Raw genomic sequence first — 72089 nt, 5'->3', positions numbered from 1 at the left:
CTGAGACACGCATAAGAGATTTTCAAGTTTATGTTTTGGGCATGCAGGATTTGAATACATTGGAAGTTTCCGTTTCTGCTGTAAAGCATTCCACACGCTCCTGATGAAGGATTCCGATATCTGCCACAGATAGCCGGCCCCAGATTGAGCGTGGGTTGGAGTCTGCTTCACGGCTGGGCTTCACCATTCACTTGCCAAGGGGAGCCCTGGAAAGAATTGTTATAATTATTTCAAAAAGACTGTGGAAACTGTGGATGTCCACTGCAATGTGCCCTATATGATTATGTAAAAAGTATTGTATTGTTCATGTATGTGCCTGGAAATTGTATTAAGAGTATTTATTTGAACACAGTGATGAAATTTTGTAGCCTTTGCACTCTGAATACATTTTTGTAATTTTGTAGACTAGTATTGTATTCCCTGTGGATTGTTTTTTTCCCTCTTCTATTTGCTGTTTCATAAGGGAATAGCCATTTTGTTCTGCACTGCTTATAATCCCAGCTGGGTGAAGGCATTGCCACCTGCTCTGCTCCGATCACTGCTTGGTGTAGGTGGTGGGCAGGCATTGACACCTGCTCTACTCCTGATCCCAGCTGGGTGAAGGCATGGAGCGAGCATTGCCACCTGCTCTGCTCCTAATCCCTGCTGCATGAAGGCGGGGGCAGGTATTGCTACCTGCTCCGTGCCTGATCCCAGCCTGGGCTTCCTGTCACGGCACGCTCTCTGGAAGGAAGCACTGCCTTGGCTGGTCTTCCCTTTACGCCAGCACCCTCTGGTGGTGCACCAGGGTAGGAAGTGAGTTGTCTGGAATGTGCTTAGCCTTTTATATAGTAGGATTATCAGCCATTCAGCTGTACATGTATTTAATGTAGTATGAGAATTACTCAATGCATATATGTTACCACAGCCCCACAAACGCGTGAACTTGTATATGCAAGTTATATTGCATATAACTTGTATATTCCGACTGCTAGGGGAAATTAGCTTACTTGGTTGTTTAGGGAGTGTAATTCAGCAAAAAAAAGGACAACAGGAACAGATTTTAAAGGTTTGAAAAGGAATATGGAGTTTATTGAGGGACGGTACAATATTAGGAGAGGGGGAAGAACTTATGCTACGAGCAAATATTAAAACAAAGCCCAAACAACTAGTACATTTCCAAACAATACCAAGAAAACATCAACCAAAACTATTCCAATTCCAATTCCAATTTGAACCTCAGTTACCTCTAAACATGCCCTGACCTGGATACCCCAGATGAGCCCTATCTCAGAAGCTAAACAGGGTCAGCCTTGGTTAGTAATTGGATGCGAGACCTCCAACGAAGACCAGGGTTGCAGAAGCAGGCAATGGCAAACCACCTCTTTTGGTCTCTTGCCATGAAAACCCCACCGGGGGTCATCATATGTCAGCTATGACTTGAGGGCATTCTTCTCTCTCTACCTCTAAACATAAGGTGTAAATATGAGGGAGAAATGGGGAACAGGACAGAAGAGAAGTGAGGTGAGTGTCTATTCTTTCTAACTAGCAGAGAGAAGCAAAATGCTAGCTCTCTGTGTGGTTCAGTGTGAATTGGAAAATAAGGGGAGATAGGTGAAAGATGGGGAGCAAAGACATGCCGTTCCTAGTCTGCGTAGAAATCAGAAGGAAGAATCCAGTGCACTGGATGTCTGTTGCAGTCCTTGGGGAGCCCATAGGAGACTAGGAGTGCAATCCTAAACAGAGTTATTCCAGTCCAGTCCAGAGTTAATCCAGTCCAGATTTCAATGGTCGTAGACTGGAGTAATTCTGCTTAGGACGTAGACTGGAGTAATTCTCCTTAGGATTGCACTGTTAGTGATTTCAGCAAAGGCAAGCCAACCGTGGGGCTGAAATACCAGATAGGATACAGGAACCATCTACAAACATTTTGGGCTGAGAGGTGGTTTTTATGCACCTCTAGTTTAATTGAGAGGAGGGCAGTTTCTCTGCTGTGACAAAGGAGTCAGCTGTGTTAGTCTGTAGTTGCAAAATAGTAAAGAGTCCAGTAGCACCTTTAAGACTAACCAGCTTTCTGCATCTAACAAAAAGAGCTGTAGTTCTTGAAAGTTTATGCTACAACAAAGTTGGTTAGTCTCAAAGGTGCTACTGGACTCTTTACTATTCTGCTGTGACAGGATTCGGTCCAGGCTAGAAACTTTGAATCTGATTGGAAGATTTGAATTTTAGAGGAGTGGAAGGTAGAAAGAATTCCAGATATGAATATGACTAGTTTGCCTCACAGGTGGCCAGCTCAAGTCTGGTGGATAAAGACTAGGCAGCAGCTTGGTTGATATAACAAAGGCCAGGAGATGGCTGATGTCCTTATGATTAATTAGCTTAGGGAAGTCTGCCTTGTAAAACAGATTTCTTGGTAGTCCTGGAAAATTATTGCCAAGCAAGCTCTGATCTTTCAACATGGCCTGAATTGTGATGAGTCCCTCAGGAAGCCCAAGAATAGAACTATTGTCAAGGGAGTGTCCAGGTCCCCAGGGAAGCTTGGCTACCTTCCTGTCTTTGAGTCAGCTTTTCTATTCCTGCCACCTGATCTTAATGTCTCAGTTTGGCACTGCTACAGAGAGCTGCTGTAACACAGTGGTTAAGTGGTTCAGCTGCAAATCAGCACTCTACTGGTTCGAATCCCACTACTGCCATGAGCTCAGTAGGTGTCCTTGGGTAAATCACTCCTCTCAGCCCCAGCTCCCCAGCTGCATTGTGGGGCACTAATCTGTCTAGAAAAGTGGTGTATTATCATTATCATTATCATTATCATTATCATCCAGCATGGTCCATCCCAGACATCATATGGAAAACATGGCTCTTGCCCAGGTTTGCTTTCAGGGTTATAGCTGAGCACATATATACTTGTTGGGGGCAGGAGCTTGTCGTGGAGCAGCCAGGTTCCAGAGAGAGCTCTGACTCTGCTACTGAAAAACTGCTGCATTCTGTGCCTATCAGCCACCAGTCAGATGAAGAATCTCAGTTAGGAGGTTATGAGGTGCATGTTCCATCCCCCTGCCCAGAGCTGACAGTTCAGGACAGAGCCGCCAGCTGCCCCATCGCCTCCAGGATCCCCAGGTCTGCAAGAGCAACGTCAGTGCAGGTGTAGAGAAGAGTTCCAGTTCCAGCGCAGGGCAGCACGCCTCAGAGCTCAGCACCAGCAGAGGAAGGAGAAACATCACCAGAGGAGACGTTAGGCAGCTGTCTCTTCTGTCCTGTTCTCCATTTTTAAAGGCTAATACAGCACCATGTTTTTATTAATTCTCTGAAACTGTCTGATGTGTCATTTTCTTTTTCATCCCTAATTTAAGATAAAACTTTGAATTTGTACCACAGTGGAAGATATCATTTGACTATCTGGATGCAACTCTGAAAGGCTCAACTTGGAAAATGTTGTTCTCTTTGAAGAGATGTAACGCATGGCCCATCTTTTATCTGCAGCTTCTCTGAGTAATTACTTCAGTGGCTTTGCCGAGGCAGACAATATTTGACTAGCAATAACAGCAGCTTGCTGTAGTGTTATTACTGCTTCAGTAGTAATTGCTTGTATAGTAAATCTATCTTCTTTATGAGCCTGTCTCATAGAATTTGTCACATAATCTCATTTTCCATATTCCAGTAACCTCAGAGTAGCAGTTGACCAATGCAACAGTCACAGTTGACTGTTTCTGCACTCATTTCATCCAGGAAAGAATATTTCAGTCTAAAAGCTGTAGGAAAGTTTATCCAGCACCTCTACAGAGTGTTTTCCAAATATACCAGAAACTTGTAGCACTGCCAGTGGTAAATTTCAGGTTGTCCAACTGTTGATCCCATCTCCCTCTGAGGCCCAATTCACAACAATTAGTCGATGTATCCTCCATGTGGACTTTGTACAGACACCTTCTGTGAATTCCCAGTAGCAAAGTTAATTCCTAAGCATGTGTGGACCTGATTTGGATCATGATTATTTGTACACATCCACTCTGGCTCAAAACTTAGCCAGTTCTTACACCACCCTTGTTTATTCTCCCCTGCATATGCAGAGTGCCAAGAGGTGCCAAGCTTCATCTCCATTCCCAAATGCATTGCAAGCCACTACCACATAGCACTACTTGCTCTAGTTTAGTTTGCAACACACACTGCACAAGATGCAAAGCAAAGACCTTAACACCTTGGCATGAAAAGTCTTTTTTCTGTCCCTTCCCCTTTTCTTTGCCTTCACCTGGGTAGTCCAGGCAAGCCCAATATTGTCAGATCTCAGAAGCTAAGCAGGGTCAGCCTTGGTTAGTAATTGGATGGGAAATTCCAATGAAGACCAGGGTTGCAGAGGAAGGCAATGGCAAACCACCTTTGATGATCCCTTGTTCTTGTACTTTGAGAGAGAAATTATAATTTTCCTTAATTCACACCCTCCATCATTTTGTAAAGCTGTATCACATCTTTCCCGAAGTTGGGCTGAGCTTGAAGGGGAAGAAAAGAGGAACGACACAGAAACACTAGACTGGAGAAAATCAAGCCACAGCCTTCTTGATTACAGGTTCTCCAGGTCTTGGCTCAGCAACTGACAGCCTGACAGCTGACACCAAGCCACCCATCCCCACCTGCCTGTTGGGGGTAACCAAGGGAGAAGAGTTGGTCTTAGGGCCAGAAGCTGCTGCCTCTTGGGAGGTGTGATCAATGTGCCATCTCCCAAGGTAGATGGCATGCACTTACCCCCAGAAACCCTTAAGGGAACCGCCCTTTTAGGGTCACGCAGGTAGTCCACCCCTGCCACCCTGTACTATGTTCTCAACCAATGCCTAAGTGCCAGCAGTCGTCTGTGATAGTTATGCTCATTCTATAATCCAGTCAAATATACATAGGGTTGAACAAGCCTCCTGCTATGGTGGGAGCCTCCTGCTAATTGCTGCCGTTGCCTGCCGTGGCTCTGAGCAGAGGCGAGAGAAAAATAAAAATGTTGCTGGCCTCTGTGCTGGTAGGTCACTTCCAGGTACAACCCAGAAGTAACAATGGGTAGCTTTAGGAATCACTGGAAACTCCCATTGTCCCTTCCAGATTGTGCAGAAGTGATGTAGGCAACATCACCAATGTCACATGCCCCCATGTCCCTACCCCCTAACCCTTCTTTTGCTATCGGGGTAGTAAAAATAATCAAAACCAAGAGTAAAATTCTTTCCCAGTCCTGTGAATCAGACATACCAAGACATAATAAGGATGCAAGAGTACCAAGAATGAGTACTAACACAAGTATTACATGAAAACATGTGGCAGGGGTTACTTGCAGACAGCTCCAACTGCCCAGTCTGCTACCAGTCTCCTTCTTCTAAACATGCAGAGTGCATCAAATTGGAGCCTGAACATCAGGTCTTCTGGCCCCAAGTCCCATCCAAAACATGTAGCTGGCCACATGGGGACAACTGCAGAAAGCGGCATGAAAGTTGCCTGGTGGAGCCAATGCTGACTACAATTGCCAAGGGTCCCCCTGCCCCACACTCAGGCATAATCATTGTTCCAGCTTAAGGCTGTGAGTAGTCCTTAGTCTTATCTTATTTTCCAAGCAATCCTAAACACTTACAGCCTTCTAAGCCCATTGAATTCTACAGATCCAGAAGGGTATAACTCAGTTTAGGATTGTCCTTTCTATCTCTTAAACTTTCTTTAGGCCTATGGAGAGGATGACCAACGTGCCAATCATTTAATTTATGTATTTATTTATTTCATTTATACCCTTCTTTTCTCCCCAGTGGGGACCTCAATAGTTTATATTTCCCCTTTCTTCATTTTATCCTATTTTAGTGACCATTCTCTATACCTTTCCTGTGTGTGTGAAGTGCTGTCAAGTCACAGGCAGCTTACGGTGACCCTCCTCCAATGAGTTTTTGAAGCAGAGATGGTTTGCCATTGCCTGCCTCTGTGCAACGACCCTTGTCCTCCTTGGTGGTCTCCCATCCAATTACTAACTAAGACCGACCCTGCTTAGCTTCTGAGATCTGAATTTGATGAGACCAGGACAGCCTGGGCCACTCAGGTCAGAGCATACCTTGCCTATGTTGTCATATTCTTTATGAAATAGGGTAACTAGAATAGTACATAATATTCAAAATGTGAATGCACTAGTAATACAGACAATATAGGCATTATGATACTTGCTGTTTTATTTTAAACAACTACCTTGACTGAATACTATATTAAACTGACCTTTTCCCCTCACCAAGATGACATTTTAAGTGATTTATCCACCCCTCCCACTCACCCCTCAAATCTGTTTCCTAAGTAGTTTTAATCAATTTAATCAATTCAGAGAATATTTCAAGTCTGATTTTTTTTAACCAAGCTTACTGAGCACTTTGTGCCTGCTCACCATAAATCCCATCAGCAATCCCATTGCCCATCATTATGTTTGTAGAGATCGATGGTTGTTGGGGGTTTTCCGGGCTGTCTTGCCGTGGTCTTGGCATTGTAGTTCCTGACGTTTCGCCAGCAGCTGTGGCTGGCATCTTCAGAGGTGTAGCACCAAAAGACAGAGATCTCTCAGTGTCACAGTGTGGAAAAGATGTAGGTCATTTGTATCTACTCAGGAGTGGTGGGGTAGAGATCCTTTTGGATCTTGACAGCCTGCCTGAGATTTTACTATCATGAATAAATGTAATCTCTCTACAATAGAGTGCTATCTTGGGCAAAGGCGTTTGGATTCCCTTGGAAAAAATGAATAACTACTGCACGTGCATCATGCGGTATTAATATGAGGATCATAGACCTTAGGAAAGACTCCAGGTTGCAGGAGAAGAGGAAAGATACCTGACCCTCACTGCTCAGCCACTGTGCCAAGAAAGTCTGGCTGTCAGCTGATGGTCATGCGTAGTCTTCCTCTTTATGAGATTTTTCCTAGGTAAAATGACCACGTTTAAGCATTAATAATAATCTTTCCTACTTTTGAGGGCAACAGAGTGTAATGCAATATTTGGTGCCTTTTACATGTGGTGACTGAATATCAACCTAACAAAAAATCAATTGTAATCTTTTGACTGACCAGCAGGCTTCCATGTATCGAAGAAACTAAGCTTTGTAAACTGCACAAGGAGTTTCTTTCTCGTCAAGTCACTCTAATAATGTTTGCTTATTGATGATATGTCTCCAGCAATAAACAATGCATTTAAGTCTCCCTGGGTGAGCTCTGGGAAGGATAGTTGTTTTGCTAATGGAGGAAAAAGTCTAACTACTTCCTAAATCAATTAACTTGAAAGTCTCAGATATGGAAGCAGGCTGGGTAAAAGCATCAACACACTTGTACCCTGGGATACTTGCTGGAATGCCTGCAGACACAGTACACACACACAAATCCATTTCACCCCCTTTGGCACAACACACTGTTTTTTGATAGCAGTGGAGGATTTTATGCCATCTCCTATTCTCAGGTTTCATAGGGGGACTATGAGAGAGTCAGCAAGACAGAGAGGTCAAGGGTCTGTCCATCCCTCCTTTCTACAATCCTGGCTCCATCCCTTTGAAGTACAGGCTGATATTCTTAGGGATATCACCTTCCCTTCCACCCTCTCTTTTCCACTTCACAGCCATGAGAGCAGGATATATCTCCTGCATCTCCTGGCATCTTAGCTTAGAGAGTTAGTTTAGCTTCAGGTGGGTAGCTGTGTGGATCCATAGCAAAAGAGCCAGATTCGGGTCCAGTAGCACCTTAGAGAGCAACTATATTTCCAGGGCATGAACTTTTGAGAGTCAAAGCTGATGAAGGGAATGTTGACTCTCAAAAGCTCATACCCTGGAAATATAGCTGCTCTCTAAGGTGCTACTGGACCCAAATCTTACAGATAGTTTAGAATGCGATGTCTACTTTTTCCTGTCCTTGCAAAAGGGCTATTTTTTCCTTACTAAAGATCAAGCAGGCTCTGTGTAAGTTTATTCCTCAAAAGCACACACAGACATGCTTAGCTGCACTCACCAGCTTACTCTGCCTCTGTTACATTTGTAATGTTCCTCCCTCAGAAACAGAGTCACCGATTGGCTGTTGATGTGAGCTCTCTCCTGCATAGAAATATAAATGCCTACACCCATGGATCCTCCATGCCAACTTAGTGTAACCCACACCTCCCTAACAAAGGTTACGTCTAGATAATCAATAAACACCATTATGAGCATCAACCTCCATTGGTCTGTGTATCTCAGGGAGGGCCATTTCAATAGCTGGATGTTGGGAGCCATGGCTTGTATTGAATTATAGTCCCCAGAGCTAATGGATAGCAGTGTGTCTGCTTTTCACTTTGAAAGATCAGGAATAGGAAGACACATGACTGGCGGCATTAGCTACAGAGGCCAATCTGGGGAACGGTGGTTCGATGGCTTTCCCTTGGCAGGAAAAGTGAGAATAAAGTTCTGAACAGAGGGCATGAAGCCTGAAAAAACAGTATCTAAAAATAAAAGGAAAGAGAGGATGAAAAGAAAGGAGGTGAGGGAAGCAAAAGGTATAATCAGGGATTTCCCTAATGATACTATGGGCCAAACTACATGTGAAACTGATTAGATGTATGATTTGATCCCCAGACATGCATTTTAGCTGCAAAAGGCAGCTTTTTGATAGAGAAGTGCCGTTTTCACACTACTAACCTGCTTCCGTAATGTTGTGCAACATTGTGCAAAAAACGCGGAAGATAGCGTCTTCTTGCGAGAGTTTTGTGCAACATTGTGCAAAACTCTCACAAGAAGACGCTATCTTCTGCGTTTTTTGCACAATGTTGCGGAAGCAGGTTAGTAGTGTGAAAATGGCCAAGGTCTGGTTTGATGGTATAGCACTGAAGAAGGACTAATTCTCCCCATCACATCCCCTACTGGTGCAATTTTCCCAACTGGAAATACTTTCTTCAGCTGCTTTAAGCACAGGAGGGTAAAAAACCCCAGGAACAATATAGATATCTGCCTTTTTTCACCTTCTACAGTTTAAAGCAACCAGCAGAGTGTTTTTAATGACAGAAATGATGAGTTTTCCCCATTCTTTGGCACCAGAGCCCAAATCCAAATGGATTTACCTATTCCAGGTCACTTACATGTCTGAAGATACAAACCCAGATCTCTAGTGTCACATGTTGCTTAACCACACTCCAAGAACACATCATTTTGAAGCTCAGAGGAAACTCCAAATTCAGTTTATGTAGATATCCTGACGATTGCACAGAAAGTGCTTGGGGGAGGGGAGTGTTTATTTTTAAATTCCGTCTGAATATTGTTCTGTTTTCAACAAGCCTTGGCCCTTCAGACTAACTCAACACAAGATTAAGGCCTGAATTTGAAGAGAAATCATCTCTGACTTTTTGATGGGAAAAGCAGAAGAAGAATCCTAACTGAACTGTATCAGATTTGTTTTTAAATGGATAGATTCTGAATATAGCTTGGTTCTTGGAGAGAATCTGAGGTGATTCACAGAGAACAAAAAATATAGAAAAGAAATATGAACTTGCCACCTTTGCTGATTTCCAGAGAGTATACTGAGTATTTCAAAAGCGGGATAGAGATAAATGATTCAGTGAAGTATAATGTCTGGGAGTTGGCAGCACAACTCTCTAAACAATGCGTGGAGGCTGCCATACAGTGAATTGGGCTGTTGTGAAGATAAAATGGAAGAGGGGCTCTGAGCTCTTTGGAGGAAGCGTGGATGGAAATGTGATCGATAGAATTGGAGGCAGGAATTCAACAAATTGGACCAGGTTTGAAGAAGGAATAAAGTTTAGGCAGAAAAAATAAATCAAGGTTGCTTCTGCACAGGGGAAATTCCCTGTTTTGCTCTTATTGCTGCTGTAAATGCTTCTGCATTTGGAGCAGCAATGGAGCTTTCATGTGGGGCTTTCTCCCATAGTTCCTTGCATGGCCCCCTCCCCATTTCCTCCAGTGGTTGTTTGCCATTAAAAAAAATCAGTAGAAGCAATAATTCTGTAAGAACATTGTTGTGATATACCTACAACCAATAGTTTTTTAAAAAAAACAGCAAGAAGCGCACAGGTGGTGGTGGGGAGGTGAAATGGTGCTAGATGGGGAGGCGTAGAAACCTACATCTTCCAGACCTCGCTTTTCCCAAGCCCAGTTTGGGTGTGCTCTTCCCAGGTTGCTGTGAGGAATGTTATAAGCTGCTTTGAGTTCCCATTGGGAAGAAAGACAGGGTATAAATGAAGCACAAACAGACAGACAGACAGACAGACAGACAGACAGACAGACAGACAGACAGACAGACAGATTGTATGAAAGGAGGTTTAGGGAAACCCAGAGAAGAGCTAGGAAAAGCCTGTAAGGCAGGTGACTGCACAGTGATGTACTGTGGAAGGCAGCTCCTGATCTGGGTGCACCTGAACTCCATGTGGAACACAATAGATGAGCAATGTAAAGAAACAGAGAGGAGAGGGAACAATATTCACAGACTTAAGATATTTGAAAAATTTGGAGGTTTAAAAGGATAAATGTTGGATCTAAAATAGCTCGGAGATATCTCAGGTAAGGTGGTATATGTTCCATATGTCACTTATATGCGCTCCATAGCTTAACTTTTAAAAGACAGCATATTCTTAATTTTTTGGTTTGTAGAGTTGCCAAATTTGGCAGAAACCTAAAACTAAACTATTCAGATTATAAATTATCGACATTAAATGACATTTTTGCACTTTATTTGAGAATACAGGAAGGGGGTGGCCAGGCCTGTCATGAATAGGGATGCCAGCCCAGGAGATTGCAGAAGGCCACGACGTTGCTTCTAACAGGATCCGGATATGACATCAGTGCATCAGCACATCACCGAAAACTCTATCCCAGAGCACTGCACTGAGGTTATGACTAGAAGTGATATCAAGGCTTTGGCATAGCATCAAATCCCAGCCCCCTGCCACCACCGCCATTTTCTCCCACTGCCATTTTAAGCAATGGTGTGGAATGGGGCAGGGGGTGTCCGGCAGAAGGTCTGGCCACTCTAGTCATGCTCAACTAACAATTTCTACAAAGTTGTTTCACTTTCACAGTGTTGTGCTAGTCTTCTTGAATCTAAAGTTGGCTAAAACAGTGGAATCATTTGGAGGAATCTGTCAAAATGTTCAAATGAATGGTGGAGGAGGGAACAAAAGGCAGCATAATTGGATGTGCTTTTGCTAGGGAATCCAAGTTTGCCTCCCAAACATAAATGAAAGGAACTGAGATGAGAGAAGAGGATAGAACCGACAGTGAATTCATTTTGGATTGACAGGATTGTTAGCAGCTGAACCTCTACCAAGGAGGGAGGGAAAACGGGTGACAGTTAACAATAGGGTAGGCATCTGGATGAAATCTGCAGGCCTTGCAGGAATGGGGTTGGGTTAAATGGGAGGAAGAAAAGACAGGAACTGGCATTTGGGGGGGAAGGAAGCCAAATGTTATTAATAGATATTACATGCTAAGGTTGCCAGATTCTGCAGGATAGAAGGCCCCTATGGTCTTATCTGTGTTTTTGGAAAGGCACAACTTCTGTTGGTTCTGAAACAGGGTAAGGAAACTGGCTGTCTTCAGTTGCTTCCTCTGTAGAGCTACTAAGGGAGAAATGGCATTTTCACTGGGGATACCTCAAGGTAGGGTCTAGAATCTTGGACAGGGTTCCTAGTTGCCCACCAGTGTCAGGCAAACTCCTGGGGTTCAGCCCTGTTGCCTGCCAATGGCTGGCAATTAGCAAGAGTTGGCAAACTGCCAGAGATCATTTCTTCTGGAGAATATGGCTGCTTTGGACCCTATAGCTTTACATCTATACCAAGCTCCTTTTCCTATCCAGATTCTACACTCCCCAGGCACTACCTCCAAAATATCCATGAATTTTACAAACCAAAGTTGGCAACCCAAATGTACACTAGTGCATGTAGCAACACAGAGCAAGGACAGTGTGGCAACAGCCACAAAAACTAATTTCTTGCATTTTTCTTGCATCATCTCCTCCTCAGGCTCCTTGGGGCCTTATATGTTTTTGTACCTAATGTTTACACCTATACAATATGAAAAGCCTTTCTGCAATATGAGTGGAATGTTTCAGTGGCCTGACTCCTCCCCATAAATGTACCAGAAGAAGAAAAACGGGGGGGGGGGGGGGGAGAAGGTTCATGACACAAAATGCATACAGGACTGGAATTTGTAAGAATTTGACAATGCAATCCTAAGAATACTGTACTGAATGTAAGCCCCACTGAACGTACCTGCGTAGGATTCTAAGTATATCTGATTAAGATTGTCCTTTATACATCATGTCTGAGGCTGGCTGTTGTGGATCAGCCAGACATAGCCAGCCCCAATAAAGCAATCAGCTCAGGGGAAGAGGAAGGAGCAGCTGCAGCAGGGCCCTATCTGCCTTTGGCTACGAACAACCCATTGCCAAAAGTCAGAGCTGCTGTATTCAGAAGGGAACCACCACCTGACAGTGGCGGCCCATCTGTCTCAGCCCAGGACATGCCAACTAGCTCCCCACTACCCACCTCATCTCCTCTGTCTCCAAAGCTGCTGGAGCATAGATGGAAGAGGGACTGGCACAAACTACTGGAGAGGAGGTAAACTGCACAATAAGTGGCTCAGAGGCACCTAGAGCCAATCAGGAACAGGGAGAGCACACGCACTGGCCAGGTGCAGCTCAGCAGCAAAACAAGCATCTTGGTGTTAAAAGATAGAGAGGGGAAGAGACCGGTAGTGGAATCCATGAGTCGGTTCACTCTTGACCCCACCACCACCGATCCTGACTCTGCCTAGTTCCTGCGACTTCAGACTGCCATGGACTATGACCTAGACCTGCCCCAGTGACGACCACCCAGCTGCCTCTTATCCTGACACTGCCTTGCTCCAACCTTAGACTACAACTCAGACTCTCATGCACGACCCATGGACTGGAGTCAACTCTGTCCATGCTCTAGCTTGTCCCATGCTCCCCTGCCTGCACAGACGAACAACAGTCCTGTGCTGCCCGGCATCCAGGGGGACCCACGACACTGGCAATTTGTGGGAGAGACTTACTGGCAGGGATGCTTTCTTCAGTGATGCTGTTATGTTGTTAGGGGCATGGTGGTGTCAGTTCCAGTATGACCCAAAAATGACATCCTTCAATGCTGTAATCACTTTCTTAGCCTTCCCTTTAAAGCTAATACAGCAGATGTATTGTCGAAGGCTTTCACGGCCGGAGAACGATGGTTGTTGTGGGTTTTCCGGGCTGTATTGCCGTGGTCTTGGCAACCCCACCCCTCCTGAGTAGCTATAAATGACCTGCCAACATCTTTTCCACACTGTGACACTGAGAGATCTCCATCTTTTGGTGCTACACCTCTGAAGATGCCAGCCACAGCTGCCGGCGAAACGTCAGGAACTACAATGCCAAGACCACAGCTATACAGCCCGGAAAACCCACAACAACCAACTAATACAGCAGCTTCTCTCCTTTCTCTCTTTCATGTGAAGGAGCAGGAGGCACAAGCACATATGCACCTTTTCAGTGTGGGAAAGCACCAGCAGCAGCACACTTTTCTTTTCTTTTTTAAAGAATTTTTATTGGATGGGTTTACAAACATAAACATAATAATCATTATTATTATCCACCCCATTGCATTTTCCCCATCCTCCCCCCCCCTTTTCTGGTGACTCCCAGCAGTTTTCCATACCCAACTTAATCTAAAAAGTATATCATATAAATTCTTAAAATCTATAATAATAATATAATATATATCTATATTATACATACTAATCAAATCTCTTTAGTTATCTTAACTAGCTACACTAACTATATTACTTATCTTAGTTAAAAATATAAAAATTACATAAGTAATAATAAGTACATATGCTAACTAAAACAAAATTGCATATATATATGTAACATACTATTCCTTTATACCAATTAACTATAATATCTATATTTCACACATATTCCCTGTAACCTTATTACTCATACTTATACTCCCCTGTAAATATACTATACTAATCCAATAAAATATAGTAAGATATACCCCTTTTTAAACTTAAGTAAGTTTCTATCTCCCCTACTTCTCCAAAGACCACAATTAGCAGCAGCACACTTTTCCATTCACATTTCTTTTTTACTCAAATGGGAGGGCTGTATTGTAGGGATGGGGTCTCAGATGCTTCACTTATGAGTTAGGGACCGTAGACTTCATCACTATATTGCCTTACATATTATCTGCTGCTTTAAATATGTATTCCTGTGTACCATCAGTGCTCCATGTTGTCTAATGTTAGTCCTAGAATTGATTATGTTCTGCTTCAGTATTTTTTCTACTCTGTTTTGGATTCTTGCTAATACTATGGCCGTTTCCAGATGGCTTACCTGCACCCACAACGTTGCGCCACGTTGCGGGGAAAACACGAAATATCGCGTTTTCTCATGCAAGTTTTGCGTGACGTCATGCAAAACTTGTGCGAGAAAACACAATATTTCGTGTTTTCCCCTCAACGTGGCACGACGTTGCGGGTGCAGGTAAGCCATCTGGAAACGGCCCAGGTCTTTTAAACTTGTATCTATTTACCGTATGGTATTGTTTATGAAAATGTCCTTGATACTGACTTGAAATGTACTTGATACTGATTGTACTAATCTCATACTGTGTAATCTGCCTTGAATCTCAGTGAGAAAGGCGGACTATAAATGACATTAAATAAATAAATAAATAATAAAATCCACATGTGTGCACTCATGCACCCTTGCTCTGGATCAGAAGGAAGCGTGCTATTAACTCTTTCCCCCCGAATCAAAGCTGCTATTTGCCTCTTCCAGGGAAAACACAGATGAAATTGTATATTCCCCTCCCCCCTGCAGAGCAAGCTACTTGGGGTGGGGGTGCTTTGGGCAAACAGCAGAGGAAAGGTTTCTACAGCCAAGCACTGCAGACGTGCTGTCATTTGCTGACTTACTTAATTCAACAAGTCATCCTTTTTTGACTGACAGCTAAGCTCCTGAAAAAAATTTAAATATCTCCCGGAAATATAAAGCCTTCCCCCCTGCTCTACATGAATAATAATAAAAAGACAATAAAAATAATAAAAGTAAGCAATGAACATTTTGTACACAAAATCTATTGAGAAAAGAATAAACAAATCTCTAAACATTACATATACTTACACTCAATTAATTAAAATAAAATGTCCATTATCACTGTAAATGTGACTAAAAATGCAAAATGAAAAACTAAAGTCACTTCACCAATTTTTGCTGTGAATGTTCACAAAATCTTTTCTGTTCTACCCAGAACATTCCTGCAAACTCTTAATGGTAGCTCTGTGTGTACTAACAAAATGCTCAGCCAGGAGCTGATTTTATGCCAGTTTCAAATGTATCCTCATCAGCATAATATTTAGGCCATTAGATGCAATAATCCAGCTATGTCTCAAAGGTGGTTTTGTTCTTAATATATTTTCTAAAGTTAAAAGTAGTTGGTTTTGCATCAACATTATTTGGTGATAGTGAGACCATTTCATCTACATTTAACATATCTATCACAAAGTTCAGAAGCACTAAAATGCAGTCCCAAAATATTATACTTACAACCAACAACATGAAGGCCATTAAAACAGAAATCAACAGACAAGTCTTTTCCTAAAGTTTTATCTTCATTCATAGAAAAACTTGCGCTCATTAATAATTGGCCCATTAGAAGAACTGATCATGAGAGAGATGGAATGAAATTTCTCACAAATTCAAAATACTTCAGAATTCAAATTTTGAATACCAAACATTTTAAAATTTTGGTTGTAATGTTGCAATATACTTTTAAAACCCCAGATATCTTACCTCTCACTGAAGATCATTAAAGTAAGAATGTTCAATCATCTTCATTCAGTACTTTTATAATTTGCTCCAACTATAATACTTTCACTGTAAACATTTCTTTACCTGTATTGTCTTTTAGCAGTTATTTGGTTTCGTTGCAGATTTTGTTTGTGCTACATTGCTTTGGTTGCCTCTTAAGCATAAAAGTGCTTCATACATTTTTATAAACAAACAATATATATTCAATTCAACACATCTATAAAGACTATTATAATAAACCCGAGAATGTAAATTAAAAAAATTTGTAACCAGGAAAACGTTCATTTTCCAGTCTTTCCTCCCTCCCCAATTTATTTCAGTTCTGGTGTATGGCCTTTTTTGCATGGGCAGGAAAAGTGCAGGCAGAAAACTCCAAAGAGAACCCTTGAAACACTGCATTGAAAACTGAAGAGGGAGTTAATCATCCAGAATTTGGAAGAAAATCCAAAGATGTATGGGGTCCAAACCAGCAAAAATCTTTCATGCAAAAAAGGCCTATGATAAAGGTGGAAACCTTGTCTGAAAGTACAGTTTGGAAATGCGGAAACATTTCAGAGGCTTCACATGAAAGCTATCCTATGTACATCCTAGGAGTACATCCCATTGAATTTAGAAAACCTAACTTGGAATAACACTTATGGGTATGTCCTAAAAGTTACCTTATATCATCAGACTATTGTTCAGTCTGACTGGCACTCTCTCTCCAGTAAAGAAGGGTTTTAATCAGCACCTGTTACCTGAAGTCCTTACATAGAGATGCTGAAGATTAAATCTGGGACCTTCTGCATTCAAACATGTGCGTTGCAGTTCAGCTATGCTCTCTCACCTTCAGAGGATTTCCATGGTGGGGGCAATTTTCTCCAATTCCTCCTTTTTCTGTAGTACAAAAAAAAACCAATGTTGTTCCAGGGTGGGGGGAGGGACTCCCAACGATGGGAATCTCTCTGGTGAATCCAAGCCAAAGCTTTTATTAGACACAAATGTTTTGTTAATTTGAGTGGGTCATGTTGTGATTCTGTATCTAATTTCAGGTCTCGCTCAGTTCTGAATTTGAACAATTTTAATGATTTATTCTTGCATTTTTAAAATGTACATTTAAATGTTATGACTGTTGTTTATTTAATACATACACTGTGTGAGTTTAAAACTATAAATCTTCTAGGCGCAAGCAGAGTACTTGCAGGCCAGGAGCATTCCTAAAACAAATAGAGGCAGCATTTCCTGGAAATCTCACAATCCAGCTACTCATATTTTACTGGGAATGCAAAAGAGAAGTGTCAAGACTCCAGCCGTCAGGACCCCAGCTCCAGACCAATTAGCTGGGAATACCTCTACCTGGTGGGTAGCAAAATAAATTGGATCTGCAAAGAACAGCAGCAGTTTTTAATTCATAAGCATTGTACTATGGTAAATTGCATGGTGTGATTTCATTCAGGACGACTCCGGGCGTTCTGACATCAATGGGGAATGAACCACCCTGTTCTGTGGCTGAGAGGCCACCCAGAGGGAGCATGGCCTGTTCCTGGCCTCTTTTCCGGCTCAGGTGGAAGAGGCTCAGGTGGAAGCAGTCACTGTGCAACATTTTTTCAAGCCCTGTTAGAGAAACACAGGGATGGTCATGCTGATCCAAAAAGTGAAAAAGGATCAATGCCACTGCAGGTTTCTAAGGGGATGTTGCAAAGAAAACAAGAACCCAACAAATGAACTCTTTGGAACATTAATTTAATTTCAGTGAATTTCACTGAACCCAGTATTGACTGCCTTGATGAACTCAAGAATTCACAACATGAAGGTTTGTGGAGTGCTGTATTTAATAAAATTTATACCCTGCTTTTTCTCCCTCACACCTTGGGTCTGCCTCTCCCATTATGAAACCCCTCCCTGCAACCAACACACAACTTTTGTTCATCTTTACAGGTCTTGCTGGTGGTTCTCTATCCCAGGGTGGCATGACTTTCTTCCACCAGGAAAAGGGCCTTCACAATTGTAGCGCCCTCCCTCCAGAATGCACTGTCAGAAGGCACAGAGTGACCTGTTAATGTTTCAGAAACTCTTCAAGGCAGAACTATTCTATCATGCTTTGGGCATTTAATATTTTTATTGTGAGGCAGAGCTATTTGCTAAATTTTATATCATCTGCAGGGTCGTATAGTCTGGGGTTGCAACTAGAGTGGCATTGAGTATTTGTACTATGTTGTTGTTTATTATGATTTTATTGCATATATTATGTTTTGTATTTTTTTAACTGATGTAATTGTTGTAAACCACTTTGAGCTCTTAATTGAAGAGAAGTGGTATAAAAATCAAATCTAATCAAATAAATAAATAAGGGTTACCAAGACAGCTAAGAAATTAAAACATACATAATAAAAATGCATCTTAAAAACTATTAAGACTAAGAAAAAAACCCTTAAAAGCTAATTAATCTCCCTGGGAGAGAGTCCCAGAGTTTTGATCAAGAAAGCAGGGGCACCCAAAGCAGGGCATCCAGAAATGGCCATAGTATGTTCATAAGGGAGTAGGTGGTCCTTCAGATAGTTCCCAAATGGTGATCTATGACTGCAGCCTGAAGATTCTGATCACTATTTATTTATTTATGTCATTTATTTATTTATTTATTTATTATCCACCTTTCTCACTGAGACTCAAGGCAGATTACACAGTATGAGATAAGTAGAATCCGTATCAAGTACATTTCCATAAACAATGCCATAGGGTAAATAGATACAAGTTTTAAAAGACATAGCATTAGCAAGAATCCAATATAAAGTAGAAGAAAATACTGAAACAGAACATAATCATGTCTAGGATTGACATTAGACAACATAAAGCAAACATAAAGCACAGGTAGTACATAGGAGTACATATTTAAAGCAACAGATAAAATATAGGGCAACATAGTGATTTCTAAGATTGCCAGATGGGGTCTGGAGAAATACTGGACTCTGAGGTGGGGGGAGCACTCTGCTTATTAAAACAAGGAGGACCAATGGAATCAGAGAGAACCCAAAGCTGCAGAGGCACCTTCTGAGCACGCTTCAGCACCAGAAGCTACCCTGCCAGAGCCTGCAAGGGAGGCCTTGCCAACAGCCCCTGAAACAACCACAAGGCTCCTGCCAGGCATGACACAAACCTGGGCCCACAGCCCCCCAGAACCCTCACCCATTCTGCAGGAACAGTGATGGTGAACGGCCTGGGCTAGGGTATCACAAAGGAGGCGAAGTGCCAGACTGACTGCATACCTCTTCCCAGTAGACTCAGAGCAGAGTGCTGAGAGCAGTGGCGCCTCGCAGGATCCTGGCCAGAGTCCAAAGCAGCCTTTGGCAGGGAACTGGGCAAACCCCTGGGAGATTGCCTGCCGTCGACAAGCAACTGGGAAGCCTACAGATCACTACTCAGGCTATTTAGGCTGAGGTTTGAGAAGGCTTCATTACTGGATCAATCAGTCCGCTAGGCACAGTGAATGACTCCCTCCTGTGGAGTCCAGCTAACCAGGCATAGGTCACATGGAGCACCATAAAGGAGGGAAAGACCTGGCAGCTGCTGATACTGAGTTTCCTTGCTTGCTACAAAAGATACAGAAACTTTCTCAGACTCTGGATTCCAGAAGTTCTGATTATGAATATGGTTGAAAGATGTCATAGAGGGTGGTTCTCGTATCTTTAACAGTTGTTTGCTACCCTTTTAAAAGTAGAGTGGAAAATGTCTGCAAATGCAGCTTCTCTGATCACTGGAGACTTACAGTAGGACAGAAGTTTGGAAAGATGGGTAGCTTCTAGCTTGCTTTTTGGGCCTCAACCCTTACTCCAATTCCCTGTGATCTCAGAAAGAGGGAAGGCTAGGTTCTTCAGTGTCTTCCTCTCTCTGCATGCCACTTCCCAGAAGACTCAGAGCAGAGTGCTGAGAGCAGTGGTGCCTCACAGGATCCTGGTCAGAGTCCAAAGCAGCCTCAAGAGCCTGCTTAAGAGCGCAGGACTCTAGGGTTTGATTCCCCACTCCTCCACTTGAAGCCAGCTGGGTGACCTTGGGTAAGTCACAGCTTCTAGCTCTCTCAGCCCCACTCACCTCACAGGGTGTTTTGTTGTGGGGATAATAATGGCATAATTTTTAAATCACTCTGAGTGGGTATTGTTAAGTCATCCTGAAGGGCAGTATATAAATCAAATGTTGTTGTTGTTGTTGTTATTCTCTGTCTCTTATCGTTAACTCACCAACTGCCTTTCTTCCTGCATTCCTCTCATCAGTAGCTTCCTTACTAAAAGACAGCAGTAGTAATCTGCTGCCTTGCCCACTTCTTGGGGATGTTTATGACGCAAAAGTCTGTTTCCTCACAGTCTATTGGCTCCTGCCACTTTCCTCCTGCCAGGGCACTATCTCCCTGTTCTCCCAAACCTGGAACACACAGATGAAGCTACAACAATAGAACTCCACCAGTGGAACACAGTAATGAATGCAGATTAGATTGAGCTGAGGAAGGAAATTCCTAGGAACATGCCTGCCAGCTGAGTAAAAGATGGGCTCAGCTTTTGTGTCCCTTCCTGTTACAGGTATCTAAAGCCTGGACATGGCCAGAGGTATGAGCTAGGCCTGCCATTTGCCCACCCATGGTGGGCAACCCTCAGATCCACTCCTTTTGCCCTTGAGAAAGTGAGGTGGAGGAGAAAAAAATGTCCAGAAAATGGCCTCCGTAGCAATGCTCTATGAATTTCCCCATGTCTCTATGGAAAGTCATAGAGTATCACCTGGAAGTAACATCATTCCCCTACCCAAATGCTACTTCCCCAGGTGCCACCTTCAAAATCTCCCAGCATTTGCCAAGGCAGTGCTAGCAAGAGCCAAAGGGGGTTTGGCTTGCAGACTATGGCCCTGAGTTAGCTGACCCGATGGATCCTGGGCCATTCCAGGATGTGGTATATTATACTCTTGGGAGAGGAGTCCTGTTTGTTTATTTATATTGTATTTTTGGAGATTGTAAAACTCATTGGACCCTCATAAAGGAGAAAAGAAGGATAAAAAAATCTTCAATATAATTTTATGAATCAGTCAAAAGTTTGAATAAATTTGGGCATCAGTAGGACACATGGATAATTAGAAGAAAGCTTTGGTGCCTCGTGGCTCACTATCATAGGAAATGTAGGCCATCATGTAATCTGTGTTCTGAATATCTTCCTTAATCATCTGATGGGGATGGAATTGCAGACAGGATCAGATATCCACTATCCAAAACAAAGCTGTTCTGGGATGCTACTCATATTAAAATTATACTTCTCATGACGCTGAAAGGCCCAAATATCCCAGTGGTATCCCAGACCTCAAAGCATATAGTGACCTGAATGGAAGGCATCGAACCTTCTCTGCTGTCACCTCATGACTGGAAAGGTGGGTATAACCCAGTTCCTACCCTTTGGACTATAACCTAGTATCTAGGTCTCAGTGCATGCTGAGTGAGTCACTGATAATACAAGCATTGGAGACTCTACCACCACTGCCCCTTGACAGGTACTTTCAAATCTAGCTTGAAATAGATCCAAAAAGCCTACAGTTGCCTAAATCCAAATATATTTCTATAATCTCAGATTTCAGCTCTATTCTAAGTCACAATAATGTGTGTCTAGATTAATATTAGTCCTATACAGGAGAATTTGCAGTTATACAGTAATGCAACATTGGGATTTCTTTAACTGAACTCAGGATTTATAGATGGCATTTTTACACTGCAAAAATGAATACAAAATTATTAGGTTAGGCAGCTGAAGATCTCACCTTTATGGATAACTTTATTTTAGTCTAGAACATGTTTTGCACTCTGTTGGGTCTTATCTGTATCTTATTCTGTAGCTTATATTTTGCATCAGTAACTCCAGTCTTAGTCATACACCTCACCTTAAAATTAAGAATAGCTTGTCTAAATCCTTGATTTAGCTTTGAAAAGCTCAGCTTCTGCTCAGGCTGCACCCAAGAAGACCAAATCTTGATGCTGAATAGGCCTTTGGGCTCAGATGTAATACAAATAATGAACAAACATAAAATATCACAGCCATGTTTATAAGTTCTATAAGCCTCCCAAACCAGCTGTAATGGATTTCAAATTACACAAGTTATGTAAAAGATTGTAAGCATTAAGATTCCAGCTGTCACGAAGTTAGACCAATTAGCTAAGGTGCCAGGCTCTGGCGGGCAGCAAATCCTTCTAGGCACTGAAAGAGCACCACCTGTTCTTTTCAGTGTTTTTGTAATACAGTGTTTGACTGCTGTTCACCTTGTAAAAATAGGATGAGAGGGTTCCTCTTGATGCTTAAGTAATATGAATACAAGTGAACAGTCCGTCAGTAGTGATAGGGGTGGATGTCTAGAGGGCAAACATATAATGCTCTTTTTCTGGACAAATAGACAAAATGTAAAACACCCCCTGAAGATGCTTCCTTGCAGAATTTTCTGAACTCTGGGTTAAACTGACTCACTCTGGAGTGTGATAATCAGAATTAAAGATTTGCTTCTACAAATTTTCTCTTCTTCTTTTGTTACCCCAAAGGAAGGTCTCCTTGCAAGTTGGGGGGAATTAGCAGCAAGGAGAAGGCAGCTCGAGGGGTAACTGAGGGATCTCCACCAATGTATACGAGAATTGTCCCAGCTAGCATACTCTTTCAATGACCAGACAGATGTTTCAACCAGAAAAGGGGATTTTTATTGGAAAAAACAAAGATCAACAACCTACAAAACACACACACAACACACATTCAAAGCTAACTAGAAAGCAGTGGTGAAAGTTAAGATATTGTTTAAGGGATTGGGTGATATTTACCATCCAGGGTTTCCAGGAGAGAGAGCATTGAGCAACCTGCGTGTCAAGACAGGAGGATTTGAAGAGAGGTTTGAGGGTGGATGCTGGATCCAAAGCACGCACACAGCTTATGGTAGAGGGGCAGTCAATGTAATAATAATAAGTGAATTTATTTACGGTCAGAGACCATAACAATGACAATACATCCTTATCCTTATCAATCAATAAATAATTAAATCCAGTGTAAAAATGTAAAGGACATTAAAAAAAATACATTTAACGTTTAAAATTTTAAAATGTATATAGTTCTCTGGGAACTGCAGGAATTCTAATATTAAAAACATTGACATCAAAATCATAAAAAGAGCAGGAGACTACGTATGGCTATTCTTTTTATTATGGAATTTAAACAAATAGAGACAGAATTTGGCTATTTGCCTGGAGATAGATAGATTTTCATCAATTAGGAATTTCTCCAGGAAGGCCTTATTTGCCTCTGCAATTGGTGTTTCTAAGAGTGGGGAAATAAACTTGTCCCTATAGACTTGATGGAAAGGACAACGAAAGAACATATGAAAAAGTTATTCCACTTCATCAATGGAGCAACGGCAGCGTCTATCCTCATATGGGATCTTTCTATATTTCCCGTCAATGACCATTGAAGGGATAACTTCACATCGGGCCAGGGTGAAAGCCCTTCTATAAGATGGGACATCCAAATGAGTGAGATATCTGGCCATACCCATAACATATCTAGATTCCCTAGGGGTAGAGGGGCAGTGCGATTTATACCATGGATCCTACCCTGGGGCAAGATTGCATCTTCTGCCCCCAAAACAAAGACTTAAGTGGTTATTCCCAGGGTGGGGGAAAGGATTGATAAGCTGTCTTCAAGCAAAACAAAAGAGCAGGTGCACTGTCTCTGAGGTAGGACAATGAACCAGCAAACCATCTCTTGTGTGTGATAATGAACTAGGAAAGTTTAATTATGTCTTCCTGGGTGGAACTAAAGTTATCAATTATGATTGATGACCCACAAGGTGGATGGGTGAGGTTATCAGCTCCCTGAATCACCTAAGAATAGGGAAGTGGTTAAGGGAAGATCAATAGAGTGTGTTGCATTGATTAATTCAGGAACTCCAGGAAGGCCCTATTGTATCAAAATCCTTAGCGTGCCTTTGGGGGTGAACTGGCCTCGCTTGTCATTCCCCATGTTTGCATGTTCCATCTCCTGGCTGAGATCTGGCTTCCATGTTTCTGCCTAATTGGGAAGTAGCTTTAATACTCAATGCATATTAGAGAAGGGGCTTATGGCACAATTATAAGCCTTCTAATTTTGTGTGGGCAAGTCTGATCACTAACACTTTAGTTCTGTGTTAGCATAGGTTGTATCTATAGCAAATGAAGCAACATGTAAAGCAGAAAGGACCATATTGTGTTTTTTCTTGGTATGGGATTGTCTTAGATCAGCTGTACACATCAAATCAATGAAAGGCTGCTGTGAGGACAAATTCATAACCGATAACCAGCTCTGTTGGTATCACACTGAAGCTTATGTCAGTTTAACATGGCAACTGGTAAGTCACAATGATGCTAGACCAGCAGTGGCCAACATTTGTGCTTCAGAGTGGTTTCCCCTCTAATTTGCTGAAACAGGAAGCCAGCAAGAATGCTCCTGTAGTAACTGACCCTCCTGTTTCTGCCCACATATTGCACAAACTCCAGTGGCTGAACCCCCTGTGGCACCATGTTGTAGGTCACTGCCACCCAGGAACTAGTTAGGATTGCTATCCTCCAGGTAGGGCTGGAGGAGTTCTCCTACTTTTACAACTTATCTCTAGATTACAGAAATCAGATCCCCTGGAGGAAATAGCAGCTCTGGTGGGTGAACCCTATGGCATCATATCCCCATTGAGCTTTGTCCCCTCCCCATATTCCCCCCTCCCCTGGCACTGCCTCCAAATCAGCAGGAGTTACCCAGGCCAGAGTTGGCAGCCCTAGAATTAGACTAACAATAAAGAGGCTAGCCTGGCATACAAACAACCCAAAAGGATTGGCCAAGCCAAAACTAGGACAACAATAATCACGCTGATAAATTTCTTAGGGGACAACAACATTTGTCTCTTTTGAGTGAAATAAAGGGCTGTGAGAATCTTCCAACTATAGGATTAAGAAAGACAGAGTATTAAAGATATCATTGTCCACTCTGATTTCAAAATGCCTGTTGGAGAAGACACTAGACCAAAGGGACACTAGAGATGTGACCGTTGACTAAGTAACTCTTCAGGCACAGCATGGGACCATTTCCCTTAAACAGTTCTCCACCTGTCAGACATCAGGGGTCGTGTACCTGATTATATGGAACTGTCAGAAATTGTATGCGGGTAGTACTGTACGCCCCATTAAGGCATGCATCCTGGAACACTTATCCAGAATACGAAATAGAGTCCAGAATGCTTCGTTAGTAGATCACTTTAACAACATAAATCAAAGGGAGGATTAATTTCATTACAGAGTTTTTTATGTGGCCGATAAGAGGACTCAGCAGGCAGTTCAAAGGGATCTACTCTGCAAGGAGGCACAGTGGATCCATGACTTGGGTAGCCTCAAATCAGTGGAGTTAAATAATGAACTGGTTCGGAGTTGTTTTTTATGAGGATTCTCTGAATGTATTCAATAACATATATGATGATTCTCTGAGTGTACAATCAATAATATATATTTGGCTCTGAGTTGGTTATTTTTTGTCCACGTGTCTTTAAAACTCTGTTTATCTGTATCCATGAATCTTTGAAATTGTTAATCCAGTCCCAATGGGGTGCACATGGCCCTCTCGTGTTCTATGCACCGCTTTACAGAATGAGTCAATGTTACTGTGAGTGATGGTGAGTTTGTTTTTTATACAGATATGTAAATAATTTCAGGATTATACAATGTTCTTGTTTTAGAATAATTTATTATTTCAGATTTCCTTCTGGTGGCTGATGCTTGAGACCCTGAGGAAGTTTGAAAATGAAACCTGTTAGTCTCAGCCAGACCTTGGTTGGGCATTTGGGGCATTCAGTTTTCTGTCCCCTTCTACTTCTCCGCCTGAAAAAACAAAGAAGAAAATTGTACATTTTTGATCAAATTACATACCTGAAGTATAGTTTTTCCCGGAGTTATTTCATCCAGCAGTTTCAAGAAAGATTCATTTGGACTGCTATCTCTATTCAGTGGATTTAAGAGAGACTCATGTGGACTGTTATGGAGTTTTTGCAGGATGTACAATGGATTTTGGTGGCTGCTTCTAGAGTAGACATGGGCACAAAATGGAAAAAAATGAAACAAGAGGTTCTTGTTTCGTCATGTTTCACGAATCGCAAACCATGAATTTCCACAACATTAACCTGTTTCATGAATCGATTCGTTAGTTTCATGATTCGTGAAAACCAGGGGCATTTCAATGACCCCCTTCACCCAGAGATGCCAAACTCACAGGGAGATTTCAGCAGGTTCTCCTAAACCCACCTTCCCAGTTTGGCCAAGATTGCAATATGTTAACTGGTAGGCAAGTGTTGCCAGAGTGCTTGACTGAAATGGGGACTGGGACTTGCTGGGTCAGGAGGAGGACAAAGGATTACTGGCTGCAGTGTGGAGCTGGGCTAGTAAGATGGACTGAGGGATGGACTCAGGCAGGGACAGTCCTTAGAGTTTGGGAGCCCCTAAACACCACAGAGCCACCTACCCAGGTGGGAGAGGTGCTCAAAATAAAAATGAGATGCACACAGTGGGTGCCCAAAACAAGAGTGAGCTGCACCAAACAGGTGCACAGCAAGCAAGAGAAAGAAAGCAAACAGAAAAGAGTTGGGAGAGGAACCTACACAAAGCTATGCCCCATAGCCAGGCAGTGGCCCTGGGATTGGGATTGGGAGGGAGAGCCTATAAACACTACAGAGACACCTGCCCAGGCAGGAGAGGTGCTCAAAATAAAAATGAGATGCATACAGTGGGTGCCCAAAACAAGAGTGAGCTGCACCAGACAAGTGCACAACAAAAGAGAAAGGAAACAGAAGAGAGTGAGGCCCTCTGGAACCCACACAAAGCTGGGCTCCAGAGCCAGGCAGTGGCCCTGGGACTGGGCTTGGAGGGAGAGGCCCTAAACCAAAACCAAAGGAAACACCTAGAGTGTGAGCCCTCAAAAGAGCAGAGAAAGAATTGAGAAGAAACAAAGACAAGCAAATAAAAAAGAGGAGGCCTAGGCCTCAGAATCAGGCTAAAGCTTGAGACTAGGGTGGGGTGGAGGAAAAAAGGCACTCTCACCCAAAGACCTTCCCACAGCAAGGCCAAGAGCTGGAAATAAGAGGCTTCTTTCGGTCTCTTTTAAAGCAGCAGCAGCCAAAAGCACAATTATCCACACACTCTCTTACTCCTATCCCAGCAACAGGTCCTCCCTCTGCCTCTTTTTACTGGAACTGAAAAACATGAGACAGAGAGAGGTGCCTTTTATAAAAAAACGCTGACATAGAGCAGAACAGGAGGTCTGTGGTTGGCTGACAGACCTGCCTAACAGGGTTTAGAGGGGTGAGATTGGTGTGCCCATGGCTACAGAAAGCCCACCTCCTTGGTTGCCTAGGAGATTAACCCCCTTCTCCTGGCTGTATAGGGCAGAATGGAAGCTCTCCAGATCACTAGGAGAGCTGCCAATCAAGGGTAAGTGGGCTATGACTGGGGTTTCCAATGGCAACAAAAGGTCTGGGCCCATTCTTGCCTAGGGAATCAATGGATTGGTGCCAGCCTGTCTGAAATTATGAATAGTTCACGAAACTAATGAAACAGGCCAAAAAGCCATGAATTTCGTGATAACTGTGGCCCCACAAAACGCAGTTTCATGACACATGAAACGGCCCATTTCATGACGAAATTTGCTTCATATTTCAATTCGTGCCCATGTCTATTCTAGAGAGTATATTTATTGATGTATTTATTGTATGTTATTAACACCCGAATGATAATTATTCTGTTTATTCATGAGAGATTGCATTTATGAAATTATCTGGAAGTGTCTTTTGAATAATGTTTTCTGAATAATGGATTTACAATTTATACTTTTATAGTATTTAGCCCTAGAATTAGAGCAAATTTATTTAAGAAGTCAATTGAAGAATCATAAGCTGACTGCTCTAAAAACAGAGAGAGGAAAATTTAACACCTCTATATAAGATTTTAGAACTTCATGGTTTAAGCGAAGACAAAACTGAGCTGTTTGTTCTGTTTTCTTGAAAGTAAGGAGATATGGGGTATCATTCTTTAGCAGTGCAACAGTAATAGGTTTATAGATGGTCATTGAAATTTAGCTCTGGTAAGTTTGGTGTGCCCATAGCCCTGAGACATCTTACTTACATTTATCTCCATTTACATTTAAGCATATGCGTAATGAGAAAGATTTTTAAAAAGAACTGGCATATTAGATGGATATCACAGCAGTGCTATATATTAAGTGATTTCTACTGTGGAAGAGACGGCAGTCTCAAGAGTACATAGAATGAATCACTTACAGCTCAACAGTATTGCTTTGGGAATTTTGATTTTGCAACCTTTACTTCTTCCTTACTTAGGTATTCTATTGTTTATGTTTAGCTAAAGAAATATTTACTATCTTTTTCTTGAGAAAGTCAAACCACTGAAATGGTGACAGTAGTATAAAAGGATATCCATATCTCAATTTCACTCCAGTTTTTATATCTGCCTTAAACATTGCAATTTTTTTCTTTTACCAGTTGACAATGCCTTAGTTTAAAATCTTGTATGACCTCTGTCCCACTGCCTTGAGTCTTTAAAGATAATTGGTTGTATTTGATCTCCAAGGATGGTAAGACTGAATAGTCTCAAGTAATATTCAAGTTGAACCTATAAAAAGTAATTAAGAGCATTTGCTATGGTTATTGTGTTTTGTTGTTGTTTAAAGCCAAAGCATTTCTAGTGCAAAGGACCATTTAATTGTTTATAACCATCCTCGCTCAGTACAACTTGTAGGTAGGCCAGAGATATCAGAGCATCTGAGGAATAATCACATGTGGTCTGAAAGAGGGGAAGGGTAATTGCTGTAAATTGCAGCTTTATTGATCCATTGCAAAAAAACAAAAACAAAAGAGGCTTGTTTACTTGCTATTATCCTTCACAATGTTCAGTCACATGTTACATTGAGGTAAGAGAAGTGGGTGTCAACATCTTTGCATTATGATGACAATTTCAATGCCTGAGATTGTTGCTAGCTGGTTAAAAATAGGTACAGATAGTTTGACTTGCTTTCTAATTTCAAGTGATGTTCTTCTACAGCCCAACAAATTGTATTTGAATAGGTGTGTATCTGTTTGAAACACTTACATCATTAATATCACTATGGGTTATACTTTGTCACATTGTGCTTGCATAGGTGTTGTTGTTCCACATTGTCTTAAATGCTTGTGTGCTGGCACACAAAACCTTGCAATCTCAGATGCTTATGAGGCATCAACATTGCTTTCTGAACATTTTATTTAGCATTTCAAATCTAAACAAGAAACACAGAATGGAACCTTGAAAAATTAGCTATGATATGACAGACAACCCCCACTGTTAAGACAGTTCTAGCAGTGAAAGGAGTAACGATTCTTAAGCCCTGGTGGTTTGGAACCAGTCCAGTTCCCTACTTCCTTCACCTCTATGAGAGTGCCAGATAGTTCATTGCATCTAAGAAACTGGAAGCTAAGTCTTCTGAGTCAGGTGTCTAACAGGTGTTAATATCAAGCCGTTCTTCACTATAGAACTTCTTGGTTCAGATAAATAAACGTTGGTTAACTTACCTCTTTCAGTGCAGTCATAAAACAAAGTGTAGTATTTATATATGTTTGCTTAACAGAATTCTTTGAGAACTTCTTGGTCTTCTTAGCTGTCCAACTTGAGCAAACAGTTGCAAGGATTTGACCAATTATGCATATTTGTTGCCCTTCTGGATCCTTTTTAAGAATGATAATGCCTGACTCATCCTATGTTCCTGTATGACTTGTAGATTGCCTACACAACTGATCTTTGGCTTGTCTCTTGCACTTTTTCTCCTTTTTCTTGCTAATGATAGTCTCTACAGAGTGCTTCTTGCATATCATCTGGCTGGTAATCTTGCTCAGCCTGTTGATCTCTCTGACGTGAAGCCTAAGAGAATAAAGCCCTCAAGCAGGGCATAGAAAATACATACTAGGACTGCAGTCCTCCCTGCTTGCAATCCCCAGTGTGGGGATTGGGGAGTGCTCATCACCATGTGTCTTGTAGTTATACAGATGCAGCCTACATTTTTTATTAGTTTGATTATATTCCTTAACTAAGATAGCCAACGACAGCTATCACCATTAAAAAGAACATCAGTGTTCCTTGTCTGGTTTAGACCTTACCATGGGGAGAAACTAAAAGTGAAATCCTAAGCACAGTTACTCCAGTCTACACCCATTGAAGTCAATGGTCTTAGACTGGAGTAACTCTGTTTAGGATTTCACTATAAATTCTTAATCTGGGGGATTAATCTATTTTACCACTTGGGGTAGGGGAATTAAATATGGCTGCCTGTCTTTTAAAAAGCAATGAGCAACTCATTGCAACCTTTACTACAATCGTGCCACTGTCTTAACATTTTCTCTGTTACAGACCATCACCATTGCTCTTTATTACTACTCAGCACAACCCGAAGTTTCTGAAGGACTTTTAAGATGACATTCTCTGAAACTGTATTTGAACCATCCCAGTTAATAAACCAAACAACCCTGTGTATGGCCAGCAAAGACTCAAGTCCTAAAAACAAAGGAGATTTAATGTGTTTCATCCTTAAATTCACAATAGCTAAGTGGTTTGTTTTTTCTGACTGAATTCATTAGCCTCTGGACTTGCTGCTATCATTTTAATAACATAGTTGGGCATGTTGCTATTGTTCCTGTCTCACCTTGCCCTAGGGTTGCCATAAGTCTCTTAAAAGTTATATCTTTATCCTGAAAGGGGTGAAAACTGACAAGATGCTACGAGAGCAGTCACTGGATCTTCCCATTGTCTTTCAAAGCAGAATCAGACCCTCATGGTGCCCTAATGTGGATCAGATCCATGTGGGGATAGCAGAAGGAGGTGACCATTTCCACTGCTGCACAGGTCATACCAAATACTTATACCGAGATTAGCTTCAAGGAACGAACTGAGTGCATGTCTGATTGTAACAAGTTTACATGAAGCATTACTTGGAAGAAGGGTATTTTACTTGTGTATGAAGTCCCAAGTGTTCTTGGAAACATCTGGAGTTATGGCAACTGCTTGTTCACTAAAAACATCATTACCTGAAGTGACTGTGTGGGCTTACTTCATCTTGCATTAGCGCAAATATTACTTCCTAGATGGGAAATGCAAAGAGCTAGAGATTTGGGAATGAGTATGTATTTCAGAACATCTAATGTATTAATTTGTTGTGCAGGTGTTCATAAAAACTGCATATCCCTGGGCAAATAGGAGTCATGCCAAATCAGAGTTGCATTAGGCTCATTTGCACCAGAAATGAAATCCTTGCATAGTATCCTTGACTGTTGCTGGAGCTTCAAATGTTGCTCAGATTCAAAGGTCTCACAGAAGAAAACTTGTCTGATAAGAGGTGGGAAAAGACGTGATAAAAATACCAAATCCTTATTCTGGATATGAAGTCAATTTTAAGAAGGACTGAGCCTGAAACAGCTTACCACGTTTCATGTTCTTTTTCTTGTTGTGAGTGTTGAAAAGTGCCTCCTGTTTGCAGCAATCTTTTGGCACCAGTTGGGAACACATTTGTGTTTTTTTTCCCAATCCTATTCTTGTCACTGTCACTTTCTTTCTTTCTTTTTGTTCCCTACAGCATCATTTACTCTCACTGCCATTAATCCTATTGGCTGCAGTGACCAAAGTGACTTTGTTGATGGCCATCATGATGCTATGTCTGATATGATGATGTCACCATGGGCTCATAAGCAAAATCTGGTGGCTCTCACTATATAAGATTAAATAGCAATGTCGGCAAATGACACTAAGGATTGTGAGGGCTGAAAAGAAAGAAGGAAATGGCACCAAGCAGTAGCAATGTTCAGGGAAACAAAAGGTACTAGACAGAAGTAAGACAATATAAAGTGTTGGCAAGGTGTTGCAATTTCTCCCCCCGCCCCTCCAACTAGCTTGGTTGCATCAAAATTGAAAGCAAATGTCAAAATTGGAGAATATTCTCTGCGGCCCTCATTTTAACACCTCGATCATAAACCCACTTGTATGGAACTAACTTCCATTGAAATGAATGGAGCTCAATGTCATGCAAATGTATTTAAAGCCTGGGGTGTTAGGCTGGCAAAGCAGCTTCTCTCCTCCCTATTAGTAGCACCGCAAATGTGCCAGTCCTATAATTACAGAGGAGCAGATCATGAACTGAGAAGCTCCACAGCTGTGCACCAAATGACAGAGTGAAGAATGTTCTGTGGTATAGAGAGGTTATTTTTGTCACCGGTTTCTTCTTGCAAGACTGTGAGATGCCTCACTCCAACTCCCCCTCCCAGTTGGCACAGGAAAGGACTGCTAGGTAGACCTGCCACAAAAACGAAGAAATGTCAGGTGAGGTAAGATGACAGAATCAAGGGGACCTCTGTGGTGGCTCACAAAAGCAAGGGCTTCCTTGAAGCACGAAGAGCTGCAAAATGTCTCTGTCACAGAGAACTCAGCAGTCTGTTGCTGTTACAATCTGCCCAAACAATCTTTGCCTTGGTTTCAAAGGCTGTTGTTTAATAGTCAGGGTGGTGGTGGTTGGGGACTCGTCAGTCATGGAAAATCTCAAGAGGCTCATATACTTGTTTTTCTTCCCTGTAACATTACATAACGGGAAGTAGAAAATGTTTGTACAGTAGCAGTATTGGTCCTTCGGGCGAGGGGGAAGGGAAGGGGGTGGATAATTTCAGTCTGTTTATTAGACCAATAAATCATTTATAATACACCAGCTTTCAGGCTAGTCCCTTATTGTTCATGCCAGCCATGATATGTTATTTGGTGACGGAATGTAATAGAACTTATTGAAAATGTGCTTAATTCATTTTTAACCACAATTTCTCCAAAGTCAAACAAGGGGAATTCAGATGAGCATTCTATTGCGTACACTGAGAATCAGGTAGTAAATAAGACTGTACACACTGGAATACTAGGTTAGCTGACCGTGAATCAAGCAAACTGACATAATAATCAGAACGTCCCCTCTCTTGAAGTTTGAGCCAAATATAGACCTGTCTGCCAAGTTCCAAAAATCATTCCTTGAAGCAAATACATATCTGCTCCCGGTAGAAGGGTTTGTGGAATTCAGTGACAAGTTCAACTGGTTGAACTCATCCAGTTAGTTTAGTGCACAAAGTTGTACAGGTCATAATGCTCCGTGTTGTTACAAATTATACATCATTTCCTCCAAGCTGGAATTTTGAACAAGGTTCTGCACGTTAGTTAGTATTCAGTGGGCCAGGTACTCAAAGCCTGTTGCTTTTGCATGTGTACATGTTCTTTAATGCTAATTAATTAAAAAGCTTATTGATTGCTGTGAACTATTTCCCTAGACCACATAACCAATATATTGCCTCGTGCTTCTCAAGTATCTTCTCTGTGAATTCTCCTGACTGAGAATTATGTATGTGGTGGCTCCCCTCCTTCCAAGTCCAACCCCCCCCTCTTGTTCCTGGGGAGGGTTTATTTGAAGTGGATTATCTCATTTCCAAGAGGCTTTCTATCATAGTTGGTGCTGTGGGATGGGTTCACCACATGTAAATCCAAACTACAATTCCAAGAGGGTGATACAATATTAGCAGGCATGAGCCAGGAGAGCATTCTTGGAAAAACAGGAAAGATTTTTCTGGATGGTTATTGAGCATACACAAAATACTAAACCTTCCAAATCAAACTGGAGGATCTTTCCCCTTTATACGTGAAATTATGAATGATATAGGAAAGACAGAGGCCTATCTTACACTCTTCAGCAAGCAAAGCATGATGCAACTCTAATTGGGCAGACCAAGCTGACATCCATACATGCCAGAGCACCTTCTATTGTACTGGCCAGTAGTCTCTAGAATGGTCACCTGCAGAGGCCACAGCCATCAAGTTCTATTCCAACAAATTTTCTTGTAATGAGTGTGGGACCCACTGTTAGCCAAACTGCCTTAAGGACGAGGAATGAATAAGCAGTAGGCTATTCTTAAGGGATCCAGACCTATATATACCAGGGTCAGAGTTCCTGAGACACGCCCAATAAGAGAGCAGTCTAATATTTCAATGAATCAAAGGCTTTACTTAATCTAGAGTATACAGAGTACAAGAGTCACATATACATTCACCACAAGGCTAGGAAATAAAGGTGGAAAAATACAGAGACTGTTGCATTAGCAGGAATATCGTCGGTGGGCAATATACACCTGTCCTGGCAAGAGCAGAGATCCAGAAGCAAAGGGCAAAATCTCTAGTGAGATGCCAGCAACGCACTAGGTGGGGTGGGGTAGGAGAAGCAGGGGGGTTGAGCATCTTCCTTATATAGCCAATTTCAGCCTCCAGGCGAGACCTGGGGTAGACTTAGGACCTGTCAAATGGTTCCCATGAAATTTAACAAAAGGAAATAATGTGCCACTCAGGTAGGATAAAGGAGATCCGGACTGGGTACTTTGGAGTCTTAATGTTTGTGTTTGTGACACCTCAAGAATAACAATAGTGCATTATTGCACTATTTGTAATTAATGGTATTGCCGCCATCAAGAAAAAGAGTGCTGCTATTTTTTAATATTTTTGTACAATGCTTTTAAATGTTTTATATGAAATGTTTTAAATGTTTTAATGCTGTTATCAGCCCTGAGCCTACTCGTGGGGAGGGCGGAATATAAATATGATCAAATAAATAAATAAATAAATAAATAAATAAATAAAGTGATCTGCATTTTATGATCATTTATCGCCTAATGGGTGGAAGCGATTATCTTGATTGTGGGATTACCAGGAGATCCTGAAGCGCCTTTTGTTCCTGGCATCTCCATATCAAGAGGCCCATCTGAGACATAGTTCATGACAAGAAGCAGACATCCCATGGCTTCTACAGGAAAAATAGTTGTAGTTTTAAAACTATCTCTGGGAAAATGGCTTCTCTCTCTTTCACTGCTAGTCCTGGTTCCTGCAGGAATCTCAGCAGGGGCTGGCATCTTGGCAAGCAGGCCCATTTTTCTGGGTGCAGTATGGCCACTCCAGAGTGTTTGCAAAGAGGGTGGCTTGTTGGTGCTGATCAGGGGGTTGCCCTGCCAGTCCCACACCGTTCCCTTCTTCATGCATCATATTGGCCTCAGTACCAAGTTAAGCACAGTCCATATATAAAGTCCATGTCCAGATTCTCTGTGTGTGTGTGTGGGGGGGGGGGTTCCAGGCAACACCACAAGGACTTGCAGGGGGCATCTCATTTTTCCCTCCCCATCCATGTCCTCTTTCCCTTCTCTGACCTCTTATAGCTTCTCCCCACTTTTCCTGCTTCCTTCTCTCTGTCATATCTGTACCCCTGCATCCATGTCATTGTTCTATGTGATGAACCATTGCTAATGCTGTACCTTGATTTCATTTTGCAAATGCTCTAAACATCACTTTCATTTCTCCACAGCCTGAGAACTCAACTGTCTTATCTTTTTTTGTTTGAAGCTCACAGAAGTGACCTTGTACTGTCTGAAATATTACAGTTTACTCTTATGCCTTTTGTCCTGTCTAGGCTGATTTATAAACTAGGGGTGTGCAGCGGGGAAAAGATTCAGTTTTCCCACTTTGGATTTACCTGAAGCGGGAAAATGATCCAGAATAACCCAAAACCCAAAGCAGCAAGCCACTTCGGGTTCAGGTTTTGGAAATCACTTTGGTATGCTTTGAAATGATTCAGAGCATACTGAAGAGAGATTCCCACCTCCCCCCTGAGCCCCCCTTCCTCCAACCCCACTTACCTTGAAGGCCGGAGCAGGCCTTCTGCTGCTGCCACCACGGCCCACAGGGCAGCGGGGAAGGCTGCAGCCGGCTCCGGCGCTGCCCGTGCCACCGCTTCAGCCTCTATGGCAGCGAATGCTGGTGGCAACTCTGCCGCCGCCTGTGCCACTGCTTTAAGTGTTTGTGGTGGCCAACAGGCCGGCAGCAAATGCCACCGCCACCACCTGTGCCACCACAGTGCCCGAAGCAGCTGCTGTCAGAGTGGCAGCGAATGCCATAGCCAGCGCTGTTGCTGCCCGTGCCATCGCCAAGGTCGAAGCAGTGGCCGGCAGGGTGGCAGCAAGCGCCGCCGCCACTGCTCGCACCACCGCAGAGGCTGAAGCGGTGGTCAGCAGGGTGGCAGCAAATGCCGGCGCCACCAGCGCCCACTCCACCACCAGAAGACTGACCCAGGTAAGTGGGGGTGGTGGTGGGAGGGCAGGAGGCCAGGCACCCTTTAAGGCCCTGAAGCTTCCCGAAGCAATCCAAATTGCTTCGGGAAGCTTTGATTTGGTATTTCTGAATCAGGGCCATCATACTGGTCCCGATTCGGAAATATCAAATCTTTACAAATCAGGCCCGGTTCGGGGGTTTTTTCCAAACCGGGAACCCAAAGCGCACACCCCTAGTATAAATTCCAGAAGGAATTCCCAGACCCTTTCCCATGCAAACCTGTGGTCTAAGTAGGAGGCGGGGGGAATGATTGAGTATTTAGAGCTGTACTTCAAGTTTCTATTCCTATCAAGGAAGCATGCACTGCTTAGATGCTTTCCTGCCTCTGAGTAATTCTATGGACATATATATGGAAATGATTGGATTTCTGAATAAAACCATTTAACCAAGACTTCTTGTTGCAATGGTACAGGGACCTGTCTACCATATCCTGTCACCCATAGCCTGACACTCTCCTTTCCACTCACCTTTGTGCGTCCTCGTCTTCATCTTTCCCCTCCCCACCCAGCAGTCTCTTCTCTGGTTGTTGTGGTTTTTCCGGGCTGTATTGCCGTGGTCTTGGCATTGTAGTTCCTGTACCGTGTGACACTGAGAGATCTCTGTCTTTTGGTGCTACACCTCTGAAGATGCCAGCCACAGCTGCTGGCGAAACGTCAGGAACTACAATGCCAAGACCACGGCAATACAGCCCGGAAAACCCACAACAACCATCGTTCTCCGGCCGTGAAAGCCTTCGACAATACATCAAGTCTCTTCTCTATAGCTCAGTTGCATGGTGGTGATGCTGCAAGGACTCGCAGGGAGTACTTGACCTTTTCCTATATGCCCTTCCGCACAATACTTCTTCTAATCCTCCTCTTCGCAGTGCTCACCTTTTCCTATTCCTTCTCTCTTTCAAACCCACTAAACAACTTATCTTTTAACTGTCCCTTATCTTCATCTATATTAATTTACTTTATATATACAGACTTCCTCCACAATGAGGACACAAAGCAGTTTACATCATTCTCCTTGCCTCCAATTATCCTCACAACAACCCTGAGGTTAGGTGTGTATATGACTGAATAAAAGTCACCCAGTGAGCTTCCACACCAGAGTGAAGATTTGAATCTGGTCTCCCGGATCCTACTCTAACCACTACACTACATTGGATTTGAGGGGCAGGGCACATGAGCAGCAGTAGCAAGCAGCCAGGCCTGGGTGAGTCATGAAAGTCATGTGATATCAAGTTGTTTGGTGGTTGCTTCTGGACCTGGCCCCAATTAGTACTCCCTCAGAGACATATATCTGTTTTGTCCCTTTATCTCAGAGGGAAGAATCAGCTCCTCCTAGCCCTGATGGGTGCTTTGACCAAGCCATTTCCTAAAGACCCCTTGAGAAAATATCTACAAATGTTAAGAAACATTAGCATTACTTTGCAATAGGCACTGGATCTCCCAAGGCATGGAACATCTGGTCAAGCCAATGGGATAGAACCATTTCTAGTAAGCCATTCTTCCATGCTCCCAACAATATTCTTTTTTCCACTGAACTAATCACTACAATTTACATTTCAAGAAGCAACGTGATCAGGGAAGAGAGGAAATCTTACAAAAGTTGGTTGATATGCTACAAATTGATTTCCTTTGAATACTGATTTCCTCTGAGTTAGTGCAATCTTACAAAATAGATCAGTTTGGTCAATACAAGATTAGCTCTGTCAATTCAATCATAGCTTTAATAATAGTTTTATATTTTTTAGCATTTTGAAAAGTCTTCCATTTACTTGCCAGCTCTACTTTGGCAATAGTTAAGATGTTCCTCTCCATGACAGTATCTTCCATTCAGTGCACCAGCTGAAGAGGAAAACTGAGCTTCCATCTGTAGTCTAGAGTTGCAACTTCAGGCTGGGAAATTCCTGTAGAGTTGGAGGTGGAGCTTAGGAAGGGTGGGGTTTGGGGAAGGAAGGAACCTCAGCGGGCATAATGCCATAGAGTCTAGTGATCTCTGTAGTCTAGTGATCTTTTATAACTCCAGGGGATCTCTAGGCCCCACCTGGAGTTTGACAACCCTATTGTAGGCACAGGTATAACAGTACCCCCCAAAAGCAAGCCATGTCCTCTACGGGCGAGTGCAATGCTATCCAGAACAAGCTGTTTTACTTCATTATCAACTGGCTGCCTCATAGACTAATCTAAAATGAGCTCCATTTTATTAGACAATACCCAGCCTATTCCTGTCTCTGAGCATTCATCTGACGTAAGACCCAACTAGATGGGCTGGTTTTCAAACAGATGGGTCTGGAACACAGTCCCAACTCTATCCCCAGCATTTAAAATGGCTGTTTAAAAACAAAGGTGAGCTCATTCAGTCTTGGAATGTCACACTGGAAGGATAAAGGGATCCTGGCTTTCTCCCATAGCTCATGTATTCCACATGGGGCAGCAAAACCAGGGAAATAACTCTCCCCCAGTACCATTTCAGTGCAATAAAATGGCTTTGGGAGAAGGCAGGAGCCCTACTTCCCCTGGGACAGCATTCCAAGCCCAAATGTGCTCATCTTTATTTTTTTAACAACCATTCCCCACAGCTGCTGTATGACTATGGAGAAGCAGAGTTGAGTCTGGGAAAACCAGCATGTTTAATGTGGTCTTTAGATCACATTTAACAATTGCAAGGTTAGGATTAGGGCTATGCGTTTTGAAAAAAATCAGGTTATGTATAATTCTGATAGGAGGTCTTCAGCATTTCAGGCAGAACTTCTGTTCAATAGGATGCATTTTAAAATTAAGATATTGTTAAAAATTTGCATACACACAAAATCCTGATACACATCAAGCTAATTAAGAACCCTCATCTGGCAGTATCTGTCTTCATTTTGCAGGCATCTGACATACATGCAAAAAGAAAAGGAAAAAATGTTTCTTCAGGCTATCTCTTTACATGAGTCCTTCTCTTATGAGCCCAGCAATTTTAACTGTGCACTATTACTTATAAAAGTGACAGTTCGTATGGAAGGGCTGGTAAGAGCTCCTTACACTTGGGTTCAGTAAGAGAGATTTCATTCTGGCCCGATTTTGATTAGAACATAAATAGTTTTTTTAAATTGACCAAAATTTGAGGACGTGATGTTAATATCAGCTTCCACTTTAATTAAAAATTCATTCAAATTGGGGAACAGCTGATGATTCCAATAGAAGTTCCCAGTAGATGCATTAAGCATTTTACCCAGGCAGTCTTTTCATGTTTAATCAGAAGCAAATCCCATTGTGTTTTTACAATATCACTCCACTATTTGCATGGGTGAAATATTTTAAATAGCCACTGTCAGCATTATACCACAAACCTAAAAAGGCCCATCCGGCCCTACCTCCTTTCTAAAACCACTTGGCAGGCACCAGGAAAGGTGTCAACAGGTGCCATGGCACCATGCTGGGGGGCCCTGAGTCATGCTTTAATCTGGTAGTCCATTGCCACAAACACTGCATGTATCTTCTCTTCTCCCACCACTGCCATATGTTCCAAAAGACTGATATCAACATTGGAATCCACATTCAGGCAGCATTCACACTTCTCTTCTCAAACTACAGCAGTTTACGCTAGCATTGACCTCAGCAATGAATGGCATCACCTTAATATTGAAGAAGTGAAAGGAGTAGATCATTTATCTCTGCACTGGTAATGCAGACAGTACAGAAGTACATTACTGTTTTTTGAAATGTTGCTTTTTAGCAGATGTGTGTATGCGTCCTGTTTCTGCTTTTACAATGACACCATACCTTATTAATTGTTAACATATGGATTAACTCCGAGACAGATTCATAACACCTGAAATTTCAAAATGAGCTTGTAATTGCTGTGCTTGACAGGAATGGGACCTGTACACTGCCAGTTCACAGTACGTTCTTCCATGTATGTGAAAGTTACCTTGATGACTTTTTTTTTAAAGTTGCGTCTGTATCAGCTGATAATTAACTACATGTGTCTCTCCATCATTGCTGTGCTACTCTTTTGGTCTTCTGTTTCTGTAAGCCCATTGTGGGGCCTGCTTTCTATAAGCAAGTTATCAGCTGGCTCAAAACAGATGCATAACCAGAATGGAAAGGTAAGCCAAGCCAGCTAGATAAACATGATCTTTTAGGAGGAGAGAATGAACAAGGAGATATATGTTTTATGGTTCATGCACTATTCATATAACATTTATTAAAAATGGATTTTTTACAATCATGAAGCAGAAGGACCACTCTTGTTCATTCATCTACTCATGCATCCATACTCTGGAAGGCCACGCCAGGTTATGGACTGATGACACAGGAGAACTATGACTATGACAGTGGAAGTTTTGGGTTGGCATCTTAGCAGAGACCTGGTTGAAACTAGTCAGTCTGCAAGCCTCAAACTCTCCTGCTTATCACTGACCTGCATGAGACCTGTGTTAAGTCTTTGTCTCAGCTGACTCTCTTTTTTTGATATCTTATGATCCGCACCAGTTGTCAAGATTAATGAACTCCCTTGTGCATTTGTTGTTCTTCTTTCATGGTTTCTCTCTTCATCCTGGTTCTTTCACCTTCACAATCCAGCTCACATACCCTCCACCTGCTGACCAAAGTAAAAAAAAAAAGTTAGCGCAAGAACCATAATCATACATTCGAGGTTTCTTAATAAAATTTTGTGAAATTGCTGAAAAAGCCCTAGTTAAATGTCAAAAGTTACACAAACAACCCATAGCCTAGCACAGGGGTTCCCCTCTTCAGCCTGTGGGCATCTTTAGAATTTTAACACAGGGGGGTGGGCGCAACCACAAAATGGCTACCACGAAAGGCAAGGCCAACCACAAAATGTCAGGAAGTGAGGTTATGTATAACTCAAGTAGATACACTTCAATATTTCAGGCAGAAGTTCCATTTAACAGGATGCCTTTTATTGTAACCATATTGTTAAAAATATATTGTTCCAGACACACACAATAAGTATACATATTGGGATAGCTAAAAAAACCTCACATGGCAGTATCTGTCTTCATTTTCCAGGTATCTAATGCACTTTTGTAAAAGAAAGGGGGGGGAGATTATTCTTTTCCTGGCTATTCCCTTTACATGAACCATTTTCTCCTTAGCCAAGACATTTTGAATCTACACTATTACTTATAATAATGTCCAGGGTTGTGTGATATCGAGCACGGCACTCTGAAACTGTTTTACTGTATTTGTAAATTGTAAAGTTTTATCTTATATTCTGGTTGTTTTTATTTTAGATATCGTTATCCGCTCTGAGTCCACTTTCAGGGAGAGCTGGCTACAAATTTAATAAAATAAATAAATAATGACTGCTGGTGCTGAAAGGCAAGTGATATCTCCTTGCACATGTGTAAAGTAAGAGAAAGATTTTGGCAGATTATTTTAGGAACATAAATGATTTTTGAAAAGTGAAAAAAATGTAGTGATGGCTATTATCAACTTCTGCCTGAATTATAAAAATATATTAAAACTAGGAAGATTTGATGACTTAAACAGAAGTTCAAGTTACATGCATTCAGCATTTAAGCCATGCAGCCCAATTATGTTTAGTCAGAATCAAGTTCTACTGTGTTTTTAGAATATCATTCAGCTACTTGCACAGGTAAAGTACTTTACATAAGCCACTGTCTGCATTATACCATAAATATCAAAAACTTTAAAAGGCTCACCTTTCTACAAATACTTGGTGGCACCAGGAAAGGTGCTGGTGGGCACCATGGCACCCACAAGCACTATATTGTGGACCTCTGGCCTAGTACTTGCTTCTGCAAGTTATGTAAGTAAAACCATAGCAGCTGGTTTAGGCAGCTAATGCAAAAAGATTTAATGCAAAACTCTAGTTACCTAGCTAATAAAGCACAACTCAGTTGGCTTTGGTCAGACTAGTCCCTTTCTCTCCCCTTTCAGTTTGAATGGAAGCAGTGAGCTATATTGCCCCAGCCTTGGGCATGCAAGCTAACTCATTGCTTCTATTCAAATTGTTGACATGTTCACCAACCTGCCCTGCTGTGTTAAACAATTACAGAGTGCTCTGTCTTAACCACAGTTCACCAGACCAGGTGCACTTTGTAGTTAACTAGATTTGGGAAGAATTGTTTGGAGCATCACAGTTCATAGCACATAGGCAGTAACAGCTGTAGAAAATTTATTTCTTCCAGCATCAGTGTTCTTAAGATTTTGCTATTTCAGGAGAAAGAAACAATGAAGAAAGGCCAGGAATAAGAGTTGGGATTCATAAAGAAAAGGCAACCAGTCAACATTCAACCAATGACACTAGGTCTTAGGGGGTTACATCAGAAAGAGAGTGCACTGGAAGGAAGGAGGGTTGCTGCCATGGCAACAAGCAGCCCAAGGTTGGAAGAGAAGATGCTGCCATAGGGGGAAAAAAAAACAAGCTCTATTGATAGAAAGGGAATAGGTTTCCTAGCAACTGGGCACATCAGGCAACAGGATAACTGAATACTGGAGAACAATACAGACTGGAAGAATTGGACGAAACAAGAAAGAGAGGAAGAAGAGTGTTTGAAAAAGAAAATACGTTAGCATTCAAAAATTAATATTTGACTTTTGCACTGTGGATATTAATTACCTATAAACCCTAAGAGCTGCCCTTCCTCCTAGATCAATGCACCCTCATGTTGATCAGAACAATTGGTTTCTACAAAGGACTTTCTGGTAGAAGTTTCTGTCTTGTTCTTTTTAATTGCTATCCCAAACCAAGAAGATAGTTTCAGGTGGGTAGCCATGTTGGTCTGGAGTAGAAGAGCAAGATTCAGGTCCAGTAGCACCTTAGAGACCAACTAGATTTTTCGGGTGTGAGCTTTCTCAAAAAAGGTGCTACTGGACCTGAATCTTGCTCAGCCCAAACAAAGACCCTGTGTTGGAGTTCTGTCATGACTAGACATGGGCACGAACAGAAAAAAATGAACACGGTGTTCATTGTTTGTTGCCATCCATGAAAAACAAACAACGAACATTGACAAACATGATCCTGTTCACGAACATGTTTGTCGTTTGTTGTTCATGAGGGCCAGCAGGCTCTCCTCCAGCCATCAAGATCCCTACCGCACCACTCCCAGAAACCCTACCTGAGCAGGCAGCAGGAAAGGTACCAATAATAAATAATAGCTTGGGCCCAGAGCCTGGCAGCAGCCCTGGAACCTGAAAGGGTAGATCCCTATCCCACCACACACAAAGAAAATTCAAGCTCCAATGCACTCACCCTGTCTCTTTAACAGCAGCTGTCTCTCCCTGAAAGCCAGAGCTGGGAGACCCCCTCCCCCCTGATCTTTTCCTCGTATAACAAATTTGGAGCTCCAGTCCACACTTGGAAGGAAGACCTGCCTATCAAGCTAAATTGAGCTTAGATTGGGGTTTCCAGGGCAACAGCAGGAGTTCAGAGAGAGTTTAGACAATCCCTGCCTAAGTTGCTAAGGGAATTGATTGCAATTCCCTTAGCAACTTAACAACTGTAAAGGCACAGTACTGTAACACATGACAACATCAGTCTCCCACACAACAGTACCACAGCTCACTTCATATCAGAGATCACAAAAACACATTTGCTGTCAAAAACACTTTATTTCTTTCACTGCTTTAGGTTACACAGCAGGAGGGCACAACACAGGGCATCACGGAAGTCTCCCACACAATTTTACCCCGGGTCACTTCACATCAGAGAATCACAAAAACACAATTGCAGGCAAAAAACCCTATTTCTTTCACACCCTTAGGTTACACCGCATGAGGGCACAACACAGGGCATCACAGCAGTTTCCTACACAAAGGTTCCCGCCTTTTGGGGCTAGATGGGAGGGGTGAGGAGGAGGTAGCTTTTGCTTCCTGCAGAAATTTGCTAGCTGTTTGCAAATGCAAACAGCCAGCAAATGGGCGATTCTTGGATTTCCAAATATTTCGGATTTCCAAATATTCCGAAGTGATCCGAATTACTTCGGAAATATCCACTTTGGTATTTCCGAATCGGGGCCAGCATACTGGCCCTGATTCGGAAATACCGAATCTTTCCAAATTGGGCCCGATTCGGGTTTTTAACTCAAATCGGATACCTGAAGCGCACACTTCTGGTCATGACCATCAAGGAGTGCAAGAAGGAAGACCTGCCAGTTGTAGCTTTCCAACAAGTGTACATCTGGCAAAAGACTCTTGTATGAACTTGACAACTGACTGTGTACCCCAATGTACCTTTTTGGTAAACCATATAGGACTTGATCCTGAGAAGTACAAGATCAAATCTTCATTTATTTATTTACATCATTTACACCCCAACTTTCTACCTAATGGGAACCAAAGTGGCTTACATTATTCTACTCTCTTCCATTTACCCTTAGAACAACCCTGTGAGGTAGGTCAGGCTGAGAGAGTATGATTTGCCCAAGGCCACCCACTAAGCTTCCACAGCAGAGCAGGGATTCGAACTTGGGCCTCTCAGATCTTATTCCAGCACTTAAACCACTATTCAAAACTGGCTGTTTTCATAGTCGTAAGAATTGAGAAGATTATCTAGTCTAAGGCCCTTTTCGCACTTACGGTTTAAACCACCATTTATGAGCATTTGCCCCGATCGCAGTGGCTTCGGCATTGCACCTGTTCATTTCACACTGTCCACTGCAATTTCGATTTGGTGTCTGTGCTTCATTTCAAAACCTCGCTGCAATTTTGGGCTTTTGGGGCCTTGCAATTCACGTCACACCTTTTTTTAAAAAATTGAGCATGCATAGTAACGTTGCAATGTTGGAACCCTTCCCCCCCTTTTGCTGATTGGGCTGTCCCCTGCCCACTGGAGAGGCAATTGGTGGCAGAGTTCTGGGGGAAAACATGTACCACTCTCATTTTTTTAAATCAAGCCAGGAAAGGGTTAAAATGCTGCCAATTCATCTCCTCCCAGGAAGCAGAGGCTTGTTTCCAAAGGGCTGTGCAAAATGCTTGGGTTTTTTTCTCCTCTTTGGCAAAGTCTGAAACATGCCTGGGAGGGAGGGAAAAGCAGCCATTTAATCCTTTCCTGGCTTTTAAAGCCAGGAAGGAAGTGCAGGAACATTACAACGTTGCAACCCATTCTTGTCTTAAAAAAAAAAAAAGAATGTGTGTGCATACCCTAAGGGAGGAAGGAGAAAGCAGCTATTTAACACTTTCCTTGCTTTTAAAGCTAGCAGGGAATTAGCAGCAAGCTTAGGAATCATTCCTGGCTTTTGAAAAAAAATAAAAGAGCATGAATACCGGGAGGAAGGAAACCAACGAAGAAGCAGCCTTATGACCCCCAGCTCGCTTTACTAAAAAAAATGGTGGACAAGGAGTTCAGAGAGCTGAGGAGGGTGGGAGTGGTTAATTCTGCACAAACCAATCAGCTCCCAGGGAAAAGGAGAGGGGGGGAAGAAGCAAAAAGGGGGCAAAAGTGTTCACATTAGCAAAATGCGGGCCAGCTGCCAGTCGGCAGCGAACTTAAAAAAACATCGGGGTATGTCCGCAGGGGGAAAAATCGGGGATACAGCAGACAAAAAGCAGGACTGCATCCCATGACTGCTTTTAAGTGTGAAAACCTTGCAAACATGGGATGTGGAACAGGTACAAACGCGCTCTAAAAACCGAGTGCGAAATGTACCTAAGTCATCTTCTTATACCAGATCTTCTATATTAAGCATTTCCATAGGATGGTGTTCCAATTTTATCTTTAAAACATGTAAACAGACTGGCAACTTACATTTTAAAATATAACTGGAATCTTACATTTTAAAATATAATATCTAGTACATAATTTTTGTACTGGATATTATAAATACATTCCCCCTTCACCTTACATTTAATAAGGTTGATCGAACTATTCTCCAAGGAGCCTTCCTCCAACAAGTACCTCTTCCTTAGAGAAAGAGCCACAAGTTACAGGAAGGCTCCTTAGGCTGGAGGAAGTCTTCAACCTTTGCTCAGTCAGTGGGAGGATGGGGGAAGTATCCACCTCACCAAGTAATCTAGCTATGTTTTTAACATGTGTTGTCAAGTCTATACGGATGGGAATTAATTTGTCTTTTTCATAATGATGCATGAATGACATTACTGTGAGGTATTTTTTAAAATATCTGATTTTCCTGTAGCCTGTAAGAATAGAATCTTATATAAGAAGAAACAGGCGTAGCATGTTGTTATTGTGATTAACAAAGCAAAGCCAAAAAGAAGCATTTTGATTTTAAACCTTTTTGGCATACTCACGTTGCTTTTTTCTTCGCTCACTAGCAGGTTCCATTATTCTCTTGATGTGTGTTCTGGGGCTGGAAGAAGCTGGTTCAGTTATTGAGTGCTGGGTACAGGTAATTAAATCATCAAAAGTTTCCAGCAAATTTTAGCATGAAAACAGTTAGATTCCCCTTACAATTTCTGAACCTCCTACACATAGCCCTCACCATTAAAAAAGGAACAAACCCCCCTATCACCCATCTATATGTTGGTACTAGAACTAATTGACAGGATATGCCTTTAATTATCCAGGCTTTGAAGTCTCACCTATTGTGAGTTGCTTTCAAGGAATGCAGTGTAGGTGTCACGTTGGAATGAGAAAACATAACTAAATCATCCACCAGAAAAAGAGTTGCTTTAAATAAATAAAAACATAATCCATCTTCAGCCACCTTTCACAATCTGCAATAGTGATAGGGAGTGCAGGGTTTTTTTAAAAAAAAAACTTTTCTAGATGAGCTATCTTATAGGGACCATATGCTTCTGGATTTCAGTACATATACTGCCTTTTTTGTTTCTGTACAGTTATTGTTGGGACTGGATTCTACAAATTTTAATTAACTTACTGAACACTGAGCTCTCAAACTGTTAAACCAGCCAAAAGTAACTGTGGGTTTCTTCACCATATGGCAGTGCTAATTTAAAACCGTAGTTACATGCGTTCAGCCAGTTGGATCCATATTGTATCACGCATCAACCCTACATCTGCTTAAAGTATTACCCAAACAATAGTGTACACTCTTACCATGGTGTAGAGTGTCTCACATAGTTGTTTATTGCCCACTAACACAGAAGCCAGACAGAGCCAATATGACACAGTGAACCAAGGATGGGACCTGGAGTCAAACTTCCACATGAATGCCTGATCTTTGGTGAGTCAGTGAGTCACTATTTTCTGTCTCCATTCCCAGTCTGGATTTGGAACCACATACAATTAGTATAAGATTTGTCCTTGATGGATCAATCCAACATCTATCTAATCTAGCATCCTGTTTTGAACACTGGCCAGGCAAATTACTTTTAAAAGGTTCAGAAGAAGGCATGATGGTGATGGCATTCATCCATTATTATTGTCTGCAGTAGCATTGTTTAGCAGCCTCCATCAAACTTGTGGTTGTGAATTTTGTAAGGACAGTATGTTTTTGCATGAAGTATTTCCTTTTGTCTGTCCTAAAATTGAGCATGAATCTAATAATGAGTGAATGCCATCATTTTCAAAGCCTCTATTGTCAGCTTTCCAAACCTTGTTGAGCCTGTGGACATTTCTGTAATTTTGAGAACAGGTTGTAGGTGCCACCATAAAATGGCTTCCTCATGAAGTGTACAATCAACAACAAAATGGCAGTCATGGAGGCTAGCACCAGTTACAAAATATCGGGAGGTTCCAAGTCAAGGATCTTCCTATGATGAAAGCTGCTGTTTCTGAATGGGTTCTCCCTGTAGACAGAAAATAATGCCTCTGAGATCTTCTGTAATAACTCCTGCTCCGGTAAAGTAGAGGAAAGTGAGGATATGGTGTTTGCTTGCAGGAAGAGATGTTCTGTGGAAGAAGAAAGTAGATACCAGGGAGTCCATTGGCCATGAATGCCGTGTTGGGGCAATACTCTATTGGGTTTCTTACTGGCTGCCTTTTCCCTAGACAAAAAATTCCTAACCAACATATATCCTTTTTATGCACTTATTGGCAAGGAGGCTATTCAACCAAGGGTAGAAGGAGATCTAGAAACATAAAAGTGGACATGGAACATCATCATAGTCTGATTTATAGCACATTCAGGAGTGCTATACTTTGTATACATTATCTATGAAGTCCTTACAAGTGATTATTATTGTCTCCTCTCTCCCCACTGAAGCCATTTTCCCATCTCACAATAGCATGGGAGGAAGGTTTTTTCCCTGTTTTTCTGCTCCACATAGAGTATTCTGTGCACATAGAGCAGTAAAAACAGGGGGGGGGGGACTTCCCCATGCTATTGTGACATGGGAAATGGCTTGAGGGGGGAGGGAGGATTCCCTCCTCCCCTTCGCAGAGGCATTTTGAGGATGTTTGGGCTCTCCTTTACTTTTTAACAGCCATGTCCTAAAACTGCTGTGTGGCTGCAGGGAACCGAAGTTGTCCCAGACCCAACTCTTTAAAAATCTGCATGTCTAGCTTGACCCTCAGATCCCTGCCAGCAGTCACCAGCTAACAGAGCCCTGCAGGGCCAAGACCGAAGGACATGCAAAGCAGAAAGCTGTCCCCTAGAGACTGCTTGTATACTTTACAATGGTTACCAACATCTTAGAGAAAAAAATACCCTGTCCCTTTTGTTGAGGCTTAATGATATATTATTTACCCAGTAATGTTATTTACCTACATGCCATGGAAAACTCCAGCTGCCTATTTCCACACTTTAAACCTTTATTAAAGGGAGAGGATATTTTATCCAGGCCTGTTGGCAACCCTGTCTACACCCTTTTTCAAAGTCTGTTACAAGTTCCTTGTTTTAAGCACATGTAGCACACTTGATCTAACTTCTCATTCACCTTCACTCACATATCTTCTGTATAGCTGTCACCAGAGGTTTGTTTTACAAACCTTTATCATTTGTAAAGGTTCATTTGCAATTTTAGTATATGTTTGAAGATGAAATGAGTAATTCTCACATCAGAGCGTGGGTAGTATCATTTAGAGGGTGGATCTTGATGCACAGGAAGCTCTGTAAAAATAGCTATGTAACATTGCTTCAATGAAAAGCCCTGTGCTTCTCTAAAATCTTCAATGAAACCCAAAAGATGGTATGAAAAATGCCAGCAATTCCTGGCTACTTAGGACTGATTTAAATGTGACAGGAATCACACGGACTCCATCAAGACGTAAATACCCATGTGGGCACTCCATGAGGCCAGCACAATGTTTCAAAGCTCTTTGCCAGCATACTGAGCTATACTTAAGCAGAATGTGCGTGCCAATGCAGCTGCCAGCAGGACGATGCACATGCTGTATGTGGATAGCCTAGCATCTGGGCCAAAAGCCCTTTAATAGTTATTTGGCTGTATAAAGCACTATCATGAGCACATCCTTTTCAGCAGACTCTATTATATTTAAATCACCCACATCATTAAATAATCAAGTACTTAGCCTTTACATTTTTTCTATTAAGACACCCACATAAAATCAGGTTTCACAGGTGCTGGGTTGCAACTTAGTGGATTCACGGGATTTGTACCTGTATGGAATTTAGTTTTGCCAGAGATGTGAGTTTCCTGGAACACATCTGCACAGCAGCTTTTGTGCTGTAGTTTTGTGCTGTAACACTGGATCCAAAGCTTAGTACTTACACAAGACAAATTGCTCACTTTAAAAACTCTCTTTTTGGTCTCTGAAAGTAGAAGATTGTCCGTCCAAACTTCATACCCAAAGATCTGGTGATCTTCTTCCATGGTGTAGACTGCCAAGAACTGAAAGGGTGACTGCAGCATACAAGAATCGGCTGCAGAACTTGGGTATATACAGTACTTATTTCTGAATCCTTTCAAAACTTCTGTGGATTTTAATTCTGGCTGTGTAGTGACTTTATGAAGTGGAAACACATGTCAAGTGCCATTCCACTATTACCCTGTCTGTGAGGCAAGTGAGGCTAAGAGACAGCATCTAGCCAAAGTTGGGGTTGCCAACCTCCAGGTGATGACTGGTGATCTCCTGGAATTGCAAATGATCTCCAGGCCATAGAGATCAGTTCCCCTGGAGAATATGGCCCCTTTAAGGGTGGACTCTATGGCATTCTACCATGCTGAGGTCCCTCACTTCCCCAAAACCCACCATCTCCAGGCTCTAACCCCCAAATCTCCAGGAATTTCACAACTTGGAGCTGGCAACCCTAGCTGAAGTTCACCCAGTGAGCTTCAACATTGAGGAGGGACTTGAACTCAGTTCTCCCCATTCTAGTCTGTCCATTACACCAAACTGGCTTTCATGCCTGAAATATTTGCTATTCTTCCTGTTCACCTGATGCACAAAGCTCTTCTGAGGGCTACCAGCCAATTTATTACCAAAGCTCATGAGATTTTATGGATGTGAACAGCATATTTGGGGAGAAGGGCTCAAATGCTTACCCTCCCATTTTGCTTATTTCAGTACCTCCTCTTCTGTACCCTTCCAACACCCCCACTTCTGCACCCTGAATGATGTACTCACTTCACTCACTGCAACAGCTTCACCATCCTGGAGCCTGGTGTACAAAAAAGAAAGGTTTTGAAAGAAGGCCTGGCTCACCCCCTGCTCTGACCCCAGCAACAGTCTCTGTGAAAAGAGGGCAGAGTGGACTCTTCCCTAATTGACTACCAATCTTCCTGAGAAAAGAGCATAGGCCCAGTACTGCCTTAAACATTTGATACAGGTAAACAAATCTTTTTTTGCTCTCTCAAAACCCCCCTGAGCTTAGAGGCAGTGGTGGATGGAGCACTGAAGGCAAATTGCTCCCCCCTCCCAAATAGGGTTGCCATTCCCCCACCCGGGGTGGGGGATCATGCGCCCACTTACCTGGCTGGCGGGGAGCACACTCCCTGGGTGCTCTCCCCGCCTCTTGCCCACTGCCAGCTCTCGCCACCGCGGCCCCTGTGTGCCAAATGAGAGTGGGTCATGGTGAGAGCTAGTAGCAGCAGCGGCAATTAGAGCAAGCAGCAGCAGCAACCCTGCATGATGATGTCACTTGTGGAAGTGACATCATGGCGCAAGCCGGGAGAATGTGTGTGCTGCGTGCGCATGGAGAAAAGAAGCCGGGTTAAGTACTGGCTCCCAATCCTCCGCCGGGAGACTACAGGGACCTGGGGATCACCTGTCGAGGAACTCCAGGTCCTGGCAACCCTACTCCCAAAGTTAGGCTGTGGGTGTATTGTTTTCCTGCTGTGAGTGCTGCTGTACCATAGTGGTTAAATGGTTGGGTTAAAAATCAGTATTCTGCTGGTTTGAAGTCTGCTACTCCCATGAGCTCAGCAGGTGGCCTTCAGTTCAGCTAGTCCTCTCAACCCCAGTTCTTCAGCTGTGTTTGAGGAATAATAGTAACACTGACTTTGTTCACCGCTCTGAGTGGGACACTAATTTGTCTAGAAGAGTGGAATATAAGCAAAGTTATTATAATATTATTATTACCAAACTGGCTGACTGCATTATCTGAGATTTGCAAAGAGCTATAATGTTTGGAACTGTTTTTATATATACAAACACATTGCCTAGTAGACATGAGCACGAACGGAAAAAACCCCCAAACAAGCTGTTCGTTGTTCGTTGCCATCCATGAACAGCGAACAATGAACAGTAATGAACATGACCATGTTCACTGTTCGTGGCCCTTTAAAGATCCCTTTAAACTATCAGCTGGTAGGTGGCAGGGGGGATTCCCCTCTGCTGCCTGCCAGCTGATAGTTTAAAGGGCCCTTTTCTGCCACATGAAAGGGGCAGGGCCCTTTAAACACCCCACTGACCTTCCCAATGTCCAATACCCACCAAATTTGCATGATGCATGGGTGCACCCTTTGTTGTCATTTTCTCTTCACAGCGGCAAAAACGGGACTGTCTGCTGAAAGCTACTTTGAGGGGTTCCAAACTGACCTTCCCAATGTCCAATACCCACCAAATTCGCAGGGGACATAGTCCTCACTGTTCTCCAAAGACCCCCCAAGTTTCAGTGAGATTGCACCCCAGGAAAGGCATGATCCATGCCCCCCCTTTGCTGTCATTTTCTTTTCACAGTGGCAAAAACGGGACTCTGCTGGAAGTACTTTGAAGGGTTAAAGCCAGAAGGAAAGGCAGAAGGAGTTCAGACAGAGTTCAGTCTCTGCCTCCGTTGCCAGGGGAATTGATTGAAAGGCGCCAGACTGTCTGGCTTGACGAATGGCTGACGAAGGCAACGAAGAAGGCTTGCAACAACCACTTGTTCATTTAGAATGGGGCTCACAAATGGCTTGTTTGCGAACAGACCAACGGACTGTTCGTGGGTTTTTTCCGTTCGTAATGCTGTTCATGCCCATGTCTATTGCCTAGTACTTTCAAGTCTTTACTGGAAAGTTTTCTGAAATAAGTCTCTCTCCACCTCCATCACCACCTTTATTTTCTGGGCAGGATTGGATTTATTCCCGACCTCAAACATGATAGGGACACAGTGTGTATTGACAACTAGTTTCAGTTCCCCTCCTCCCTTCAGCGTGTATTTAAACTATAGAATTTCTTTGAAAGCAAACCATAACTGAAGTACAAAATATCGTCAAAAACTCAGTCGATACATGATTTGTACATGATGGGGTGAGGGGAAGCTTGTATGGAAGGAAAGTGGCTTATAATGCAACCCTAAACAGAGTCGCAGCCTTCTTCAATGAACTCTGAAAGGTTAACTCTGCTTCAGGCTGCACTGCCACATATATACTTTTTGCTGCTATGATGAACCCTTCCAACCTCTGAGTCTAGTGGGGTAGACTCATAATTAAAGAAATGCATCTGGTTTCACATTGTCAAAAGACTAGTTCCTTGGTACAAGACCTTCCTTGTAGATCTGAAGGATGCATAACCTCTTCCAAATGTTCAGATCTAGGATACTTACCCAATGACAGTCAGTGAAAGGAACTAGAGTGTTTGTGGGTTTTCTGTCTGGAGTTTCAGAGTGGCACATAAAAAAATCATTAAATTCAACTCTTTCCCTAAGACTAAAGCACAAGGCTGACAAGTCCTTGTCAGTAGAGCAACATTTACTTCCCTTTCCCATGATAATTTCTTTCATAAAACTGCATTGCATCAGAATCAAACAGTGACACAAACCAAGAGGGAATAGTGGAAGTTTTTCTTCTTCCCTTTCAAATGAGTATCTCTATCAGAAGCCATATGCACATGCACCAAAAAAACAAAACAAAAACACCCCTTCAGAGTTCAAAGCATATTTTTAACATTAAAACTCAATCTTAAGAGCTCTCGTCTCCAACTAAGAAACAACAAAGCTCTGAAGATGCTTCTAGCTTGAATACTATTACGAAGATGCCAGGGCTGAAGGGAAAAATTCTGTCTTATGTTTTCCTATGGGTTACTGTGAAGAAGGTTGACTTTTTTCCCTTTGTATATGGCACAATGGGGGAAAAAATCTCTTCAGTAGAAGAAAGGCAATCTGGACTGTGTAGGAGGAGCACTATATCAAACTTTACCTCATGGCTATACAACTTGTGGCTAGATTCTGCTGACAGTTACTTCACTCAAACTTCAGGTTAGTGATTTTTAGCTCAGTGAAATTTTTCCACACTTACACTTCTAATGCTAAGACAGTCATTTGGCTTTAACTTAGACTGTCATTTCTTCCAAATTAATTTTCAAGTGTTTAGAAATATCAGCCTGGTATAACTCACTTTTTGGATGATTTTCACTTCAGTTGTCTTTGATATTAGAGATGGGCACGAACTGAAATACGAACCAAAATTCATCATGAACCTGGCCGGTTCATGGGTCACGAACCACCGGTTCATCAGAGACCATTTCTGACAAACTGGGACGAACTTTAGGCTTGTTCGTTTGGTTCATTTTCGGTTCATCACTGCAGACAGCCTGGCGCTGATCAATCAGTTTCCTAGGCAACTGGAGATGAGCTTTCTGCAGTAGAGGTGTGCACCCCGCTGCTTTTCAGCTGATGGGAGGGGGATCCCCCATGAGCTGAAAAAAGCTCCAGCTGTTTGAAAGGAGCAACAGTTCTCTTGCATGCAAGAAAAGTTTTGCTGCTTTCAAATGCTGTCTGGAACTTTAAAGCGTTTCAGTATCTGTTCTGCTTCCCATGTTTGTAGAAGTTTGCTTATTCCCTGCTGGCTTTAAAAGCAAGGAAAGGGCTAAATAGCTGGTTTTCCCTTCTTCCTTTGGGGTATTCACAAACACACACTCTCTCTTTTTCTTCAAAGGCAAGAAAGTGTAGCAATGTTGTAACATTGTAGCATTGCAACATTGTAACACTGCACTTTCCTCCTGGCTTGAAAAGCCAGGAAAGGATTGAATGGCTGCTTTTCCCTCTCTCCAAAGCATGTTTCAGGCTTTGCAAAGAGTAAAAAAACCAAGCATTTTGCACAGCCCTTTGGAAACAAAGTGGCAGGGAAGCAGCAGCAGCAGCTTCCCTGTAAGTAAGAAAGAGTAAGTATTCTCTTACTCTTTTGGTTTTAAGAAGATTGGTACCCTATTTCCAGTTCCTAAACTACTCCTCTTGAAGCACCAGTACTCGTCTTGAGTTTTTGACTGACTCTTAAGGTCTCCAAAGGCATTTTCTAACCACACCAGACCAGGGATCTCTTCACTCTTCGGAGCTAACTCCCTGTTTGTCACCAAGCTGAAGTTGGTTCCCAGTTCCTTATTCACAGTTCGTAGTTCCTTATTCGCAAAGCCAGGCACAAATATTAGGGGAAATTGAAAAGCTCTGCATCCCAAAATAAACTTTGTAGGGGCACATATCATACATTTCCTAATCTAAAGAGTTACATTCCCTAAATCTAAACCACTGCCTGAGATAGGCGGTAAGGCTGAGATGTGAGTCTGTGGATAAGACCTTCATGGCAGAGCATGGAGGGTTACATCCTTCTCCTTGAAGAACCACGAGGCAAGAGAGAGAGATCTCCCAAGAGGCATAGAGACAAGAAGGAGGCGTTCCCACCTTAGACAAGAGAGTAACAGCTTGCTAGACTTACACATACATATAGAGAGACATGCAGTGCCCCCAATTTCCAAGGCATGCTGAGTCACCTATTTCAACAAAAAGTAGGGTGCCCCTAGAACAAATCAATAAGCAGAAAGGAGGGCAGCTGCAGCAGAACTTGCCAACTTCCCCCAGTTCTCCTGTCTGTGTTAAAATTCTCTCAGTCAGGGCTGAATCTCGAAACTGCCAGTACTCAATCCCTCTCAGCTGGAGCTTAAGTCAGACTTCCCTCTCCCCAGCATCCAGTTCAGTAGTCTTTTTCTGGTCACCTCATGCTACCCAATCAGATTCCTTGGAGCCATCTGTCACTCAAGACTCTCTGTTTCTGTGAAGAATTAAGCCTTCAGAGTCCTTCAGCTGTTTGTACAGCACTTCTAAACTTTTAAAAAGTGCAGTCCATCACACACCCTAATTTTGTGACCTGCTCAAGGAGGTCAGGAAGCCCTCCATGCTTTTGGCATTTCACAAACTAATTGTTCAGGATTGCCTTTTTATAAAAGTGACAGGCCTATATATAACAACATGGTTCAGGAGATGTTTCAAGGAAGGTACCGGGTCTTTGGACTTTATGTGCTATCTGTTGCTGTATACACTAGCTTGTTCTCAGTGCTATGTACTTCTTCTTATGTAATACCATTCTTGTTTAATATTTCTGCTTTGTTTCATATTTCTGCAATCCCAGTCCTATTACAGTGCCAGTTAGATGTCTTATCCTATTGATTGCATTAACTTACACTGTGTAATCTATCTTGGGTCTCCCTGAGAAAAGCAGACTATAAATAATGTAAATAAAAATTTAAAAATTGCCTGAAAAGCTCCGACAGTCTATGCCCACACATTAAGCCTCTGTTAAAGGGACAGGATATTTTTCTTTGAGTCTGTTGGCAATCCTACACCACACACTATACAATGACTCAGTGTTCACCTCATAGGTCTTTCTGTACCCCATGAATGGAGCTAAAGCTGCCTTTCCCCCACCTTGCTTTCTGATCTACTTGTTTTTGCTCTCTGGCTCCACCCCGCTCATGCTCTACTTATGCACATTAGTTTCAAGAATTGTCACACATACATTCCTCGTACCTCACAGCAAGGGGCTACTTTGAGTTCTATTGGAGATCAAGTGCACTAAAAATGATATCTAGCTACTGTTTTAGAAGGCTGTAATCATGCCACTTATTCTTGCCTGCATTTGAAAAGCTGCTAGGGAGCAGGAAGTGGCAAAATAGTCCGATTTTCTTTCATTCCAGGCAATATTTGATTTCTGTGAAATTGTTAATGTGTCTGAATACCCTGGTTTTAATCTTGTAAAGCATTCAAGCACATGCTTAACTTCAAGCAATTTAAAAAGCACAATGGGATTACACTGGTGGTTAAAGCTAGACACATGCTTAAGAGCTTTGTGAGGTGAGGCTTAGTGCATTCAGCAACTCGCTATGACAATCTCTCAGTGGAGAACAATATCTAAGGGATCACAATAGATTCCTTTTCATTAAGAAGGTAGGCAGAAAAAGGAAAACCTCCAACCCACGTCATACATTAGAAATACAAACCATCTTTGGGTATACAGCTTCGCTCCTTCAAACTAACCCATATTTCTCCCTGTATTAACCTCTCTTTGCACAAAATCTACCTTAATCTGATCCTTCCTTATCCCATTTTATTACCTCTGCTAATCTTCCTTTACAATAACCTATTTTCATTTAAAATTCTAAACAAACCTCTTTGCTCAGATTCTTCTTGATGGGTTCATGTGCTTTTATGTACCCTTCTCAGCTAATAATGATCAAACACATCGAACTAAATATGGTGCAAGGGGTAGACAATGCTAGCAGAATTATTGATGCTTTCATCCACAGAGGTAAGGGTTATTTATAAGATACATTACATGTATGACAATGATAGAATTTGTATAAAAATAAGCATTACGGACACACATGGCTGGGGTGACAAGACAAGCAGTTTCAAGATTACCATAGATGGCCCCTATAATCTGTTTTCAGTGCCAGGACTTAATTTCGAAGATGAAGCATAGTACTGAAGGACCTGTGAGCACACAGAGACTGCAAAGAGCCAATGTGGTGCTGTGATTAGTATGTCAGATTAAGACCTGGGAGATCCAGGTTCAAATCCTCACTCTGCTATGGAAGCTTTCTAGGTCACCTTGGACCAGTCACACATTCTTAGCCCAACCTGATTCACAGGGCGGAGAGGATAAAATGGAGGAGGTAAGAATGTTGAGAGTAGCTTGGGGTCCCCTCTGGGGAGAAAGGCAGAGTAGGGTATAAATAAAATAAATATATAAACAAAAACCGAGATCAATATGTTGTTTATTTACTTTATTTATACCCTGCCATTCTGCTGAAAAATGAGTGTGTCTTTCAGGTTTGATCCTCATCTTACTATATAAAAGGCTAAGTGTATTCATGACAACTCACTTCCTACACTGGTGCACCTCCAGAGAACGCTGCTGTGGAGGGAAGCCCAGATGAGGCAGCCAGACCTCTAGAGAGTGTGCCACAGTGGGAAGTCCAGGCCGGGATCAGGCACAGAGCAGACAGCAGGAGAATGAAGTGGTAGAATAGACTGCATCACCGGAAACTGCAGTGCAGGAATATCCTTTGAATTTGGAGGAGTGAAAAAGCGCATCAAATCTGAATTAGAAATGGAAAAGTTTTTGAGGGACAATGAAAAGGACTTACCAGCAACAAGGTTATGAATATGGAGTGTGAAGTTTTATCTTGGAATGTAAATGGACTTAATCAGCTCTTCTTGCCCCTGTTGAAGCTTGGACATGGGGGTCTTATGCCAACCGCATTGGCTCCAGGACTGCCGCAGAGATTTTAGCCGACCTGTCTTCGGGTGGGACCTCAAGGGACGGGAGAGAGTCCGTTGCGCAGGACCCCCCCTCGCCCGAGATCAACGCGCCCTGAGGTTCTTGAGCATTCTATGCCTGTTCTCTGCCTGAGAACAGTTGGCCGCAAGCTTGATTTGCCCCGCCGGCCATTAAAACGGCTGCCCGGTCAGCTCAGCACTTTGAGCTGCGTTAGACCTCCATGGATCCCAAACCGGAAGTCGATGTTTCAGGGGTTCATGAATGACATCTTTCATGACCTCCTGGACCAGTTTGTCAACATTTATTTAGATGACATATTAATTTACTTCCAGAACCCAGCTCAACACTCCCAGCACGTGTGCACCGTGCTGCAAAGACTATGGCAGCCTAGCCTGTTTGCCAAACTGGAAAAATGTATGTTCCATCTACCAGCAGTAGAATTCCTTGGGCACATGATCTTGCCCCATGGGATCCAAATGGATCCAATGAAAGTCGAAGCCATACAGACTTGGCAAACCCCCCACTCTCGGAAGGAAGTACAATAGTTCCTGGGCTTTGCAAAGTATTATTGGCAATTCATTCCCAACTTTGCATCCATTGCTGTCTCTCTAACTCAGCTTCTCTGACCTAGGGAGCCATTCCAGTGGACACCAGAAGCCAACCAGGCATTCCAGACCTTGAAGGCATGCTTCATTGCCCAACCTATAGTCCGATACCCAGATTCCCCAGCCGCCCTTCACAGTTGAGACAGATGCTTCCAGCACAGAAACAGGAGCTGTGCCGTCACAACATGAGATGCCCTCAAGCACTCCACAGCCCTATGCTTACTACTCCCGCCAGCTTACCCCCACAGAAAAAAATTATACCAGCAGACTCTGACACAGTAGAGGCCAGTAATCAGGAATAACACCTGCTGGCTGGTCAGCATCCACAGCCAGCAGCCGAGGCAGAAGCACCGATACCTTCCAGCTCCAACAACACAGGTGAAGAACAGCCAAGGACTCCCAAACCTCCAGCTTCACCCAGAGAGTGCTGCAGACAAAGCCAACGTATGGGGCTGCAGGAGAGGTGGCGAAGCGCACACCTCCTGGGTCAATGCCAGCTGCTTGCAGATAGTGATAAGGAGATACCACAGAATAGCTCCCAAGCAGCTGGCTGCAAGCCCAGCCTCACTATAAAATGCAGCCACAGAAGACCAGGAGGTGTGGAAGCAATGTGTTGGATTTCTACTCCTGCTGTGACTGCTCCTTTGAACCTTGCCTTGCTCCTGTAGCTCTTGAACTGTGTCCTGTCTCTGCCTGCATCTAGACCTGACCTTACCGGTAACTGACCTACTGATTTGGACTTTGGACTCACCCCTGGCTTTAGACTTGTGCTCTGACTTTGGACTGGACTTTGACTACTCTGCTTGGGCTGGCCCAGCCCATGACAGGTGGGCACCTGGGAACCCTAATCTCCACTGAGCTCTTTTTAAAAAAATAGTGATTAAGGTTGCCAATAGGCCTAGAGGAAAATGTCTTATTCTATTAAAAAGGCATAGTAATAATAATAATAACAACAACATTTGATTTATATACCGCCCTTCAGGACAACTTAATGCCCACTCAGAGCGGTTTACAAAGTATGTCATTATTATCCCCACAATAAAACACCCTGTGAGGTAGGTTGGGCTGAAAGATCTCCTAGAAGCTGTGACTGACCCAAGGTCACCCAGTTGGCTTCAAGCAAAGGAGTGGGGAATCAAACCCAGTTCTCCAGATTAGAGTCCCATGCTCTTAACCACTACACCAAACTGGCTCTCTGGAGGAAATGGGTATGTAGAACTTTTCATTGCCTGGAGATAAATAACTTCACCTGGTATTTGGTAAATAAAGACCTACTAAACCTCTATTAAGGGCATCATGGATATACCTATACTTATAGGAGAACAGTTGAGAAAGTCATTGCAGATGCCTTTGCACACAGAAACAGGGCTAGCTCAGTCCTATAAATAGACAGGCCACAAATGGAGTTGAGAGGGCTAGACCAGAACAACCTTGGAGAGGAGCATGAAACAGTGGAGTTGTATGGCTTTGTGTCGATTAGAAGAGCTGCATATCAAGACAGAAAATGTTCTAAGACCCAGACGCAAAAAGTGTCTGAGGATGGCAGGAGAGTCTTAAGTCCATATAAGTTAGAAATATTACTCAAGGACAGATGTATTGGTGGAGAGCCAAAAGACATTCATATGTATGAGAAACTTGTAATCACTAATTTTACATAGCCTTTATTAAGATAAGAGAAAGCAAGAATGAACTATTTTTATATATTTTAAAAAGATGTTTCAAATATAGATAATCTGGTCTGCTGTTTGAAGTTATAAGACAGGAGGTTAGCCAAGAATGTACATGCCTTTAACTCAGGACTGATACAACTGTTGTTAAAAGAAGGTTTTGAAACCCTAAAAATATGACAGGCTAAATTGATCGAGAGTGTCCTCTCAGCATGGGCTCCTTGCCTGTGACCTTCTTATCTTTGGGTAAGATACTTTTTTGGACTCACGTAATTGCTTTCCTTAAATGATTTATGTAATAATAGATGGTATGATTTTCTGTTGATTGAATTGATATTAAGGTTGCTAAATAAATATGTTCTGTTAATAAAGGCTTCAGATTGCAAGCAGAGGCTCCATAATTGTATTACTTGTGTACAATACCCAGTAACAAACCTAAAACATAATCTGTGGTATACCTCTTGCCAGGAGTTAAATGATTTGATATAGGAAAGCTAACTAGATACGCAGTGCACGCCTCTATCTTAATCAGGCCTAACCAGAGTCATCCAGAACAAAAGGACAAGACATTTTTTTTCTCCAGATAGGTGATATCCTTAAGTATTGTATAAACAGCAAGAATTTCTTAAAACTGTAATTGGGCTACAGCTTGCTACTATGAGCTCTGCAGGTGGTCTTGGGCAAGCCACTCCTCTCAGCCCCTGCTCTGCAGCTGTATTGTGTGGATAATATAACACTGGCTTTGTTCACCATTCTGAGTGGAGCACTAATTTGTCAAGAAGAGCAGTATATAAGCACAGTTATTATTACTATAAGAGTGAATATTTGACATATGACAAGAAAGCAGGAAAAAGAGATCTTTATTCATTTTCTTTCTGTTGTACTCGTTAGGTCAGTTTGCTGCATTTGTTTTTAATAAACAGTGAACAGGAGACTAGCCATTTGAAAAGGGTGGTGTATGCCTCTAAAGCCACAGGTATTTAATCATAAATAATAGTTTGCCTACCTATCGTGATGTGCTTGTAGGTGTCCCTTTAAGAAATGCAAATTGGGGCCATCAGAAGGCAGAGTTTCATGGCTGGATCAGTTTGAAGAACATATTTGCATAAGTTCTGCATTGTGTCTCACTTATTTGCCTTGAGTTTCGTCACCTTTCCTTCTTCCCGTTTACCCAGCTGCACTTGATAATGAACCTGACAACATTAAAAAGTCACTAGAAGTAACCCAGCTGCCTCAAAGTGAGTTCACAGGGAGAGAGACTTTGTAGCTCTTCTCAGTCAGTCCATTAATTGCACATAATGAGGCATTTAGTGACAGAGGGATGGCTGATGAGCCTTAGCTGAAATAACAAGGGCTTGCCAAGAGCTGCATTTTCACTGTCAAGAAGAAATTAGCAGAGTCCTGACAATAGCTACCACAAGATGTCAAGTCTTGTGGCTGTGTGCTAACTTGTTATGACATGAGTGCCTTCATCCACCACTCAGTACAAAATGTTGCCCTTGGAATTCTTCTGGGGGTTGCTGCATAACCCTGAGGACACAGCATTGGGCCTAGAGTAGTGAGGCTGCACCCTTGAGAACATAATTCGGAAGGGAATGCACACTGTAGTTGGCTCCATTTCATCCACAGCAAACAGCAGACCCCAGGATCTTGGTAGTAGGCTGATCTGCATGCAAACATTGAACAGAGAAAGCCTGCTTTCCTATGCATCCCAATCTGCCTGGGGCTGAAAAGAATAAAGGAAGACCACTGAAGTGGAACTTAAGGGACATGCATTAACCTCCTGGTTTGTAGCTATCACTGCCACTTTTGAGTTTTTAAAAAAGACATGCTGCACACATGTACCCTTTTCCCACATGATGGTGCAAACATGTCTTTGTATGCAAGAAGGTCTACCCAAGTACAAACAGTAAAAGAGAACTGCCACCTTCATACTTAGACACTTCCCAGGGGCATCTTCCTTTTACCAATAAATCCCATATTAACTGCAAGGTGCTGTGCTAAGTACCTAAATGGATTTGAAATTGTTCGTATTGAAGCTTGCAGTTCTAATGATAGAAAAGAAAGTGGTAAAACAAGACCCTGAACATATTTTGAAATATTTAGGCTTCCACCCAAGCATTTTGGACTGTTCTCAAATTGCCTCTCTGTTTACCTAGACCTGCAAATCCATCTGGAATGAAACATTCACAGTGCTAACTCTAGAATTTGGATCAGAACTACATAAAAATATGCCCTGGGTGTAAGGATTGTGAGGGAAAGCATTGCATACAAAAGTAGAGGTGGACACAGACTGCAGAAAAACCACAGGCCATTGGGCCATGGTCTGTCGCGTTTCATGGACCACAGACCACAAACTTTTTACAGATCCACCCCAGTTTGTGGAATGGTTCGTTGGTCTGTGGTCCGTCAATTTGGGGGGGGGGCTATCAGCAAAAACCAGCCCCATGGGGGAGCACTGATTTCTGTGCCGCTTGCAAGCTTTAAACCCCGCTTTAAATCTTGCATCTTGCTTCAGCTGGCAAGGGAAATTCCCTCAGGTCAGCTGGAGCAAGCTGAGGGGATATAAAAGTTAAAGTGCCCCTTTCCGTGCAGTTCTCAAGCTGCGGGGAAAGGGGTGCTTTGCAACCCCCCTCGGTTTGCTTCAACTGGCCCACGGGGGGTTGTGTGTTAAAAGTTACAGTGCACCTTTCCCTGTGGCTTGCAAGCCACATGGAAAAGGGCACTTTGCAACCCCCTTGCCTTGCTCCAGCTGACCCGAAGGAGAGTCCCCGTGAGCAAGCTGAGGAGGGTTTAAATGTTAATGTGCCCCTTTCCACGCAGCTCGCAAACCATGCAGAAAGGGGTGCTTTGCAACCCAGTGTGACTTGCTTCAGCTGGCCAGCCAGGAAGAAAGCTCCCCGCCCGTCAGCTAAAGCCAGCCCTGTGGGGTAGCACCCATTTCCATGCTGCTTACAAGCGAGGGGCACAAAAATGGGTTCTTTAAACCCCTTGCCTTGCATTAGCTGTGGGGAGTCCCTGCTTGTCAGCTGAAGCCAACCCGGTAGGGAGCGCCCAGTTCAATGCTGCTTGCAAGCAAGGGGCACGGGTGCTTTAAAGGTATGGACCAATGGACAGTCTGACCAGCCCAAAAGTTATCGGATCCATGGAAAACAAGCATCCCACAACCTTCCAGTTCACAAACGCTGAACTGGGCCAGTACGTGTCAATTGTTGGTCCATTTTCTGCTCTGTGCCCACCTCTATAAGACTAACAAAATTAGTGGTAGGGTATGAGCTTTCATGAGCCATGAAAGTATCTGAAGAAGTGAGCTGTGGCTCATGAAAGCTCATACCCTACCACTAATTTTGTTAGTCTTATAGGTGCTACTGCACTCTTGCTCTTTTACACTGTTACAGACAGATTAATACACTACCCATCTTGATCCTTTCTATGTATATACTATCAGAATGGGCTAAGATATGGCTGTGGTCTTTCAGCTCTAGGCAGTGGTACATCTTTCTGACAAATTTCAACATTAGGTAAGAATCAGTTCTAACAGCTTCTAGGCAAATGGTGGACTATTTTTCTTTCCACCCCAAACTGTAGTTATTGATGGAGGTTTCCAGCAAGACCCAGTTCATGTATACAGCATTACCTATTTGGGGAAAGTGTATATTGTCAAGTCCATTTGCAAGATGCATTCCTCATATGACTTCTTTGCCATGAGCAAACCACACTCAGGGCTTGGCGGAGAAAATGGCCATGTATTTCATGGTTGTGTGATTCACTCTCACAGAGTTTTGCTCATATAAACAGGGCCTTCTACAGATACCACCCTGTAGTTAGGCTAAATCAACCACTGCCCAGACACAAGTTTTCTCTGTGGTAGCTTCCACCTTACGGAGTGGTCTGCCTGAGGAGGTCAGGAAAGCTCCAACATTCCTGGTTTTCTATAAACTAAGCAAGACTGAATTAATCAGCAGGGCTTTCTACCAGATTATAGGTCCATGTCATAAGATATAGCTCAAAGAGTTACCTTGGTGAAGGACACGGTTTGTACACTAGACTATTGAGTACTGTCTGCTGATATAGATAAACTCCTACTAGGCAGTTCAATGTTGCTAAAGATGTCATATTAATCACTATTCTATAACTAGCAACAAAGCCCGTTGTGGGGGGAAAATACAACAGGCTCTAGAAAGGGAAGGGTGGGCAGGCAGGCATTTGCTCATCCTACGTCACTGCTTCCAGCTGGTGAAGGAGAGGGGTGGGCATTATCATCTGCTCCACGCCTGATCTGCCTGATCTTGGCCATGTGAAGGGGTGGTGGGCTTTGCTTCCTGCTCCATGCTGGGTAAAGGGGGGTATTGCCTCCTGTGACTATGGCTGGGTGAAGGGGGGCAGGCATTGCCACCTTCTCCAAGCCTGATCCCAGCCAGGTGAAGGGGGTGGGCATTGCCACCTTCTCCCTGCTGGGTGAAGGGAGGAGCAGGCATTTCCTGCTGCTCCGTGCCTGATCCTGAGAGGTGAAGGTGGGCAGCAGGCTTTACTACCTACTCTGCTTCTGACCCCAGCTGAGTGAAGGGGGTGCAGGCTTTGCCACCTGCTCTGTTCTTGATTCTGACAGGTTGAAGGAGGGGCAGGCATTGCTACATGCTTGGCTCCTGACTTCTGCAGAGTGAAGACAGAGTGGGCATTGCAGCCTGCTCAGTGGCTAATGCCGGTAGGTTGAAGAGGGCAGGTATTGCCACCTGCTCTGCTGCTTCTCCCGGCTGGGTGAAGGGAAGAAGGGCATTGCCTCCTGCTCTGTGCCTGATCCCAGCCAGGTGAAGGCACAAGGTTGGCATTGCCACCTGCTCCACTCCTGATCCCAAATGGGTGATGGCAGGGGGTGGGCATTGCCATCTGCTCCACCACTAATACCAGCTGGGTTAAGGCAGGGGAGGGCATTGCCACCTGCTCCACACCTAATACCAGCTGGGTTAAGGTGGAGGATGGGCATTGCCACCTGCTCTGTTCCTAATACCACAAAAAAGCAAAGGGAGCAGCCCTCAAAGGAAACCAAAACTGAACAATTACAAGGGCAAAGCAATGAACATAACCAGTCAATAATACAAAGCAATTATTTTATGCATCATAAAATTGTGAAAAACATTCAATCTGTAACTCCACAAAAGGAGACGAACAAGGGTGGTGGTGAACTGGTGCAACAGAGCAATATAATACAGGCTAAGTACAGTTTCTTAAGTCTGTGAAAGTCTTGACTATTGATGTATTCTGGGGTGTGGCTTCGTAGGGAGAGGAGAAGGAAGCTTAGTGCCAGAGCTCTGCTCCCCTCTCCCTTTTTTAGCCAAATAAAAGCTAACAAACCCATAGAAACAGAATAAAATATGGGCAAGCAGACTGCTGAAAGAAAGAAGCAACAGCCAAAGGTGGTTAAAAATCTACAAGACTTCTTCCCGAGTTCAAAAGCCTTGGAAGAAACATAAAGTGTACTAATAGGAGAAGACAAAATGGCCGACAGAGAAGAAGTTGCTCCTCTGAACGCACCACCTGGATTAGTCGCCTCCTGTGCTTCGTTTTTAACACAAATGGAGCAAAGATTGCAAAGTAAGATAACTCTTTTATTACATTCAATGACTGAACAATTTGCTGAGTTGAAAACGGCACAAAGTGAAGCAGCAAGAAATGCTGAAACAGCAGTAGAATTAGGGGAAATGCTGCAAACTGAATTTATAGCCTTAAAAAAGGAAAATATCCTCTTGCAAGATAGAATATTAAGGCTTGAAATTTCTGCCAGACAGCTGAATATTAAGTTCAGGGGCATAGAAGAAAATAGCACATTTAAAGAAGACCTTATTTCATTATTAAACTCCTGGCTAATAAAATCCTTGGCTATGGAAGAGGGGACAGAATTGAAAATAACAGATGCTTATCGTGTGGGTAAACGCAACCTGAGTAAAAGAAAATATCCCAGAGATATAGTGGCTACATTTGCAAGTTGGAGAGATAAAAAGACAATTTTGGACTTGATAAAGAAAAAAGGATCATTAAACTTTAAGTGCTCTCCCATTTTGGCCTTATCTGATTTACCAACAGAAGTTTTAAACAAAAGAAGAGAGTTAAAAGAAATAACAGAGACATTAAGAAGAAAGCAGATTAAAGACAATTGGAACAATTTTTATTATTATTATTATTATTATTATTTATATTTACAACAATAATAAACAACCATAAACAGTGAAAAACAGTAAATACAAAAGGTAATGTTGTGGAATAACATTGAAGTTGCTAATGAACAAATTCTTAACTACAGGATAGTAGTAAGTGTATCACATTTTTATACAACTTGTAAATATTAAGCAAAATGCAATTAACATAAAAAGCCTTTAAAGCTAACTGTCCAGAATTTTTTGATATAGACGATTCGGGGGATGTGCTTCCGTTTTATCTATAAAATCTAGAAAATGCCACCATTTTTCATAAAAGTTAAACGAGGATGAGTTTGTATGTATATTGTCTGTTATTTTGTCAATAATAAGTTGGTCCCAAACTTTGGTTAGCCAATGGGATATTGATGGTGGTGTTTGTTTTTTCCAGAAGTAGGCTATGGAGGATTTGGCTATGGTTAATAAGTTGTTGATTAGATCTTTCTGTGAGGGAGGTATGTTGTGATTTTGCCAGAGGTTCAGAAAGATTAATTGGGGGTCTAATGGGATATCATAATTCGTTATGAGCTTTATTTGTTTTAGAATTTCTAACCAGAATGCCTTTATTATGGGACATTGCCACCAAAGGTGAGCAAAGGTGCCAATATTGCCGCAATTTTTCCAGCACTTAGGAGAGTATTTCGACGTTATAACTGATAATTTCTTTGGGGTTAGATACCAGCGTGTGAGAATTTTAAATGACTGGAGTTTTATGTTTATTGCCTTGGAGTTTAATGTGGAGGAGGACCATATCTGTTTCCATTGGTCAGAAGAGATCGGGGTATTACAGTCTTGTTGCCATTTTTCTTGATAGGTGTAATGTTTTGGTTTATGGAGAATCATGATAATTTGGTAGATTTTAGAGATCAGTCCACGTCTTTGTTTTTTATCTGTATCCAGGAGTTCTTCAAATTGAGTTTTTGGTTTTAACATAATATCCCTTAGATGTATTTTATTTCCCATATTTGCCAGTTGTAGGTATGTAAACCATGGGATAGGAGAGTTTAGTTTACTTTCCAAATATGGTTTTGTTAAAATCCCGATATGAGTTGAGATATCACAGAGTTTTATACTGGATAGGAATTTCCATTGTTTATGATTGATCACATTATAGCCTGGTGGGAACCACAATTGGAACAATTTTACCATCTTGCAAGTAAACCATAAGAATACTACCAATACTGCCACTGATAAGGAAACAGGTACAGCATTCCTTAAGAACATTGATTTAGAACTCTTGATGGATAAAGAGAAAACAACACAGAAGCTAAAAAAACTTCAAGATTTGCCTCCTTGTAAAAGCAGCAAGATTCCAGTGAGACTAAACAGAAAGCCCAACTGGAACTTTAAAAAAGGAACAATTATTGAGGTTGTAATAATAGAAATTAATAATGTAACATGTTGGGGGAGGGGGGGGGCATTGGATGCATCCTGCACTTGCTCCCACTGTTTAGTTTATTGTACTCAAGTTTGTTTTTTTCCCCAGTAACCGATAGCAAATGTCCATACGGTTACAGAGTACAATATTGTTTGAATGTTGAAGTTATTTTTAGTGGAAGAACTATTACTTTGGGTGATATGGGAGGGGGAGTTGGGGAATGGGGTTGGGCAGGGGAGGGAGTGGGAGGAGGAGGGTAACGGGTTATGTTGACATGTTTTGTAAGGACAATATTAACAGTTACAAGTTTTTGTTTATATTTTTCACTTTACTGTTCTTGGCTAAAGCAATTTATAAAGACTATTCACTGTCATATTCTTGGATATCATTAACATGTTAAAAGCATATTTAAATTTTTTTTCTCACTAATATTCTAAATATTACCACAGAAAAAAAGAAAAGAAGTAGAATTATAAGCATTTATGAATAGATAGTAGTTTAGATAGTAGTTAGGAATAATGTTAAGATATAAGTTATTACCTGTCTTAGAGATGCTAAATTATAGTACTTTACTTATAATCAATGAAGATATATTTGTATATAAAAATATTTTTGAGTTAGCAATATCTAAGTTACTCTAAATGTATGTAGTGGAAAACTTATTTTGTACCACTGGCTATTTTTCTTGACTTTGTAACTGTTTATAAAGCATATTTAATTTTTTAAAAAATGGGGACTATTGATGTATTCTTTTTTTCTTTTATCTGTAGGTGTCCAGACTGAAGAAAGGGGTACCAAGACCCCTGCGACTCTACAAGGAGCCAGCAAAGAACTTGTTTCAATTTCTTTTCCTCAGGAGTCACAGTACAAAGACAACCTGAACTAAAAATAAAAATGAAGTACATATAATAAACAAAATCGTCAGAAGTCATTTTAAACATACATAACAGACATGATAATACATATGAATTACATTATTAATAATAGAGATAACACTTACAAGCAAGAACACCATGAACCTCTTAAGTGGCGACACAGTGCCTACAAAACTGCCCGCCTGCGAAGGACACCCAACTCACCCATAATATAAATACAATTCTTAAAGAGACAGTATACATACTGGGAAATGATTGGTCAAAGACTTATAAAAAGCAAGTCAAAGATAATTCAGAGTTAAGTCTGTCAGGTTTTAAACATTTCAACCGGTGAATCTAGTAAGCCTCCTTACAAGTCAATTCTATACACTGACAACCAGTCTTTAACAGAAGAGACATACAGAACAGAGAAGTGTAGTTCATTCTCTTTAGAATGATATTCAAGGAAATGATCAGTAAGGGAAGCTTCTTCAACATGATGACGAATTCTTGAAAGATGCTCAAAAATTCTAACTCATACTGGACGACTAGTGTTACCAACATAAAATTTATTACAACCGCAGATAATAACATAAACTACACCCAGAGTAGAGCATGTGCTGAAAGAATTTAAAGAGACAGTCAGACCAACATTGTCAAACTTAATTATAGAGCCATCTAATGATAGCAGGCACACAGAACAATGTCCACATTTTTGATGACCTCTCACATGTACCATAGAGGGCTCACGGGGTAAATACCTATGAACTAAAAGGTCTCTGATGTTGCGGGTGCGACGGAACCCGATGGTAGGGGTAATATCACAACCAGGGATGTCTGCTACGAGATGCCAATGCTTCAATACAATATTTTTAATTTTGTGGGCTAGAGGAGTATAGTCAATGGCCCATGAGATGCCAGTCTGGATAGTTTTAGGTTTGTTGACAAGCAGATCAGATCTAGGGATACCCTCAACCCTACATAGGGCTTTATTAACTATCTCTCTGGGGTAACCTTGATTGACAAAGGCACGTTCCATTAGCAGAGCCTCACGTTCATAATCTTTATAGAAAGAGGAATTTTGTTTAACCTTCAATAATTGGCTAAAGGGTATATTATCTCGTAGATTACGTGGATGGAAAGAAGAATATTCAAGGTAAGAAAACCGACGGGTTTGTTTTCTAAAAGGGCGAACAGAGATGGTGTTATTCAAACCCCGAAAAACAGTCATGTCTAAGAAGCTCACACAATTTGAATGAGCATGCCAGGTAAATTATATACACGGATCAAGCAAGTTAAGCCAGGAACCAAACGCAGGTACAGTATCTTCATGGTCCAAAATGGCAACCAAATCATCAATATAACGATAGCATATCACTAGTTTGTCAAAAAAGGATTATTGTCACAATTGTAAATGAATCTCTCTTATAAATCAGACACATATAAGTTCGCAATAGAGGGAGCAACAGGACTACCCATTGCTACCCCTTTGATTTGATAATAGAAAGAGTCGCCAAACTGCTCCGCTCCTGATCCCAACTGGTTCAAAGGGGGGCGGGCATTGCCACCTGGTCTGCTGCTGATACCAGCTGGGTTAAGGCGGAGGTTAGGCATTGCCACCTGCTCCATTCCTAATACCAGCTGGGTTAAGGCGGGGAGAGGGTATTGCCACCTACTCTGCTCCTAATACCAGCTGGGATAAGGCGGGTAAGGCAGAATAAGGTGGGGTGGGCATTGCCACCTGCTTGCTCCTAATATCAGCTGGGTTAAGGCAGGGAGAGTGCATTGCCACCTGCTCTGCTCCTAATACCAGCTGGGTTAAGGCAGGGTGAGGCCATTGCCATCTGCACTGCTCCTAATACCAGCTGGGTGAAGGCAGGGGGTGGTCATTGCCACCTGCTGTATTCCTAATATCAGCTGGGTTAATTTGGGTGGTGGGCATTGCCACCTGCCTCACTCCTAATACCAGCTGGGTGAAGGCGGGAGGCGGGCATTGCCACCTGCTCCCATCTTGCTCCCAGCCTGGGCTTCCCACCATGGCATGTTTTCTGGAGGGACATGGTGCCTTGTCTAGGATTCCTTCCATGGCAGCACCCTCTGGTGGTACATCAGGGTATAAAGTGAGTTGCCTGAAATACGCTTACTCAATTATATAGTAAGATTAAGAAAGTTTTCATCTATGTGTTGCAGTTTTATACTACTTTTCAAATTTGGGGCTACTGTACCTGATTGTATTCTCACTGAATGTCCCAACTGCTGATCATACTGTATTTTTGCTGTGAATGTCCTAGTTATTGATGATATTTTATTCACTTCTAGTATGTAATCCATCTTAGAGCTCAGCCTGAAATGGCAGTTGGGGATGGAATGTTGGGGAAGCAGTCAGTTGGAGATGGAGAGTAAACAAGAGAGTGAAGGGGAGTTGAAGTCCGGCTTTTGACCAGAGAGGGTCAGCCAGAGAATCCTCTGTGAGAGGAAGAAAAGTTTGTGAAGCACTGTTAGTCCTCGGACTAAAGTAGGAAAAACCAGCACTAACTCCTGCTTAGACTTGAGCGATCTGGGAATTATAGTGGGCCAAGGAAGTGGGTAGAAAGAAGTCTCCCCTTCAGTGCCAGGAACAGGGTTATAGCTCATAACTATAACACCTGTCCAGTATCTAGTAAGGGCTTGTCTCAGTGGAGCACCCTTAAGTCTGGAGAGGAGGGGAAGTCGTGCTGTGTCTGTGCTTTGAAAGTAGAGCATTTGTGAAGCAATGTCAACCTCTGAAAGAAGCCAACAACCTAGTGTTAAACCAAGTGTTTTGTGCCTAACACCAATGAAGTTGCTGTATAAAAACCTTCCTGATACTTAAGTTCAAATATCTGCCTACCTACCTTTTGACTTTAACCTACTGTAAATAAACCTTCAGTTATGTTTTGAAATTCCCCAAGCCTTGTATGCCAGTTTCTGCTAAAGGGAAGCGCAAACCCCTGATCTGTCCCCTACTAAGACTTGGCTGGGTAACCATTTTTAATATTTCTTAAGGGTGGGACAAGAAGGAAAGTTGAAGCTTAACATCAACCACGCTACCAGAGGCTTCCCAGCCCAGTATACAGCTTCATAGGCTTAAAGTTTTACCTCAGGGTAGGGGAAGGTCAGCCTAAGCCTGAGTTGGATGTGGGTTTGTGGCAGTGGCACAAGGGGATACCATGGGGAATACTCCCATGCAGAATACTCCCATACAGAGTGGAGAGTAAGGAATTGTCCCTGTGTGGAAGCAACCAATGTTTATCACATTCCCTCCCTTCCTCCAAAGAGCGCAGCATTCTTCCCTCTTCCATTTTATCCTCACAGTCGCTCTATGAGTTAAGACAGGCTGAGAGATATTGATTGGACTGAGGTCAGACAGTAAGCTTCCATGGCACAATGGGGATTTGATCTCCCCAACTGTAGCAAAAAAAAAATCTAACTAGAGGTGCAGTGAACTTTGTGACACGTTCAGCAGGTAAATATCACTCTTTTGACAACTTCAATCACTTGTGAGCCTCATCTCGGATCATTTTGCTGCCATCGAACTTGAACATCTGCCAAAAAGCTTTGTAGTTGT

General features: G+C 42.4%; 1 long non-coding RNA gene across 1 annotated transcript; it reads left to right on the top strand.

The window, feature by feature from the left end:
* The first annotated feature begins 46287 nt into the window (after positions 1–46287).
* Positions 46288–68514, top strand: LOC129325518 (uncharacterized). The gene is made up of 4 exons (XR_008596642.1): positions 46288–46362; positions 49661–49783; positions 50406–50667; positions 68420–68514. It is a non-coding gene; the product is annotated as an uncharacterized LOC129325518 (long non-coding RNA).
* Positions 68515–72089: the final 3575 nt, after the last annotated feature.

This window comes from Eublepharis macularius, chromosome 3, assembly GCF_028583425.1.
Source record: "Eublepharis macularius isolate TG4126 chromosome 3, MPM_Emac_v1.0, whole genome shotgun sequence".
NCBI classification, from domain to species: Eukaryota; Metazoa; Chordata; class Lepidosauria; order Squamata; family Eublepharidae; genus Eublepharis; species Eublepharis macularius.
The sequence above is the reverse complement of the archived record's forward strand: the minus strand, read 5'-3'. Positions and strand labels throughout refer to the sequence as shown.